Genomic DNA, 70,279 nt, shown 5'->3' with positions numbered 1-70,279 from the left:
AATTTAATAATTTGATTGGATATATTGTTTTTTTGGAGGGGTTAATTGCATTTTTAAATTAAAATTGCATTTTTCTTCTGCAAGCTGGCTCAGGGAAACTTTTGAGCGGTGATGGGGAAGCTGGATAAAAAGTTCCTAAACTAAAATAATTCGGCCTCTTCTCTCCCTGCCCAGACGCAACATATGTTCTTGCCTCTTGAAAACACCAGGCCAGCTTTCCCCATACCTGTCTGGGGATGATGGGAATTGTAGATCAACCTGTCTGGAAGTCACCACGTTGGAGAAGGCTGCTCTAAGCCGTGTTCCTCTCCCAGAATCTCCATGGATCCTTCCTGGCTGTTGGTCTTCTATCTTAGAACAACATCTTATATTGCAACCTTTATTGCTTAAAAGTTAACAGCCATTTGGGCGGAGGTTGTGGGATGGATAATAATCCTGCGTACAGAACTTTCTTTTTTGTGTCAGCCTTTTCCAATATTCTTTAGCTCTTAAGGTTACCCAACCATTTATTCAAGCACCCCTCATCCAAGATCAGTATACTGTTGCTAAGATGTAATAGCAGGGGGAGGAGAGATAAGAGCGGAGAGGATGGATGGGTAGAAGATACCTGCACATTTATTTCCAGTGGCAGTTTATTACATCGCCGTTGCTGGAAAAAGCTCTAGACCAGTCGACGTTGCTGTAGATTTCTCTCATTTGACTGACAGCACTTTGGCATTAAATTACTTCTCGGTGGCTCTAGAGGCAGAAGTTTAATTACCACAGTTTCCCCAGGGGTAGTAGAAAGAGACAATATAGAGAGTAGAGTATAACTCCATCAGTCCTCCAGGGCACAAATTGTTGGGTAGAGTGGCCTTTACGAAGGAAGCACCCTCTGTGGTGAATTCAAGAGATTGTTGTTGTTGCATTTATATCCCACCTTTTTTCCTCCAAGGAACCCAAGGCGGCGTACATAATCCTCCTCCTCTCCTTTTTATCCTCACAACAACAACCCTGTGAGGTGGGTTGGGCTGAGAGTCTGTGACTGGCCCAAAGTCACGCAGTGGGTTTCCATGACCGAGTGGGGACTAGAACCCGGATCTCCCGACTCCCAGTCCGACACCTCAGCAAGTGGTCAAACAAAGAGGAGCCACTGACATCGGAGCGACCACCCTCCACTGCTCATCTTCACACAAAGGTTCTTGATACCATCACTGTTTTCATGGCAAATACTTAGGCGTGCGCAGCACGTTTTATTAGGGTGTGCAGCCAGGGATTTTTTTTTTGAAAAAGGTGAACATTTATTGAATAAATCATAAAGGACATTATTTTTATTCATTTATTTATTAAGCACTGTAGACACTCATGCCCTACTCTGCATTCGGCTTGCCTGATCACAGGAGGGCCATTGCAGGTGGGGGGGTGAGGAGACGCTCCTTGAGCCCCAGTATTGGTGGGGCTTTGTGGTGACAATGGCCAGAGGAGGGGCTTACGAGGCAATATTAGCCTTCAGGCCCTTCCTCCTGGCCTCTTTGAAGCATGGCTCCCAGCAGAGCAATTCCTTTTCATTCCTGCTGCCGGAAGCAATAGCACGCTGTTGGTGGCAGCAGGGCAGGCAGAGGGCAGCCAGGACCATTCCTGCTGTGTCTGGATCCCCCTCTGGATCCCTACTCAATGCCCCCCCCCAATATGGCACTTATTGCGTGAGACATTAGGGTGTGCCTGGGCACACCTGGAACATCCCTTGTGCGCACCAATGGGCAAATATTTCACATGGAAATAAGCCACTGCACACATACCAATAAAAAGAGAATCGTTCACAATATAACAGCTGTGTCACTAAACTGAGTAGCCCCATGGATTATTATGCCTCTTTCATCTGGAAATCCTGCCTTTTCGTCTCTGAGGTGTTTTAGATGTTTGGGTTCCTCAGTGATGAAGGGACGGGCATTCTGCACAGGCACAGAAATATTCTTATCTTCCTCTTCTTTGTTACTTCACATACCCCAAGGGCTGATTCTTGGCAATGAAAGCAACTCCAAGGGATGTCCTAGACCGACATGTTGGGACATGGCTTTAAACTGTAATTCAGGCTCAAATTAACTGGATGGTCTAGCAAGTCACAGAGTTTTTAACTAACATTTTCTAGTCTGTAAAATGGACGAAATGGAAGCCTTCTTCAAAGGCCTGTTTTAGTTGTTAATAAATCATAGAAATTGTTCTGAAAATCTCCACGTTTAAAAAGAGCTATGAAATGATAAAACCACACAGCAAAAATCCAACCGTAGTTAAATCCAAGCACATTAGCTTATTATCACCCGCATAAAGAATTCCTCAGTTCTCTGGAGAAGCAACTCATACCCATGCATAAAAAAATAATAATTACAGTCTTCATATGCGTGCTATGAAACCATCATCTCACAAAGAAGTACACTTACATCTCAAATACACTTCTACACACTAACACACGCAAAAGGTGCTGCTGTTAACATTCACACTCCTCAAAGGAGAAACTGTTCACATACACACACACACACACACACACACACACACACACACACACACGTACATTTCCCCATCTCCCATTCCTACCACAGACCACAAGGGATTATACCGAACCTGAAATGCTAATGGCTCACACAAACAAATCCACAAATGGCCAAAGGTGTGTCAGCAGCAACAATCGATACATAGATCAAAATGTTTCTATCCAGAGAAAAATGGGTAAAAAGGGAGGTGTCCATAGACACAGATAAGCCACCAAAAGAGAATAGAATGATTATATAACACAGGCAGCAATCACCACACATAGAGAGACCAATCTCTCTCTCTCTCTCTCTCTCTCTCTCTCTCTCTCTCACACACACACACACACACACTACAGAAGCATACATCCTCAGAATCAGAAATCATCATAGCACACAAAAGACACACAGAAGAGGGAAGCACTCTTTACAGGAAGGGATAATTCTCCGCAAAGGATGCATAAACAGTCAGAAATGATCACACACAAACTTCATACACACACAGAGGTATTCTCACAAAAATACCCAGGCAAGGATGCAAAGAGAGAAGGTGTGTTTATGAGTGACAGAGGGGGTGGACAGAAAAAGAGAGGGGGGAGATTAGATAGATAGATAGATAGATAGATAGATAGATAGATAGATAGATAGATAGAAGCTGGCTGTATGTGGGAGTGTGAAGGCCACGGGGGAGACACCAGGAGAGCGAGAGAGATGACTTATAATTAAAGTCAGAGAACAAAAGGCATCTCAGGTAGAGACTGCGGCAGCCAGACAAAGAGATGGGAAAGGTTAGAGACGGAGGTGTCTGCAGCCTGGAGCTGACTGAGGGATCCCTGCACAAGGCACCTTCTCCACTCCAGCTGCAGCTGTATTGCAGCACTGGGTGAGGGATTGCCATCCTCCGATGAACAGCTCCCCTCTCCCCAGACCCTCTGGCTAGCCGCCCCTCCACCCCAGATGAGGAATCCCTGCATATGCAGCCAACTCACTGCCTTGGGGTTCAGGGATCCTCTAATTCTGTCCATTACCAAGATGGGCCAGCACCAGGCAGGAGATCCCTGTGCAAAATGTCACCTGAGTCCAGCTTTTATTCCATAGAGACAAATCTCTTTTACTGGGCAAAGAAGGTGCAAGCGTTCAGGTTTCACAGCACTCCTCATCAGTCAACATGAGTATTTAGAGCACAGAGGGTGTGCGTTTTGTAAAGGCAGTTTTTGAAAAAAGTATCCTGTAACGAAGCCGAAGGTTTTGTCGGCAGGCTAGCAAGCATTACAAGAAAGAGATTTAGGAAGCAGGGGGGTTAGGCCAAGTTGTCATTGATCGAAGAACAGATCAAGACAGGGAAGGAAATGAAAGGCGAGAGAGAGGGAAAGAAAGACTAATTGGGCCAGCAGGAAGCTAGCAAACGAGACTATGGATTTAAAGGTTAGAGAATCTCTTGAGCTCCCAATAAAATTCCCCCACTGCCTGTCAAATGGCCGCCCCCGTTGGGATATAATTAAGAAAGGGGCCCCAGCTGGTGAGGTGAGACAAAAATGACAAGTGTCACTCCAGAGAATGAGGGCTCTGCCAGAGAAGCATGAAGAGCATTGAATTGGCTGGCTGAAGATAAACGGGGCGTGTGTGTATGTGAGAGAAGAGCCGTTCCTCTTTTCAGGAGGGCCCTGGCGCCAGGCCAGAAAAGGATGGCATTGGCCAGGGGGTGGCAGGTGGGGACAAAGGGAAATGCGTCAGCCTCCAAGGAGGAGGGAGGGTTAACAAGGAGATGTTTTAGGATCTCATTAGCACAGTGTGACTTGCTGTCTCACCACGGAACCTGCCTCTTAATTAGGTCTCCGCTGGGACAGAGACAACCAGATGCGTCACTCATTACTTCCATGTCTTAGCTTTATGACAGGACTCCTGGGTTTGGTAGGAGGAGAGTAGGATCTAATGGGATACAGCGAGGAAGGCGCACGAGAGCCAGGGGCTCATCTACACCAAGCAGGATATTCCGCTATGAAAGCGGTATATAAAAGGCAGGAGCCACACTACTGCTTTATAGCAGTGCTGAAGCGCACTGACCACTTTTGGGGCCCATGACACATCTACACCAAGCAGGATATAACACTATGAAGGTGGTATGAAAGCGGTATTTAGTATGTGTCAGGGGCCCCAACAGTGGTCAGTGCACTTCAATACCGCTCTAAAGCAGCAGCGTGGCTCCTGTGTTTTATATAGCACTTTCATCGTGCTATATAAACTGACAACTGTTTGGGCCCATTGACATATACTGTATTCCACTTCCATACAGGTATATTCTGCTTGGTGTGGCTCCTGCCTTTTATATAGCACTTTCATAGTACAATATCCTGTACGGTGTAGATGAGGCCTTTGAAATTTCCTTTCTTTCGTTTCTTGTGGGCATTTTGGGCCTAATTGGAACCAATCACCTGATTTTCTAAGATTTTTCCTCCCTTAATTTTAATTTTTTTAAAAGATTTTTCTACCAAGCATATTGCCGGTCATCTTCTGTATCCACTTCTAGAAGTGTCCAAATCTATGCTTTTCTAGAGCCTGTTCTAGATGCCAGTCTAGAAATGTACTTGATGCATTCGCTAGAAGACATCTAGCTCCGTTTGGCTGTTACTTGTTGCTTCTTGGATCCATTTCAAGCAGTCTGTCCCACCTTTTGGGGGAACAATTTCCAGATTTTCTGTGGGCGTTTCCAGATGTGGGTTTAATCACACCTTGCCTCATTCATGGAATTTCAGTGGTACACCTGGGACTGGATATTGGAGCCAAAGTCCAGGAGGCTGCCTATATGGCCGTGGGTTGCCACCGGGATAAGCAAAACTCCACACTTTGGCTGCATCAGGGTGGCGGCAACTAATCCCAACGCAGCAGCGAAAGTGGGGGGTTTCCAGCCTCAGAGCGAGGATAAGAACATAAGAAGAGCCCTGCTGGATCAGACCAAGGGTCCATCTAGTCCAGCACTCTGTTCACACAGTGGCCAACCAGCCATTGGCCAGGGATGAACAAGCAGGAAATAGATAGCAGATGGACCATACTCATCCCACGGCAGAGAAAAAAGTTGGGGTAAGTCCCCAGCTTTTCTGCTTTGAGCTTCACAGGAAAGCCCGATGGCTGCGAGGTGGCTGCTACATTGTATAATCGACGCAGCGTTACTGCATAGTCTTTTGGCATGTATAAACAGCCTCCAGGAATCTGCAGCCCGGGGGGCGGGGGGGAGGCGCACATGACTATTCAGAACCACAGGTGATGGAAGCTATGGCAAAGAGGTCCACACCTGGGCTGGAAAACTCCATATTATTCTTGTGGTCCCGGTGGTGTTATGACTTCAGTGAGCTTAAAATGTGAAATTGCACATGTTCAGAGTGTATCTTCATTTGATCAGAATTGGCAAGCATTTGTTGTTGTTGCTTTGTTCTAACATATCAGGCATGGAGAAGCAGTTGTAAAGCATGGGATGGTGGTTGGAGAGGGAAAAGAAATGCTAGCTGTGTGCTTCTCAGCTGAAGTAATGCGCATGGCCATCTAAAAGGGGCCCTGCAAGACCATTAAGTCCAGGGTCCAAAATTACCTATCTGCCCCAGTGCAGAATTTTACAGGGGGCCAAGACGACATCGTCTTGCACTCGTTACCCTCCGGTGTTTTCCCACCGCTTCTGCCACCTTTCTCCTTACCAAGGAAAATCGGTAAAGGCGGAAAAGACGGAGTAGCTGCACATTGGTAGAGCCAGTGTGGTGTAGTGGCTAAAGTGTTGTATTGGGAGTCGGGAGATCTGGGTTCTAGTCCCCACTCAGCCATGGAAGTTCACTGGGTGACTTTGGGCCAGGCACAGACTCTCAGCCCAACCTACCTCACAGGGTTGCTGTTGTGAGGATAAGATGGAGAGGAGGAGGAGGATTATGTACACCGCCTTGGGTTCCTTGGAGGAAAAAAGGCGGGATATAAATGCAATAAATAAATAATAATAAATTGGTAGTGCTAGGAACCCTCCATCCAGAAGCACCTTCTGAAAATCTTGAATCCTATCCCAGATCAGATTCTCGGTGTTGTCCCCCCTCCCTCTACAACCCACCTGAGTCCAGATACTGTCTTCACCAAAATAAGGTTCCCAGCTTTTCCCCGGCATTGACCAAACGCCTGTCTCCAGCAGCTTCGATTCCCCGCAGAAGACAGGCGCATTGCAATGCCAAGGGCTGCATTTTCTAAACTACGAGAGGGAAAGGGGCCCAGCCTTTTCCATTACCAACCCAGACGTCTACCCTTCCACTAATAACTCGTCTTGTCATAAAGGCAGTCGTGGCTCGTTATAAATCAGCCTCTGAAACTGAAACTGTCTGTCGCCTAAAAAGCGGGAGGGGGATAAGCACTGGGCCTGATGTAGGACATGGGAGTCCTGCAGCAAACCGTATTCCGGGGAACCCATTTAGCTGTGACCCAAAATCATATTTTATCCCCTGCCAACCTTCACACATTTTGGCTAGCCTAAACAAATGCAGACAGGCAGGCAGACACAGACACAGACACGCACACCTCAGGACCTCTCCTGCCCCTCAAACCTTCCGCATCACCAAGGGGGACATCTGCTCGTAATTCTCACCAAGCAACAAGTCTGGGTTAAATAAAACACAGGTAGCAGGGACTGCGGGAGGCCCTGGCCAGCCCCCAACTAGTCTGAGTGGACAGACCATTGGTGTGACTCTAAATCAGGCAGTTCCTTCGGTTTCACATTTTCCTTCAGCTGGGAACATGGCCATCGAGCAAACGCCCAGTGGAGAGACGCAGTAAACTGCAAAGGAGTGTGCATTCTCTGCTCAGCCGTGAAATTCACTGGGGAGGGTGACAAAGCACTGTCCCCTGCTACGGCCACATCATTTATTCCCACTACTCCACACACAGAAGGCGTTGTTGTTGTTTTAATGCAGGGCCTAATGAGAGCCCCACATGTGGATTGGTATGGGCAACGCCGTGCAGCTGGGACTGGCCAAGGCGTCCTAGTATTTGTACAGGGGGCTGGGGTCCTCTTCCATAGCATCCTCACCCTCATGGTTATTCCTGGCCCAATGAACAGGGGAGGGAGGGGGGTCTAGAGCTGGAGGTGACTATTGTTAGCCCCTGCTGCAATGGTCTCCTCCACTCAATCCCCAGCCCCACTCACAATCCATCCATGCACTGAAGAAGCATCCTAAGCCCTATCCCAAAGTCTGCCTGAGGTGAAGAACAAGATGGCGCCCTGTCCTGTTCCATGCACAAACACCAACTGGACTGGCAGATGAATCTATCTTCAATTGTCATGATGGGACAGCAGCCCCAACTACACCAGAAGGCAACAAGCGATCTTAGCCGGGTGCAGAGCAGGCCGCACATGGCACATGGGTCCCTCCTCCAACATCTTGCTACTGCCTCCCACGATCTGCCACCTGAAGCAGCTGCTTTATTCTGCCTCATGGGAGGGCTGGTGGATCAGACTGCCATCTTGTCTTTTACCTCAGGCATCAAACGACAGTTCCCATTGTTAGTCCTACTTAAAGGAAGCCCATAGAAAGGAATGTGGCATAGGTTAGCTATGACTAACTTAAGTCCTGTTCATTTCATTGGGTCTACTCTAGCTAGGACTAACGTTGGATACGGCCCAAAATGTTTTGGGCCAACCCTGTAGCCATCACCTCACACTGGATCTCAAAACATGGGACCAAAGGGAGTTGAGCCTAAAGCGTTGAGGGAAACCTCAAAACTCAAAGGGTACACTTAGGCAGCTTAAATTTTAGGTGTGGGGCAGAGGGGCGAGTGGAATCAGGCACTGCAGTTCAAAATTGGGAGATTTTGAACAAGGGGCCGGTGGAGATTTCCGCTTCAAATGCTCGCCTTTGCTCAGTTCCCGTGACGCCTCCAGAGACAGGTGCCATTGCCCAGATCTTCAAACCAAAATATCTCCCTCTCACACACAAGCTTCTGTACAAGATGCTCACCACCACCACCACCACCACCACCACCGCTCCTCCTCCCCCCCAATAAACAGCCCTGGAGGCGGGTGCGAAAATGCTTCCAGGAATAGCAGCTGAAGACAGAAACGTGCCAAGCAAAATCTGGACAGGCTGTGCTAGGATGATCAGGGGGCTTAGAAAGAGGGTGGCTGCGTGAGCAGGACTGTGGCAGGGGCTGGGAGTGGAATTAGCAATTTTGAGAGATTTCCCCCTGTCCCCACCCCCCCAATCTCGCCACTCTGCATTTTCAAATGCCAAGTATGTCGTGCACAAGCAGCTGGGACAAGAACAAAATGTCAGCTTCCACTTGGGCTGCAACTGCATTCTAATCAGGTAGCCAATTAATAAGAGAGAGAGATATCAAACAAAACTATTATAGTCCCTTCCTTCTCTCGCCCGTGATTCACAGCGGGACGTCTGGGGCTATGTTTCAGGTGGTGATGAGAAGTTGGGGTCTCAAGCGATTGGGGTCTAGGGTGAAGACCAGCTCATCTCATCCCCCTGCTGCTTATCTGCTTAATTAAACTCACTGTTCAATAGCCCCTCCCCACCCCCCTCTTGCTTCAGAACTTGACAGATAGCGGAGAAAATTAATGGCTGGGAAAGGAATTAAATTGATCCCTCTTCTCACTGCAGTTCAGAGAAAAATAAGTCCACGGAGGCCGGGCCATGGTGTCCGTGATGTTAACGCCACTGCAATCACTACCAAACAATCCAGGAATAAGATCCAGTGCCCCCTAGAGGGGGAAGACCCCAAATTCTAGTTTCCCATGGCTTTTTCACACATGACCGGAACATCTTTTGTGCCTATATGTGTGAATGTGGTGAACGCAAGATGGAAACTGAACAGAGGGGAGTCAAACGCACAAGTTTTACCAATGTATGCTTTACATTCACATTAAAAGGGGGCAGGAAATACAGGTTGCGGCGCCTCATAAAAGCACCAAATGAAGAGAGGAAGAGTCTTACTGGATCAGACCAAAGGATCTAGTCTAGCATTCTGTTCCCACAGTGGACAACCAGATGTGTGTAACAGTATCTTCCTGCTTTGATTCTACGGAAATCGGTATTGATACTGGAGGTAATATTCAGCCATATGGCTAGTAGCCATTGATAGCCTTATCCTCCATGAATCTCTCTGATCGCCCTTTAAAGCTGTTCAAGCTGATGCCCATCACTACATCTCATGGTAGTAAATTCCTTTGTCCAGTTATGCACTGTGTGAAGAAGTACTTCCTTCGGATTATTTTGACTCTCCTGGGATTCAGCTTCATCGGATGAGCCCAGGGACTTCCTTTTGTCACTTTTGTAGTCAGTTCCTTTTCTTTAAATGACCAACATGAAAATAATGTGCTCCTTCCTTTGGTGGCTGAGGCCTTTTAGGCATTTAACGGTTTCGCCTTTCCTGATTCAATTCATTGGAAGATCAATGAATTTCACTGCAGAAACCCTTAAATCTACATACCCTTACACTCTGCAGTATCGCCCTAAAGGAGCATCCTGCATGACGACGTCAGTTTTTGGATATGACTTTATATTTAAAGAACAGCAACATGCTGTCAATCACTTTCAGAGGACAGAAAGCACGCTTTATTTTTCTTGTCAGATTTGCGAAGGCAGGAACCATTCTGATTTATTTTGAGTCGTGAATTTAACTGGTAAGTTCTGAGGTAACAAAAGCTGACACTGCTACATTCTCTCAGCTAGCTGGGAGGTTTTCAGCTCTGGTTTTTAAACCCTAACGGAATCAAGAGGTACATGTAGCTCTTGTCCACAATGTCAGCGACGCTGAACGTCCACTACAAGGCACAAATATAGCAGAAAAATAGCCAGAATGTTTCTCATCTTGTGCTTCATACTCTGTAGGCCAAGTCAAGGTAGTTTTTGAAACAAAAAAGGAACTCGTTCCCCCAGGGTTAGTTTATTTGGTTAATTATGCCTTTAAAAAAACTGATCTGCAATAGGAAGCCCCAGTTGATTAATTGGCCTGGTTAAGTGATTGAAGTCTGCAGCCCTTGCCTAAACAAATTTTAGATACTAGGGTAAGGACCAGAATGTTAATCCATCAACAGACCTATAAGGCACCTCTGTCCCTCCCAGAGAACCCAGGAGTTCTCTCTCCCTATTTTTCCTCTCTTCTACCTTTCGGAACCAACTGGGCTTTGTGGCTACTCTACATTGAGGAAAACAGCACTCTGCACATGCACTTATTCCAGAATCAAGCCCTAACACGAAACACAGGTTTTGGGTGGCCTTAAACCACTTGTGAACTATGATTTGGTTTAAGCTCACACTTAGCCAGAAACTTAAGATTTCTTGGCTCCTGGATCCCTTGCCTAATCCAAACCCAGGTTTATCTATTTGACTAACATTTAAAATGTCATTCAACAGCATATGCGGAATCACAAATATTTCCTGGTCTGGAGTAGGTCCAGGACAGGGTTGCCATAGTAACAGAGGGGAGGGAGGGGGGAGCGAAAAACTTCAATCCCCCAAACTCAAGGGATGTTATGCTTCCATGCAGCTTCAAACATTTTAGCGGTCCTCAGGGCCATGTTTTGAACCTCAAGACGCACCCAACTCCAAAAGGAAGAGGGGGCGGCAAGCCGGGTAGAATGAAGAGAGAGAGTTGAGGGGAAATGGTGGCTCGAGAATGCAGGACCGTAATCCAGAGCGACTTATTATGTGCTGTTTCCCCTCATGAAAATCCACATGATGGAGTCATGGCTGGCAGGGGCTCTTTACGGTCTCAGGCAGGATTCTTTTCTGGATCTACCTGGACATACCAGGAATCGAACTTGGCTATAGCACTTGCTTGAGAAGAACACCCTGGGCATGTGTGTGGAATGGAGTATCCTGGAGGAGGGCATGGCTGGCTATAACCTTAGGAGGGGCTCAGTGGTGGAATATGTGTTTTGCATGCAGGAAGTCCCAGGTTCGATCCCCAGCATCTCCAGGTAGGGCCAGGATCCCGCCTGAAACCCTGGAGAGCCTCTATCAGTCAGTGTTGACAATACTAGGCTAGATGGACCAGTGGCCTGACTCCATCTAAGGCAGCCTCCTCTGTTCCAGTGGTGTTATGGAGTCAGGGCTCGCAGGGACGTAAGCACCGACACTTTCTTGTCAGCAGGGACGCTGACATCATCATCCACCCTCCTCCGACCTCCCTGTTCCTTCTCAGCTTCAGTCCTCATAGTAGCTGGTGGGGAAATGAATTTGCCCCTCCCGCAACAATATGTTGTTTTCTGTTGTAATGCAAGGAATTTGGAGATGGCTTGAACTTGAATGGCAATCAGCTTTACAAAAGCCCTGCTCCCGGTGGAGATGGCAACTGCTAGAACTGGTTTGTTGATAGGGCTCGACCCAGCAGCTCTCCTCAGGAGAATGGCTGTGGGGCTGGTTATGATGAGCACCCACACTTGAAAATTGACCACTACACCAGTGCTTTGTTCCACATACTTGATTATAAAACCTCCTTGGGATCAATTATCCCCCTGACCCCCACATATACATCCTGCAATCAATCCTGAAACTATCCTTCCCATAAAGCTGTTCTACTTCTTCATCCTTTGCCTAAGGCTCAAGTCTGGTATACTTTTCTTTCTTGTTTCTTCAGTTCAAACCCTGGCAGGGCCAGCCCTACCATGAGGTGGAATGAAGCAGTCACCTCAGACAGCAAATTTTTGGGGTCATGGAAGGGCAGCAAATTGATAGTTATTTACTTTATTTTTATTGTATTTCTCCTGCTAGGGATAGGCAGGAGTGGCTTTGAATACTATGTCCCTTGACTTGGGTAGGTGGGTGAGGTGTCATTTGCCACTCTGCCTCAGGCGGCAAAGTGTCTTGGGCTGCCCCGAACCCTGGAAGGTACAATGGGTGCTTCTAAATGAGGCTCTTATGATGTATCACCCTGCCTTATTATTCATGGAATTCTATGATCCTGAAGACAACATTACGTGTTTTCCCACAACTCTTTGGTGGTGGGGGGAGAGGGGTTACCACAAAAAATCTATTAAGGAAGGAAAAGATGGACGAGCTCCACAATGCTTTCTGATGGTTAGCACTAACACCCCTCTGTCTGGAAGCATCCAGAGACCCTCACCTCTGACTATAGACTACCCCACACATTGGGGGAAGGGAAGGACTCCCAAACCAGAAAGTGCTGTTTCTAGGGATAGCACAGCCTTCTCCAACTTGATGTGGTGGACTACAACTCCCATAACCCCCCAGCCAGCAGCAGCTTGAGGAAGGCTGCTCTGGTATCTGCCCATCTACAAACACAGCAGTTTTCCCCTTGACTTTTCCCTATACAGTCTCAGGGGGAGGGGTTGAGCATCTCTATCCCTCTGTTCATCCAGTCTCAATGCTATTTCTCTTTTCCCTATTCACACACACACACCTGCTATCTCCTCCCATCTAACCTGTTACCACATCGTTCCTCTTTTCCTGTCTATAACTTATCCCTCCCCTCTGCATTTTAATGCAATTTTTCACGTGTGTGTGTGTGTGTGTGTGTGTGTGTGTGTGTGTGTTTGTGTGTGTGCATTAAAAAAAACCATCACCCACCCTAAGCCCAAAGGATATGGCAGGATTGGTTAAAACTGCATCCTTCTTTACTTGCTCATCTTTCTCCTCCGCTTTTCCCCAAGGTGCATGAGAGAGAACTGCTTAAGATGCATATATTCTATCCAACCTTTAGGATCTAATTAAATATTTGCGGTTCGGACTCCTTTGGCCTCCCACCACTTCTGATTTTATCGACCCTCCCTCTTCCCATCTGATTATCAATTGCCAACATCAGGTCACTTTCCCTTTCCCCTAGATGTCAGCCTACATATGCAAAACCTATGGTCACAGCCAGCCCTCGCACACACAGTTCCATCCTTTATCACCGTCTATCTAATCTAATCTATGTATTGCAAATCAGATCTCTGCACCCCCACCTTCCTTTTCCTCTTCTCTATTGTCTCCACCTCCGTGCCTGCAACCCCCCCTCTCCTTTGCGCTCTCTCTCTCTCTCTCTCTCTCTCTCTCTCGCCCGTTCTCTCTCTCTCTCTCTCTCTCTCTCTCTCTAAGTCTGTGGGATCCCCTAAGCTACCGGCTCCCATTCGCTGCGCCATCCCCCACTCCCTCCTTACCTGTTGACAGGAGCAGCAGCCAGGTAGGATGGGGGCAGGGTTTGGGTGGGGGTGTTGGGGTCCCAGGTGGACGGGGAGCCAGAGAAGGGGGGACGCAGCACTTTGAGGAGGGAGATGGGGAATGTGTGAAGACAGTTGTGGGGAGCAAGTTGTGGGGGGAAAGAAAATTATGTATGGGTCCAAGGTTTGGCGGAGTTTCGAAAGAAAAGGGGGACTTGGCGGAGTTTCTTGGGAGGTCTTGTTTTGGGGTGGCAGAGGGAAGGTTGGGGCAATTTGGGGGGGAGATTGCTGGTGGGGTAGAAAAGGCAGTTTTTGGAGGTGGTTGCTAGAATGTGTGGGGCTGATGGGGGCAATCACAGGGAAAGAGGGCAACTCAGAGATGCTTTTTGCAATGAGGGAGGGCTAAGGTGAACTGTAAATGATGCGGAAGGAGATATGATCTATTTCTTAGAGGTGGGGGTCGAGGGGGTGGAATTGGGGTGGGGAGCAAGCAGGGTATGATAGATTACCTGCATTGATTCCTATGTGTGGGATAGATACTGAACAGGAAAAGCAGCAACGTCTAAGATCAGGGGGCAATTTTGGGAAAGGATGAAATTGATTGAGAATTGAGTGACTGAAGAAACATTTAAAAACACACCTTCACGCAAACCTCAGTCTCGCGGGGTGGGGAGAGAAAAGACAACTCAATTTAGCAAACTCATTATATTAATATCGGTTAATAATCCAATACCAATTAATTAAACACTACCCTCTCAGGAATGCTAGTTTCTAAGTCAACGGTCACATCAAAATGCCACTAATCTTCCAGCAATGAAATTTCTTATTCAATTATAATTGTCTCACTATCATCACCACCCAAACAAAAAAAGAAAAGAAAAAAAAATACCAGCAGAGTAATTCAATTCAACATACCCTGCTTGTGTATATGGAGTTACGGATCCTGTTATTTTGCCCATTGACATTCTATTACAAGATTACATCAATTTGCTAATGCTTCATTTAATGCCCGTTTCACTACTAATAACTAAAACATTGTGTTATTATAATTGATTGAAGTCACCCACAGTGCAATCCTATATATGTCTACTCAGAAGTAAGCCCCACTGACTTCAATGGAACTTACTTCCAGGTAAGTGTGCATTGCAGCCTTTACAGTGCATTAAGCACCTCTGAACTATTCAATTCTGATGTTTTAAAGAAGATTCTGCCACCAATTTTGCTCATTGCACCACAGCCCGTAACTTTGGACTTAACAACAAATTAATGGGAAAAACATATTAAAAATGGACAGAAAGAGACATTTTTTCCCTACATAGCTGGTACAACTGCGACAGGTCTTTCAACACAAATGAGAGATCAGGGAAAATCCCAGCATAAAAACCAAAGCGTTTGATTTTAAATCAGGTTAACAGAGAAAGTTTCCCTACTTCATTGAATAAGGAAACAGTCAGAAAATGGTCACCAATGTGAATCTTTATATGTGTCAGAGTTGACTCACACAGCAGAATGTGAACACCTGCGATGATGTGTGAAGTGATGTTGTGTATTGGACCTGGGTATCAACTGCAGCTCTGAAAGACGTGACAACTTAAGGAGCCCCTTTCCCATGAGAAAAAGCAAACACATTTGGGGGCTTTCTTTTAGGGGATGGGGAGATGACTAAGGAGTGACACGAAAAAGGTTTTTATATTTATGCATGGTGGGGAGAAAGTTGATACTGAGATCTCTCTCTCTCTCTCTCTCTCTCTCTCTCTCTCTCTCTCTCTCTCTCCCCCATAGCTAATATAAGAAGAGCTGGGGGGGGGAGACTAGGGGTTACTCTCTGAAACTGATGGCTAGTGGATTGAGAAAGAGTACATTCCTAAGAAAGTACTTTCTTTTCATTTTTTTCATTTTTTATTGCATGTATATCTCGCCTTTTTTCCTCCAAGGAACCCAAGGCGGCATACATAATCCTCCTCCTCTTCTCCATTTTATCCTCACAACAACAACCCTGTGAGGTAGGTTGGGTTGAGAGTCTGTGACTGGCCCAGAGTCACCAAGTGGGTTTCCATGGCCGAGTGGGGACTAGAACCCAGATCTTCCAACTCCCAGTCCAACACTTTAGCCACTACACCACATGATGAGTAATTAATTATGTTATTTGCCAACACAGGATGTAGTGATGGACATGGGTGGACATGGCTTTAGAAGGGGATCAGGCCATTTTATTAGGTTTATTGCTCCCTCTAATAGTGAACTCAGGTGGTGCATGCAGATAGGACTGAAGCCAAAATGGGGGCACTGAGGAAAAAAGACAGACACATCAGCTTGCTTGGGAGAAACCCAAGGTGCAGAAGTACAATTTAAAACAAATAAAACTTTTTAAAAAACCCTAAGGTGGAAAACATCTGAAAACATCCCAAGGGGGACGAAGTAGGCTCAGTAGAAAAGGGACGTTAAGTGTCAGCTTGAGAAGAAAACCTGGGGTGTGTGTGGAATGGAGTAACCTGAAGGAGGGCATGGCTGGCTGGAATCCTAGGAGGAGCTGAGGCTCAGTGGTAAAGCACGTATTTTGTGTGCAGAAGGTCCCAGGTTCAATCCCAAGCATCTCCAGGTGGGGCAGGAAAGAATTTGGCCTGAAACCCCAGAGAACCGCTGCTGACAGTCAGAGTCAACGTTACTGGGGTAGATGGACCAAAGGTCTGACTCAGTATAAGGCAGCTTCCTATGATCCTAGAAGCATTCCAGAATGGAGGTGAGGATACACCACAACATTTTGTTGTAGGGTGGCTAAGTTAGGGTGACCATATTTGGGAAACCAAAAAAGAGGACACCTAGTGTGTGTGTAGGGAAGCAGCTTTCTGAGTCCTGCATAAAGTACGTTATTCCCCCGCCACCTTAAAGAACCCGATTGGAGTGGAGGAGGGGAAAGGATTTCATTCTGCACCACCACCATCCACTCCAATTGGGGCCTTTTCTATAATGTCCACGAATGACCCACTTTCCCCTTTAAGACCTCAATTGGAGCTCGGGGTGGGGGAATGATGTGCCTCAAGAAAGCATGTCATTCACTCCTGCCATGCTAATGGCAGCCTTAAAGGGGAAGGTGTGTCATTCCAGGACATTGGTCACCCTAGCTAAGTGTAACCTCCGTATTGAGCAACAATAGACCACTGGATACTCCTGGCTAGGAGCCAGGGTGTGTGACTACAACTGCTCTTGCTTTCATGCAGTATTGGAGGGGCTCCTGGAAGCAACTGGTGGGCCACTGTAGGAACTAGATAAAATGAACCTGGGATTTCCTGGGGAACATGGGTGGGAGGGTGCTGTTGCACCATGTCCTGCCTTGTTGGTCCCTGGCCGATGTCTGGTTGGCCACTGTGTGAACAGAGTGCTGGACTAGATGGACCCTTGGTCTGATCCAGCAGGGCTCTTCTTATGTTCTTATGATTTGGATGTCCAAAGGATGCGCTCTCCCACTGAACACTGGGGCCATTCTGCAACACATGGACGGTAAGGAGTGAACTTTCAACCTTACTGTTTGGTCACCATGACAACATGCTTCAGCAGCCATTTTCCAAGCACGTAATTCTGAATTCATGAACAACATCAGTGGTTTCCAATATCCATAGAAAGTAAATTGTTGAAATTGGACTCCCCACCACCACACACACCCCTTATTTCCTCCAGGCTACCATTAGTACATGGAGTCAGGCGTGTTCAAGGGAGGGGCGCTTTCTACCAAGAAAAGACCAACTTTTCTGTCTCTGTGCAATGACATCTGGATGAGATTTCCTGGCAAGAAAAGAATGAAGTTTTCAAAGGGTTGAAAATCCTTGTTTCTCCTCCCAAACCTTAATCTGTTTTTCATACCTAGTTTAAGTTGCCATTTAACCACCAAAAACAGCAATGCTTCCTGCATAAAGAGATTTTTGTTTTTGTTTAAAGACCATTGCCATGCAAATTTGTCAAATCAGCTGCCAGAGAAGAGATTTCTGCTAGAAACTAGCAAAAATCCAGCCCAAAAAAATGCTGTTATCCTTGGGGGGGGGGGCAAATTGTCAAAGATTCAGGTATGGCAGTCAAAACACTGGGCTGCCTCTTAAGGTTCCCTCCCTCCAGAAGACACCAGCCTTTGAATGCAATCTATTAAGACTACAACCCATGTACATTTTTAAAAACTGCTATAAAGTTATTTTTAAAAAACTGTGTATTTTATTATAGCTCCTGACGAAGGACGATACATCTGAAACGTTGAGCAGAGCATTTTTGGATTTAAAGAATAAAATAGTTTTTAACACGTTTATCAAGCACCAGAGTTGATCTCTCTTTTTAGCATCCACGCTTATTGGTGCGTTTTCCCCCCTACATTGGCACACCGACATTTACTTGAGAGCAAGCTCCAATAAACTAAATGGCACTTGCTTCTGATCAAATATGTATAAGATTGGATTCCCATCAGCCTACAATTGAACAGGGAAATCATGAATCGAAATAAACAGCTTTTCCCTTCCTCCGCAGTTGACTACACGGCCAATGACAGTCCGGCGTGGAGAACGTGCTCCGGTCCCTATCCGGGAGCACATGGCCATCGATGTGTCTCCAGGGCCAATCCGACCCATTGCCCAAATCTCGGCTTATTTTCCGCACCCTGGGCTGGAGGGGGTGCTGGCAACAAGGGACAGAATGAGGGGCCAAGGAGCAGCACCGGCAATCCCTGGCACCGGAGAAGGAGAAGCAGCTGATGGATATGATTCTGACGAGAATAGTGAGTTGGATATACCCCCCTGCATACAGTGAAGGGGATCCAAGTACTCTGGATCAAACCATTTAGTCATCACAGTGAGGGGGGGTATCTTCCCACCTCTCTGCACCACACATTTCATGCATATGCCCATATCGTCATCTCACACACCAGCTCTTTCCTTGACATGTGTTTACAGGGGGACTTTTGTCATAGGAGCCCACACAATCTCTCCCCACAGATGCACAACCGAGGCATTCTCTCTGTGAGAAGGCCTAACAATTATACTCTCAAACCCAAAAACGCATGCACCTCTCAAACATTTCCACATACACAAACATGCGCACATGGAAGTTTCACATATTGTCAGCCAGAGCAATGCCTAGATTGTAAGCCTATGCGGCAGGGTCTTGCTATTTACTGTGTAATCTGTACAGCACCATGTACATTGATGGTGCTATATAAATAAATAATAATAATAATAATCTCACCCTCGCCTCAGGCTTGCACGCACTCTCTCTCTCTCTCTCTCTCTCTCTCTCTCTCTCTCACACACACACACACACACACACACACACATCCCTCCTTTCTCGCACACACCTGGACACATAATATTTTGGGACTTTGTCCGAGAGAGATGTGTTTTATGCAATGGTTCTCAGAAATTTGAGCATCTGAAACTTACAGATAAACGTCCCAGCAGAAACGCTTCACAAACACACATTCACTTACATTTTACATATGCATTCCAATTAGAAGCAGCATTCATGTGTATACCCAATTGTTGTTGATAGAGGCTCCTGCATACAGCTCTATTATCATCACATACAGAATTACACAAGTATATTGCCCTAACTGAAAGAGTATTCATTCGTTCGTTCGTTCTCTCTCTCACACATACACACACAAACACACACTTTCTCTCACACTCTATGCTACAACTTTAAGACATTTACTTGAAAGTAAATCAGAAGACATTTACTTCTTGGGAGGAGAACAATGACAAATCTTGATAAAATAGTTAAGAGCAGAGACACCACACTGACAACAAAGGTCCGCATAGTTAAAGCAATGGTATTTCCCGTAGTAACCTATGGCTGCGAGAGCTGGACCATAAGGAAAGCTGAGCGAAGGAAGATAGATGCTTTTGAACTGTAGTGTTGGAGGAAAATTCTGAGAGTGCCTTGGACTGCAAGAAGATCAAACCAGTCCATACTCCAGGAAATAAAGCCAGCTCACTTGAGGGAATGGTATTAAAGGCAAAACTGAAGTACTTTGGCCACATAATGAGAAGACAGGACACCCTGGAGAAGAGGCTGATGCTAGGGAAAGTGGAAGGCAAAAGGAAGAGGGGCCGACCAAGGGCAAGATGGATGGATGATATTCTGGAGGTGACATACTTGACCTTGGGGGAGCTGGGGGTGGCGACAGCCGACAGAAAGCTCTGGCGTGGGCTGGTCCATGAAGTCACGAAGAGTCGGAAACGACTGAACGAATAAACAACAACAAAGCCATACTGAAATCAATACGATTTACTTCCGAGTCAACCTGTATAGGATCAGGCCAGGGTTTAGGACACTTTGATACCACCATTCCCACAGGCACATACACAGCCTCTCTGACCCGCCTGTGCTTCTTTTGCTGACACAGATTTTCTTCCCCTCAGAGGCGTGCCCGCGTGCATCCGCACAGACACCATTTCTTCGGGGTTTACAAACAGGCAAAGTCTTTGAAAACTTAACTTTAACACTTACCAACCCTCAGGGAGAGGAAATTCTGGAGAAGGTCTCGGAGGCTGCATTGCAGTCATGAGCAGGGCCAAAGGCAAAATGGGTTGAGCCAAAAGTATATTAAAAATACCAGCATGTTGTACCTTAAAGCTCTTACCATCAGAAACTACGCCTTAGGAGAGGCATTTCACTCTTTTAGAATTGGGGGAAGAAATTGCACAAAAGCCAAGAAACCACCAAACTATTGGAGGTTACGGAAAGAGGCTGGGGCCAGGGAAAAGGGGTGCCCCCCTCAGGAATGCCATAGGGTCATTTTTCACCTCTGGGCCTGCAATTTCCCCCCACAACCTATTGCCACAGCTCTCCAGCTCAGCAGCCTGACCCTCTAACACCACCACCACCACCCACCCACAGCCCTGTCAACATCTAAGCATACCAAAGGACCGACAAAACCCAGCCAGTCTTGACTTGTAGCAAAGGCTTTGCACACATGTGACAACTAAACACACCATAGGCCCAAGCCTTGTCAGTGTGACAAATGTTCTACGCAAACCTGACTATATGTATTATAATGATAACAAGCCTATCAGTGGCTACTCGTCACAATGAATAGGGTGCTGGGGAGCAGGAATGTCCTTATGTCCTGCCTGTGGGCTTCTCAGAGGTGTCTAGTTGGCCACTGTAGAAAGCAGGGCTGCTGATCCAGGTGGACGTTGAGTCAGATCCAGCAGGGCTCTTTTTATGCCTTTTGCGGACCGGCCCTACCATGCAGAGAGAAACATTCTGCTTCAGGTGGCGTCTTTGAGTGGGGGGCAGGTGGAGATAGATCAAGACAGGAATGGTTGTCTGATTGGTGCAGCAAGACTTTTTAAAGTGTTGACCCGTGTGTGTGTGGGGGGGTGGCATTAGTGTTCCTCTTCAGGCAGCGAAATGTGTTGGGCCAGAACTCTGTTCTTATGTTTATGCCCTGAACTTCAACACACAAAAATGGTGACACCCTATGCATATCCACTATTACCAACCACACATCCACAACACATGTGAACACACCCCATTACGCATGCATACACACACACACACACACACACACACACACAAAGTGACATACACCACAACCAGCACTCGCCAGGAACAAGCGCAGTGCTGAAAACAAAAGCTTTCACACAACTATGGCGCTGGTTCATAGAGGTACGCACAAGCATGCACAAATGAACAGACACAGTTCTGGGGACAAACTCACACATACAAATGCTCACTCAGCCTTCTTCCCTGATGAAAACAAACCCACACAAACTCACACTCTCGCTGACACAACAGCCTGCCATAAGAGAGAGGCAAATTCATATGCGTATTCCTACAAGCACACACAAACAAACTTGTACAGACCCACAGGAGGGAGAGAGAAAGGAAAGACAGAGAGGTGGATTGATGAATGGATGGGTGAGGGGGAGAGAGGGAGAGGGTGGGAGAAATGAAAGGCTGATAGACAGAGGCAGGGGGATGGGTGGGGGGATGGATGGATGGATAAAAAGGGGCAGAGAGATAAACGTCCTTGCAAGCAAACAGGTGTTTGCAAGATGGACTTCAATCAATTTAGAAACCAATACAAATAAGTATGTGTCCAGCTCCAGATGGAAGGAAGAACAGACAGGTAAAGCATCCGTAGGTGGATTGACACATCCACCTTTTTCATATGGCCTTCTAACTCCGCAGGCTAGCTGAATGTATGGAGGGGGAAGGGGGTCATCCCACTGTCCCTGCTGCTGACCTCCATGCATTCATCAGCTCTTTCTGCACGGCATGCAGCCTCTCCCTCTGCAATCTAGAATCCTGCTTATCTCGACCATGCGGAGAAAGCTTATGTGTGAATGTGTAAGCCCTGTGCGCACCGAACTGATGGGCACACAGAGATCAGTGCCTACAACTTGCACACATAGACACTGTGTACATCGAAATGATGGGCACATGAAGGCCGGGTCCCCTTCCCCTTCAGGTGCTTAGCCTACAGGATTAGAACTGGATTATGTAAAACAGGGCTATAGTTTAAGTGTGTAGGTAAATGAATGTAAACAGACCTATCAGGGATTATAAAACCTAATGGAGGGCTCTGCCCAAGAAGAGTTTTGCCATGGCAAATTTCTGCCTTGGAATAACAACAGTGTCTGGAGGCGAAGGCTATCAATGGCTACTAGCCCTGATGGTTGTGTGTTATCTCCAGTATTCAAGGCAGTAAGCCTGTGTGCACCAGTTGCTGGGGAACATGGGTAGGAGGGTGCTGTTGCACCATGTCCTGCTTTGTTGGTCCCTGGCCGACGGCTGGTTGGCCACTGTGCGAACAGAATGCTGGACTCGATGGACCTTTGGTCTGATCCAGCATGGCGCTTATGTTCTTATGCGCATGCACAGAGTGTCTTAACCTTTTCATCAGTAAGTAAGTACAACTAGACCCTACACATCTGAGATATAGGTGCAGATCTTCCAGGTTTAAAGGATATGAGTTTTAGGTAGGGTTTGTTTGTTTTTAACAAATGACATCCTGAGGTAGACAAAAGCTGAGTGTTAATTTGGATTGGGGCGGATAGGTTTAAGTTTTAGAAGATCCACCCTTTTTGAATTAAAGACCTCCTGAAAGCTTTTGGATCTCCCATCATAGAGAGAGACAGAAACACCTCAGGTAGAGCTGGGTGAGACCTGTGATCCTGCCCAAAAACAAGGAACCTGCCCCCTACCCCCCAACGCACACAGAATTGTACTTGGATGCACAATTCAGCACCCTGAGAACCTAAATTTGCATCAAAAGCAAAACAAACTATTTTGAAAAACCCATCAAGTTTCTAGTCCGTATGGTTGTAAAGACAGAAACAGAACTATGTGGGCCTCAGTCCAGGGTACTGTTCGACCCGTTACCTTACTGCTTGATGAGGAGAAGCAAAATTATGCATACGCAAGTACATTTGCATGATTTATGTGGGTCAAAGCATCTAGCTTTATTGGTGTCTAAATTGGGTTATCTGAGGGAGGGGGGATTTTTTAATTTATTTTATCTCTGAGTAAACAGCCCTGTGTATATACCAGCTGATGGACAGAAAATGTCTACAGAGATCTCTACAGAATGTGAGGGGACGGGGCAAGGTGGATACTGACAGGTAATCTAGGCAGATGGATAGAGCTAAACAAATATGCGGGCAATTGTGTGACTTGGAAAAGGGAAAGAAAATGCTGATATAACCAAATGATTGATTCCTTTTCTTCATTCTGCTTGACACCTGGTCTTTTTCTAGCATCCCTCGGGACCCTCGAATTTGACATCCTTTACGATCCGGAAAGCTGCACCCTCAATTGCACCATCCTACGGGCCAAGGTAATCATGATCCTGCCCTGAAAAGCATCCAAACACACACACACACACACACACACACACACACACACACACACACACACACACAACTCTCTTGTCTTTCGATTCAATCCCACAGCCTTTCTGCATCGTGTGTGTCGCTTTCACAATAAAAGAACATGATTTAATAAAAAAGAGGCCACACAGGGACGGGAAATCTCATTATGGAAGTGGCGTTGCTCATTTCAGCCTGTTCCTTTTGCTCTCCTGCATTCGACCCATCTTCTCCTCCAAGCTCTTCGACAGCAGGCAGGCTTGCTTAAAGACCCACCTCTCACACAGACCCCCATGGCCTTTGGCTGGCTGTTTGCGCAACCCCTACCTTCACATACATGCCAACAAACACAACCCCCTCCCTTTCCTTCCCAGCTGGTGGGCTTGCAGCATCTTCAAGCACCTCGGCGACGCGCCAGGCAACCGGGTATCCGCAGGCATCTGGGGTTGCCGTGGCAACAGAGGAGGGAGGGGGAGCAAGGGAAACAATGCGGCAGCTCGGAACCACGGCAAGAGTTATGCCAGCCCTCCACCACCACCATTACCACACCCCATCACCTCACGCTCCCTTTCCCAACATAGGATATGACCATTCATCCCCATTCAAAGACCTCCGTCTTGTTAGCTCTGCTCTCCCAAGGCCTGGGGCCTACTCACACACCATTTAGGGTGTGTTCACACAAACGTGTTGAGGGGCTTTGTTTGATGACTGGAAGTGCCATTTCTCTCATGGCAATTCTGCAACGAAGCCAATTGAGCTGGGCATTTTGGGAGTGAATGGCATTTAAAAACACACACAAAAAACACCATAGTACAAAGAGTTTCAAGATCCAAAACAATTTCTTTGGACCACTGGTGGCACAATGCAGTGCTGGCTTCAGGTTTTTGAACCTGGAGCCGGCACTCCAGGTTCAACAACCTCCAGGTGTTTTGTCTGAAAACGCTCCAGACAAGCTGGAGCGTGTTCAGAGGAGGGCAACCAGGATGATCAGGGGTCTGGAAACAAAGCCCTATGAAGAGAGACTGAAAGAACTGGGCATGTTTAGCCTGGAGAAGAGAAGATTGAGGGGGAGACATGATAGCACTCTTCAAATACTTAAAAGGTTGTCACACAGAGGAGGGCCAGGATCTCTTCTCGATCCTCCCAGAGTGCAGGACACGGAATAATGGGCTCAAGTTAAAGGAAGTCAGATTCCAGCTGGACATCAGGAAAAACTTCCTGACTGTTAGAGCAGTATGACAGTGGAATCAGTTACCTAGGGAGGTTGTGGGCTCTCCCACACTAGAGGCCTTCAAGAGGCAGCTGGACAACCATCTGTCAGGGATGCTTTAGGGTGGATTCCTGCATTGAGCAGGGGGTTGGACTCGATGGCCTTGTAGGCCCCTTCCAACTCTGCTATTCTATGATTCTATGAGGGCCCTTGGGCAAGACATCCTCAATGGCTCCCTTTCCCTCAGCGAGCCAACTTTTTCACCGCCATTGTCACCAGCTGCTTTTGCTTCTCCTCCTCTTTCTCATCATTGTGACCACTTGCTTGCTTGTGCTGTTCCTCCTTACCACCACCACCACCACCACAAGCAGGCTGCAATTGTGAAGAGGAACTCTAGGAACTCATAGGATCATAGAAAGTGGCCAGTATTGTCAGAACAGGCTGTCAGCAGCTCCCCAGGGTTTCAGGTGGGTCTTTCCTCCCCCTACCTGGAGAAGCCGGGGATTGAACCTGGGACCTCCTGCATGCAAAGCAAGTACTCTATCACACTAAGCTATGGCCTTTCCTTCTTGTCAGTGGGCCCTTGGCAGTTGCCCGATCATGCCTGCTTTTGATACTGGCCCTTGGCATAAGGCCGTTTCACCGTGACCAAAGGCAAGCTGGCACACCTGTAAGGGTTATTCAAGAGGGCACCTGTCCAAATACTGTTTATGAACAAATTCCCCACATATTCAGCAAAACATACTAAGACTATCACCAGAGTTCTCTTCTGTTTCCTACACCACATATATCGGGGTCACAACCTTGCTCTAATTCTGGATTAATGTGCCCAGAATAACTGAGACATGGGACTGCTTTTGAAGTGTTTGGAAACTTCAGTTAGTCCAGAATGCAGTGGTCAGATTGTTATCTGGTATGAGATGCTCAGAGCAAATTACTCTGGTGCTGTATCACTGGCTTCCAATTCATCTGAAGGCCTGACCGCCCAGAGAGCTCCAACTATTGGGTGGTATAGAAATGTAATAAATAAATAAATTCAAAGTGCTAGTCTTAACATTTCAGCCCCTCAATGGTCCGCAACCAGGCCCAGCTCCTTCCAAATAAACTGGATTGGCTTTGTGTATGCCACCCAACAACTGAAATCTGTTAGCTGCCCCCCTTACCCTCAACCAGACAGATCTGAAATACAGCCAGTGGGAACACTAGGCAGGACTTTTTTGGTTGTGGCACCGAAATGGCGGAATGTCTTCCCCAAAGGCACGCACCAGAGGACATGCTCCTTGCTTTTCAGGAAGCATTGAAGTTTTATTCATATATGTTAAACTAGTACGCTTCACTGATTTGACTCATGCTTCAGGTCTTGGCTGCATTTTTGGCATTGCTTCGTCGTTAGTTGCATTTTAATCCTTTTGTTATGATTGATCTTTATTTTTGAATGAGGTTACTACTTTGAAGGCCTCTCAGCAGAAGGCTGGGATACATTTTTAATTAAAAAAAAATACTCCATGGTTCACTAAAGAATATTGAGGAAGTGCTTAGGGTGGCTTGATGTGTTACAAATCATCCTGCAGGAAAGCAATTCCAAGTCGAGATTAGCATGAAATGCTAAAGTAAATTGTCACATCTATAATGCACACAGTAAAATCACTGCACATAAAGTCGTGAAGAGAAGACATTCCCTCGAGATTTTAAAGAGGTGCCTTCGGACAAATATTTAGGTCAAAAAGGAACTGATCTCTGTATCTTTCTATCCTCAGGGATTGAAGCCAATGGATTTTAACGGCTTGGCTGACCCTTATGTCAAACTGCACCTCCTGCCCGGGGCCTGCAAGGTAACTGTAACTTTAGATTTATGCTAGACCCCTCGTTGGGCCAAGCACAATCCAATATACACATACACAGGTCCTAACTTAGCATCGATAGAAACAAGAGCCATGCAACCAAGTTGGAGAAATCAATTTTAGTCCGTATTCCCGTAGAATAGGAGTAGAGCAGCATTTCCCATACTAAGGCGAGGGGATGGGAGCATCAGAAAAAAAATAAAACACTGGGGAGGACATGGAAGGGGTGAGTTGCATTTCTAGAAGGAGTGGGAGCCGAGCTTTGTCCCACATGAAAAGAGTTCTGAAAGGAAAGAATGGTATATTTCACATTCAGGTTCCCATCCTAAATATTTTCTCTAAAGTAATTCCTTTTGATTTTGATGGAGTTAACATTTGTGTGGGAATACTTGGAACAGCTTAGGGTATATTGATTGATAATAATAATACAGAAAAGCACTCAGAGGATATGAGAAGTGCCTCTTCTTCAAGTAGTCACAGCCATCCAGCAGGGAAGAAGTTGCTTGTCAGGGTGGGGGACTTTGCCTCCTCACGCTTTCTCCAGTGTTGCTTATTGGGGATTGCTCACTGAATAGAAACATGGGATACAAACAAATTTGAAGCTTTACTGGTATCAAGAGACCTATAACTAGTCACGATTCAGTGTTTCCTAAAGTGTGGGTTGTAACTTCACTAGGATTGCTGAAAGCAATGAGCGGCTTTATACGAGCTCCTGAGGTAAAAATGACCTCAGGACCAAAAAGCAGATACAACATGCGAGACCTGTGATTAGATCTCCCAAAATCCTCCTCCTCCTCTAAAGAAGCAGTGAACATAAGAACAGCCTGGCTGGATCAGACCAAAGGCCTATCTAGTCCAGCATGCTGTTCTCACAGTGGCCAGTCAGATGCCTTATGGGAAGTCCACAAGCCAGATATGAGAGCGATAGCGCCCTGCCGCTCATGTTCCCTAGCAACTGGTATTGAGAGGCATATAGCCTCTGATACTGGAGGTAATATACACTCATCTTCATGACTATTAGCCATTGACAGCCTTACCTTCCATGAATTTTGTCTAACCCCCTTTTAAAGCCAACCAGGTTGGTGTCCATCACTATATCTTGTGGTGGCAAATTCCATAGTTTAACTATGCACTGTGTGAAGAAGGACGTCCTTTAAGCCGTCCTGAATCAACCTTTCCTCTTAAGGGAGTTACTCGAACACCTTGATCATTTTGGTTGCCCTTTTCTTCCCCGCTTTCCAGCTCTACAATATGCTTTTTGAGATGTGGTGACCAGAACTGTAAACATTATTCTAAGAGTGGTTGTATCATAGATTTGTATGGTGCATTGTGATACTGGCAGTTTTGTTTTCAATTCCTTTTCTAATTATGCCCAACATGGAATTGGCCTTTCTCACAGCAGCCGCACACAGGATTGACATTTTCATCAAGTTATCCACCACAATGCCGAGTTCTCTTCCTTAGCCAGTCACCGCCAGCTCAGATCCTGTCAGCATATATACATAAATAATGTTTTGTTTTGTTTTTTACACTGGCTTATATTAATCTGTATTTGCCATTTTAATGCCCATTCTCTGAGTCTGGAAAGATCATTTTGGAGCCCTTCAGGTTTTACCACCCGAAATAGTTGTGGGCGGGGAGCTCCAATTTTTTGGAAGCAGCTTGGGGAACAGGTGCTTTAACACTTCCTCTCTGTGCCATATTCCCAACTTAAATCCTCCCACACACTCTGAATCTGCTATTAGCCCTGCTGGGGGGAAATGCAGGGATGATACAGGTACTTACTATATTCTTTCCTCAGTGAGTGTAATGGCGACTTTGGGGTGTGTGTGTGTGTGTGTGTGTGTGTGTGAGAGAGAGAGAGAGGGGGGGTATTTTGACTGGGAAAACAGCATAGGGAGAAAGCGGTAAACACCCCGCTCTCCCAGTGCCAATGCCTCAATCAAAATGGCAGCCCCTCTGTAGCTGTTGTAAAGTTTTGGAGTTGTTGGGGTGTGTGTGTGTTTATAAAGTTGGGGGATTTAATCAAGATCTCCTGCGTCAAATCTGTTTTGACGATTTTGGAGATGAAATGTCCAGAGGGCAGGTGTGCAGAGACAAAAGGGAGAAAGAGTGGTAAGCCACTATGGGCTCATCTACACCATGCAGGATATTCCACTATGAAAGCGGTATGAAAGCAGTATATAAAAGGCAGGAGCCACACGACTGCTTAATAGCGGTATTGAAGTGCACTGACAACTGTTGGGGCCCCTGACACATACCAGATACCACTTTCATAGTGTTATATCCTGCTTGGTGTAGATGCGTCACGGGCCCCAACAGTTGTGGGTGGCCTTCAGTACCACTATAAAGCGGTAGTGTAGATCCTGCAGTGCACTTCAATACTGCTCTAAAGCAGTAGTGTGGCTCCTGCCTTTTATATACCGCTTTCATAGTGGAATATCCTGCTTGGTGTAGATGAGCCCTATCTTTGGCTGTTAGGCAGTAATACGTGAAATGGAATGAGTGGGGAGAAGGTGGGAAAGAAACAGCGTTGAAGGTGTACAAGCCAAGCCAGTATACTGAACAATTGGCAGCAGGGTGAGGATATCAATACAAAGATAGTTCATTAGCAAAAGAAGTAGTGATGACCCTAGCCAAGAGGGGTTTAAGAAAGGATGAGATCATTTAATGGAGGGGCACACTTTAATCAACGCTTACCTAGTTTTATCAAGAGATATCTAGCCACTATACGTAGACAGAACATTCCTGTCTTCAGAGGAAGTATAAGCTCTGCATACCAGATGCAGGGGTGGGTGGCCATCATTGGAGACTGAGCAAAAGATTAAGCAAGCATTTGATCTGACCCTCCAATAGCAATGGTTATGTCCCTGATGAAGTTTCAAGACTGGGCGAGCACAGAAAACCTAATACTCTTCAAAGGGTGTAAATGAAGAAAGAAAGCAAATACATAAAATAGAAGTATGTGGGGAGTTGGGTTTTTTAAAAAAACACTACAGCAAATCACGGTCTGGTAATAGTGTCAAGAGGGGCTGAGAAATTCTAAAAAGCAGGAGGGGGGGAAAGCAGGGCAGATTTAATACACAGATATTGCATGCACAGTTCCCCGATTTCTGGCCTAGGGGATGAAAAGGAGGTTGCAGGGCTGTGTCTCGACACAACTCTTGGGCTTTACTAGGATATTCTGCTCTTTCATTCCAATTCCTCCTGCTCCCATACCATTTGCTTTCCAGGCGAACAAACTGAAAACACGAACACAGCACAACACTCTCAACCCTGTCTGGAACGAGGCCCTGACATACAATGGGATAACGGCTGAGGATATGGCCCGGAAAACTCTGCGGTGAGATGTGACCCCCACCCATCTACTCAAAATCCCAACCTACAGCCCCTTTCCCATGATCCCTTTGCTGCAACACCCCTCCATCCCCTCTCTGTTTTCTGCCTGCCAGAATCTCTGTCTGCGACGAGGATAAACTGACCCACAACGAATTCATTGGAGAGACCCGAGTGCCCCTGAGACGCCTCCGGCCGGGCCAAAAAAGACATTTCAATTTGTGCTTGGAACGGCAACAACCGGTGAGAGTCGAGCATAAGGAGGTTGTATATTCCAAAGTGAGTCAAGTCCTATCTGTTTATTTCATTCATTCGTTAAGTATCAGGCATTCAGACACACCCCTCTAGTTGCTTTTCTGCCCAGTCACTTTGGCCTTCTAACCCCATCCCCACCAACAGCTCAGAGTCCCTCCTCTACCTAGGCCCTGTGCGAGGTTCTCACATCCAAATTAATCCCCCTTCCTCTCTGTGTTGATACCAGCATTCTGTAATTGGGTCTTCCTCTTCAACAGTTAGAATGGTTGTGAACATTCCGTGGAGCAACAGCTCAATTAATGGGCAGGATACAGAGGCTTTCAGACTGCAAGCCATGTGTGAGAGAGACAGAGGGGAGGATAAATCAGGATTCCCATGGTTCAGAGGGGATGGGTCTCCTTTATGTATTTATTTATTACATTTTTACACTGCCCAATAGCTCTCCTTGCACCTTCCCACATCCCTCTCCCTCTCCCATGACCAAGACGTGCAGAATACCATGTAGTTACTTTCTATAATTTATACTGCACACAGAATTCAGCTTATTCTGGCACAAAATCATACAGGTTGCCTTGACTGTTTCCACCACCACCACCCACGTCCAGAGCAGATTGAGTCTGGGTTCTACTGGGTCCATTCTTGTGTCCTTCACATCATCATTTGTGCATCACTTTGTACTCTCCACTCCCTTCCCTCTCACTTCGTCATCCAGTCCCTTGACTCCTCCAACTTTGCTAGTGGTTGTATTCAAGGGAGTAAGGAAACAGATTTTGCTAACTTCCCTCAACAGCTGGCATCTCCTTCCTCCATGACTGCAGCTCTGCGTGGAATCTCCTGCTACCTGAGAGAGGTGAGGGTTCCCCCCCCCTTCATATTCCTCACTAAAAGGAGCTCAAGGAATGGTTAGGCAAAGAGTGGGGAACTTCTGTCTTGTCAAGGGCTTCATCCCCTTGAGCAGACTGCTGGTGCCCTCCAGATGTTTTGGACTACAACTCCCAGTATTCCTGACTACTGGCCATGCTGGCTAGTGCTGATGGGAACTGAAGCCCATAGCATCTGGAGGACACCAGGCTAGGGAAGGCTGTTCCCTTGGGGGTAATCTGTCAGGTGGGGGAACAGGCCAGCAATGGGCAGAGCCAAGCTGGTGGTAGCCAAAACTAAACATGCATGGGTCACCACTTTTCTCTCTTTCTACCCCCCTTCTTTCCCTCACTTCCTCTTCCTCCCTGCCCAGTGGGTGGCTGGGGAATGTCCAGATCATTTTTGCCAGAGAGATTTTTCCTTCAACCATTCCTTCGTCCCCGATTTTTCCACTCCCATTGACTTTCTCGGGCTCTGCCCATCTGCATGAAATTAGGCCGAGGGCAGCAGAATGCCCACTCCTGAGGTAGATTATAGGCCAGTGGGATGACAGGAAGAGTCAACTGTCTGGCAGGGGTGGATGAAAGAGGCCTCGGTGGAGTTTGACAAGCCACGAGGCCTAAGCGAAAGGACAAGGAAGACATGTCAGGCTCAAAGTGCTCAAGAGCCTAACGCCGAGTGAGACGCTTTCTCAATATTTCACCTGGGTTGTCAAATGCTTGAAGGCCAGCTCAGACAGGCTGGAAGGCTAGTGGGGCAGACATTACACACAAAAGCACTCCATGTTCTTTTTCTTTCCCCCACTACACAGCTAGAACCCTCGGCTGGCTGGGCCCTGGAGGAAAGGGGTCGAATCCTGCTTGCCCTCATGTACAGCTCTGAACGCCGTGGACTGCTGGTGTCTATTCTCCGCTGTGCCCATTTAGCCGCCATGGATGTGTGCGGCTACTCGGATCCTTATGTAAAAACGTGAGAAACACGCACGCACAGGGGAAGAAATGGGGTGTTTTGATCATGGATTGACGTCATCCATGGCTAAGGCGAGTGGGATGGGCAGGAGGAGAAAAGGGGAACTTATGCCAGGGGAAGGGGAAGGCTTGCCTTATTCTCCGTCTCTTAAATATTGCTAAGGAATCAAAAGAGTTACCTTTACACTGAGTTCTAGAGAGGCCCACCTTTGCCTTAGTCTGGAAGAACAATGTAAAATGTTCTTATTTAGGAAAGTTTTCAGGGATATTTTTTTAATAACCCTGGACTTAATGTCCTTACCATGTCCTATTTGATGCAGTCATTCTGTATTTTCTATATGCTTTGAGTTTATGACATATCGAGTTTTATGATGGTGTTTTCATATTTGCATGTCGAATGTTACAGACTGGTCACTGCCTGTGTATTTTTCGGGAAAGGAAGACATGAAAGAAAAAGACAAATTGTCTAAACAAGCCCATTGCCCTGGTATTTGTATTTTTTTTGGTAGCTACCTGAAGCCAGATGTAGAGAAGAAGTCAAAGCATAAAACAACTGTGAAGAAGAAGACACTGAACCCGGAATATAATGAGGTGAATGAAGGAAATAAGAAAAGTAACTGCCTGTTCCGTGAGGCAAAACCCGGGATTGAGCAGTAAGGGCGGGGCGATGAGACAAAATTCCCGGGTTTTAACTCTTAGCTCTTCCATGCCTACACTACAGGACTTTTTCTACGAGATTGAACAGTCAGACCTTGGTCACAAATCCTTGGAGATAACAGTTTGGGATTACGACATTGGGAAATCAAACGACTTCATTGGTGAGAAGAGGCAAAGGAGTGGGGTGCTGGGTTAAAAAATGGGGCTGAGGGGCCTAGAAGGGACACACTGGCTATAACTGACATCAGAGATTTAAAACTGGCTTAACAATCATTCCCTCTCTCGTCCAGAGCACGTTGAGAACTGTATTTCCCTAACAGGCAGCCAGGAGTCTCTAACATAGAATTCCCAGTAGCCTCACCAAATTACAGCTCCCAAGATCCTTTGGGAGGGAGCCATGACACTTAAATTGGTATATAAATGGATATGGGTGTAGATATGCCAACTTTTCCACAGGAGGGGCTGTTTTGTGAGGGGTCACTATGCTGCAGGGAAGAAGAGAGCAGCTCAAAGGAAGGAACTCTTTGGGAACCACAAGAATTTCTTTACGCTTCCTTTGCAGGTGGGGTGACCCTTGGTCTAGGGGCCTCTGGAGAATGCCGACAGCACTGGCTCTCATGCCTTCAAACCCCTGACTGCCGCCTCGAGCACTGGCACACGCTCACCAATGAGCTCCCAGAATCCTCCACTTTTGGCCCCTGAGGCACCATCTTGACTGCCTATAGAACTGCATCCTCCCATCCTGCCTGCCTGCCAAAAATAAATAAATCACATTATAATAAGGGAGGGGCACAGCACCAAGGCCCCCTCCTTTGCACGGGGACGTTTGCACGTTTTCAAAATTACTTGTTTTGTTGGTGTCCATTTATATTATGCTCTAGGGAAGGGCTTAAATGGAGGCCAGCCCCTCTTCTAGTTTGGTATGTTAACGCAATGTGGGGGGAGGGCCCAGAAGCATGGAAGAGCCATGGAAGAACAGGAGGAGCCCAGTAAGCAAAACCGTGATTGCCACTTCTTCAACAACAACAAATCAAGTCAGTGAAAAGGCACAATAGTTTTATACCTATCCTCCCAGGTTTTCTCTATCCCCTGAACATTTGTCTTTCCAAACTGACCACAGTTCTGAAATGCCACCAAGCTTTTGGCTTGGATTTTAAAAGGACAAGGTATTTGCTATACCACAAACTTATAGCATTGTGTCGTTGCTTCCACAAGAAAGGAAAGGAAATTTAAAAGCATGTTAAGACCCACATCCCCTTACAGAATTCTTCTATGGTCTAACGTTCCTCTCTTTTCCTCGTTTCCACATCAGCAGCTCCTTTCCCTGCTCATCCTAACTCGAGAGTGACATATGCAATTTGTACTCCTGAACCATTAAGAAAAAGTGTTCATGGTCTCTCGGCTTCCTGCATAGATGAAACGGGCTTCCATCTGGCACACTTCTTCCTACTGACTCAGCATGTTAAGGAGCCCTGCTAGCTTTGCTGCTCATACCTTTGACTTTTATGGAAAAAGAGGCCCTCTACACTCTCCCGTCATGCAAGCATGTTTTACTCCCCTAACCCTACCGTGATGAAAATAGGCTCAGAGGAAAATATTGCGCTGTTAATGAGCTGCCCTCTGTTTCTTGCTTCAGTTTCTGTCAGAAATGCGGACACTTCCGTAGATGCTGACACATCTAGTCCACCACACACACGGCTCAATGTAGGAAAGCCAGAATGAGCATATTCCCAATAAATGGGTGTCCTGCCCGTTCAAAGATTTTAAACAAGGGAGAGAGCCCACCACCCCTCTAGGTAATGGATTCCATCATTCAAATGGTCTCACTGCCAAGATATTTCTCATAATATTCAACCAAAATTGACTCTCCTATAACTTAAGTCTATTTGACCTAGTCCTGCTTTCCTAAGGCACAGCAGAACAAGACTTTGCCCTCGTCTATGGGACAGGCATTTTGAACAGTGCATTATATGTCCCTCAGTCTTCTCTTCTCCAGGCTAAGCACAGTTCCTTCAACCTTTCCTCACACCACTTATTTTTATAGCTGTGGACATCTTCATTACCCACCTCTGAACCTGTTTGAATTTGTCCTCAAGCTTCTTCAAGTGCAACACCCAGAACTGGACACAGGGTTCCAGAGGATGTTGGGTAAGCACAGAATAAAACAGAGCTATTTGCATGGCTTGGGAACTATGGTTCTATTAATGCACCTAAAATTGCCTTAGCCTTTTTTGCAGTCGAATCACACTGCTGACTCATGTTCAGCTTGTGACCGACAACAGTTCCAAAGATTCTTTTCACATGTACTGCTGCCAAGTCTGATGTCCCACATTTATGAAGTGCATTTGATTGGTTTTGCCTTAATGCAGAACTTTGCATTTGTCTCTGTTGAATTCCAAACAGTTCGTTTCAGCCTAGATTTCCATTCCTTTTTGAATGTTATTCCTGTCTTCTGAGATGTTAGCTATCCTTCCCAATTTAGTGTCATCTGCAAATTTGTTCAGGTGATTCTCTTCTCCCCTTCATCTAAGCATTGATAAAAATGTTGAAGAGTACTGGGCCCAGAACAGAGCCCTGTGGCAACCCACTCAAAACCTGTTAGAGCAGTACGACAATGGAACCAGTTACCTAGGGAGGTTGTGGTTTCTCCCACACTAGAGGCGTTCAAGAGGCAGCTGGACAACCATCTGTCAGGGATGCTTTAGGGTGGATTCCTGCATTGAGCAGGGGGTTGGACTCGATGGCCTTATAGGCCCCTTCCAACTCTACTATTCTATGATTCTATGATCCTGCCACTTTGATGAGGAACCACTGATGAGCATATGGTTTTCCAACCAGCAGTGAATGTATCTGACAGTATTATCATCTAAGCTGCATTTAACTAGTTTACCAAACGAAATATCACAGGGGACTTTGACAAATACTTTGCTCAAAAGCAAGGTACATCACATCCACAGATTTCCCAAAATCCTTAGGATGCAATTCATCAGGCCCTAAAGACATGAACTCATATAAAACAGCTGGGCATATCTCGACCAATTCTTTATCAATCTTGAACGGCAAACCTGCTCCCTCACCAGCCATGCTACTTGTGTACAGCTGCATACAGCTCCCTTCTTGGGAGGAGGCAAAAGGCAAGATAGTTGAACTTTTTCTTTGCCACCCGTTAGTATTTTATCATCCTTACTGAGCAGTGAGTCTACCATTTCCTTCAGCTGCCTCTTTCTTCAAACACATCTAAAGCCCTTTTAGTATTCCTTGCTAGCCTTTGCTCCTCCTGAGGTCTGGTTTTCTTGTGACACTCCTTGATGACCTGTACTTCCTTCCATTTCTTTATACATATCCTTTCCTCACTATTGCTTTCTGTGCAAACACATTGGCTTTTTAAATGCATTTAGTTTCTCTCCAAGTCAATATCAACCAGACATGAAACGCAAGATTTTCTCTTTTGTCAATTTCTAAAAAGACTCTCCCCACTGCCAGTCCCCCACTTATGATTACAGAGTGGTTCCTTGTAGACATCCCACCACTATATATCTGTAGCAAAAATTACAATTAAAAAATGTAGCAAATAGCAAAATTTGGATGCCTACTAGAAACCACCTAGTAAAATACACACTTAAGATACAGGGGATGTTTCTATTTTATATGAAAAAAATCCCCATGTCAGTTTTGATAGATACCACAGAATTTGGGGGAAGCAGATAAGACTTCAAATGTTTACATGTGCAATGAAAAACTATTTTTTGATTCTTAAAAAGGTTCACCTTTTCCCCTCTCAGGAGATTTCAAGCACTTTTTCAGAGTTCCCTACCTTTTATAGGGATTTTTATTTCCTTCTGCAGTCCAAAATTTTGAAGAAGAGGGAAATTTACCCCACCTTGTAAAGGGATGTACTTTTTTCACATGGGTTTTTCTTTATCAATACACCTGAAAAGGTCAAGAAACCTCTGGCCTCATTATGAGGCAAATTGTTCTAAGGGCTTTAGGAGAAGAGGGAAGCTTATGTGACGGCGGGAAAGATTTGGTGAAGGAGGGGTACAGAAATGGTGAGTGGAATTTTTTATACAAAAAAAAAATTCATTTATTGACTGTTTTGCATGTTTTTGGAGTCTGTAAACAAAAAAATAAAATTGTGGGGCACCATCCCCCTCACACACCACAGAGAGGCCTGTGTCCTTTGAACAGGAGACGCGGCTCGCCACTGTCACTCGGGAATGTCGATGACCAGCTCATCGTCGCCGTCCAGGGGGTCTTCGCCACTCCCCTCCCCCGTGTCACTGAACATCTGGTGAGGCACCGTGCTGAGGATGGTGGGCGGTGGCAGCTTGGGGGTCCCACGGGGCGAAGGAAAGGGCATCCCCACTACCACAGGGGAGCAGTCAGAGTGGGAGGTCGGGGGCAGCGGGAGCTGCAGATGGGGAGAGACAGAAAAACATGGGTGGGACACATGACACCCGGCCTTCTCCTCAGGCCCACATATAACAAAGTCATGCATGCTGTTAGTTTCTCCCCCTTGTGAAAAACATTAGTCTGGTGAGATTATTTCCTTACAGAATAATGCTATACTTATTTTGGGCCATGAAACCACATAACCAACTAAATTCTCATCCCAAACTTTCTATGGTTGAAGCAGACAAAAGCCAATTTTATAACACACACACACAGCATCAGAACCAAAAGGGAGGCAGGATGAGCAAGGCTTCCAATAATTTATGGGCTGGCCCACAACATCATACCTAGCACTCCACCCCACCTTTTCACCTGTAGCATCTCTTTCTTTTCCCTCACTGGGTAAAATGACATCTCAAACAATCCCCAGAACAACAAAAGAACTGTTGCCATCCTAACAGGGGAGGCAGGATTTTCTGATGGCAAACTAAAAACAAAACCTAACTACAACTCCCAGGGTTCTCTGGAAAAAAAGCCATGATAGCTCAGAAACTCAAAATGAGTTTCAAGTTGTCAGCCTTCCCCAACCTGGTGTCCTTCAAATGTGTGCCACTACAACTCCCACACACTGAGGATGATGGGAACTCCAATCCGAACACAGGTTGGGAAAGGCTGTTCTGTGTTTTTGTCCCTTTCTGCAGGGGTAAGCAACTTGGTGGCCTTCAGATATGTTGGTCTACAGCTCACATCAACTGCAGCCAACATAGCCAATGATCGGGGATTCTGGGAGTTGTAGGCCAAACATCTGAAGGGCGGCCTCCCCCTGCTAAACTGTGTACATCGAGATCAATTCAGTTTACATGGCCACAGAAAACATCACCAGATATAGTAATTTAATCTATGATGAAATACATCTCAAATGATATGGTCACCACCCACAAACCAAAGTATAATGCAGAATGGTATTTGACCATTTAAAAAGTGTTTCCAAATGTAATCCAGTACCAGATTTCAACATGCCCATAAACCTCAACTGCATTTTCTGAAATGCAGACACCCCCGCCCCCCCCCACAGGCAAACACACACAGTCTCCTGATGGTACCTTGAGCTTGCGGGGCCTTGGGGGCCGCCGGGCAGAGCGAGTAGCGTTGGTGTCAGGTTGGGGGGGCCCAGGCTCAGGTCCCAGCGCCAAGTAGTCAGAGGGAAAGGGAGCATAAGGGGGTGAGGCCAGCTGGGTGGAAAGGGATGACGGGAGGGGAAAGATGGAATAAGAAATCAAAGAATGAACGGTGAGTGTGTGAGCCCCAGAAAGGGGGTCTGAATTTTTTAAAAATCAACAAGCCACCATACATATATTCGAGATCTGTTCCTGTAATCTTGAGCGGGTGGCGGCCTTGGCTCAAGCCATCACCTACCACTTCAAGGACAGCCCTGCTGCATCAAACCAACATACATCTAGTCCAGCATCTTGTTTTCACAGAATCATAGAATAGTAGAGTTGGAAGGGGCCTCTAAGGCCATCAAGTCCAACCCCCTGCTCAATGCAGGAATCCACCTTAAAGCCTACCTGACAGATGGCTGTCCAGCTGCCTCTTGAAGGCCTCTAGTGTCGGGGAGCCCACTAACAACATCAGAAGTGCCGTGCTGGATCAGACCGAAGGTCCATCTAGTCTAGCACTCTGTTCACACAGTGTGACAAAACCCCTCCCAACGAAGCAGGACATGGTGCAACAGGACTCTCCCACCCATGTTCCCCAGCAAGTGGTGTACATAGGCTTACTGCCTCAGATACTGGTGGTATCCGAGGTAGTAAGAACCTCCCTAGGTTATCAGTTCCATTGTCGTTTTCCCACACTGATCCATGGGGTTATTCTGAGAAACCCACAAGTAGGACAGGAAGGCAACAGCCCTCCTCTACCCCCAGCAACTGGTGGTATTCTGTGGCATACTGCTCGTGACTCTGATAGCCCTATTTAGGTACCATGGACTAACAGCTGCCAGATAAGACACTTCTCCTCTGTGGAGCTGTCTATTTCTCAAAGCCTCTTTTAAAGTTGGCACTTCATGTGGCAGCGAATTCCATATGTGATGGTCCATTTGGCGAAGGTGTACTTTCTTTCGTCTGTCCTGAATCGACTGCCCGGCAACTGCACTAGGTGACCTCCCAGGAATTCTAAGATTGTGAAAGAGAGGGGGGGGGGGAAACACTCTCTCTGCCCACTTTCTCAACACCGTGCATCATAAACCTCTATCACAGCCTTCCTCAAGCTTTGCCCTCCAGATGTTTTAGACTACGACTCTGTGCTGGCTGGGGCGATGTGGGGTGTAGTCCAGAACATCTGGGGGCTGCCAGATTGGAGAAGGCTGCCCTATCATGTGCGGCTTCAGGTGTAATCCTCTGCATGTTTAGACAGAAAAAAACCCTGCAATTCCCAGCATTCCCCTGATAAATATTCTGCTCTGCTTCCTTGAGTGCTTTGTTGGCTCTTTTTTCAACCCTAAGCCTTTGTGGAAACGGGGCTCCAGAATCTTTTTCTCTTTGAGGCTGCCAGATTGACTTCATAATCATATAGATCAGACCTAAATACTCTGCTTGTGTGCCCAGACACAGGCCCTGTTCAGACAACACACTAAACCATGCTGCTTAACTACAAAATGGTTAACCAAAATGGTTAATGCATTCCATTAACTATTTTGTGGTTAAGCAGCATGGTTTAGCATGTTGTCTGAACGGGGTTATAGTTTATACTAGCTTTCCCCAATCTGCTGCCCTCCAAATGCTTTGGGCTTCAACTCCCATCAGCTGAAGCCACTGACCCTGCCGGTGGGGGCTGATGGGAGTTGTAGCCAAAAAAATCTGGAGAGCACCAGGCTGGTTAATGCAAACACAGGCAATTAACCATTTAGACAACATCTACAAAGAAGCCCTGATACAGAAGCATAATTAAGCATATCCTGTGTTCTCCCAACACATCACACTGTCTCCGACCGAGAAAGACAGAGGCGCAATTTTACATCTATATAGTAAATAAATGCTGCGACAGGAAAATAATGAAGTGAAATGGAGGTGATATGGAAAGGAGGCTAAAGGCGAGAGGACGAGGAAGTAGCCATGGGCACAATGGCAAAAATAGCCGAAGTCAGGTGTGCCCCTGAAATTAGGGCTGCCATTTCAGGTAAGGCCACACAAATCTACATGTGTAGGCAGGACCTGAATCCAGCTACTGGCCAAGCTGTGTAGCTTACTTTTTATCCTATCAACCTTGGCAGCCTTACCAGAGGCACTGGAGTGACCACTCTGAATGCTGGCGAAGAACCTTAGCCACAATAGGCCTTTGCATCTAATTGCCAGCACAGCCATGTTGAGTAGCACCACAAGATAAACACCCTTCTACCAAATGTGGCATCTGGGCCTAGGAAAGCCAAGAAAACGGATCAATGACGGCTGAGAACCTCCACCGCCAATCTGATTCCTGGTTTCATCGCCATGGCGGCCATGTTAAAAGTTCAACAAAAAAACTCACAAGGCTGTCTCTGATAGCAGAAGGGATCTGTTCCCAAGTCTTTTCCTGGCTTATAACATTTGAAGGTTTGATTTAGGCAACTTTTCCCACCTGCCTCATTACCCATAGAGAGACGGTGTTACTCACAGAGGTTAAGTAGGGGGATTGTGTCCCTGAAGCTGGGATCCCAAAGCCAGACGTGGGCTGGAGAGAAAGACCTGAAGATGAAGGAGATGAGGCACTGCCCAGCTGGGGGCTGCGTTTTCTGCGGGGAGAAAAAGATTGGTGGGGGGAAATTAGCTGCGAGTGAACTCCATAAGGCCGGCCCCAATGCTTTATTTATTTATTACCTTTCTATAGTACCCAACAGCCAAAGCACTCTGAGCGATTCACAAAAATGAAAAAAATACAACATGATAAAACACAATATAAAAACTTTTAAACCTTTAAAATAGAATGAAATCTGAGTAAAAAAACACCACCAGCAGGGAAAGATCTAACAACACATTTAGAAACAAAACCGAAGGACTAAGAAGCCTAGGAAAAGAAAAAAGGTCTTCACAGAGTGCAAAAGAGACCACAAGGTAGGTGCCAGGCGAGCCTCTCTAGGCAGGGCATCCCACATCCAGGATGCCACCACTGAAAAGGCCCTCTCCTTAGTAACTACCTGCCTCGCTTCATTTGGCGAGGGCACCTGGAGGAAGGCCTCTGAAGATGACTACTAGTCCTGATGGCTAAGTGCTACCTCCAGTATTAGAGGCAGTAAGCTGTGTACACTAGTTGCTGGGGAACATGGGTGGGAGGGTGCTGTTGCACCATGTCCCGCTTGTGGTTCCCTGGTCAACAGCTGGTTGGCCACTGTGTGAACAGAGTGCTGGACTAGATGGACCCTTGGTCTGATCCAGCAGGGCTCTTCTTATGTTCTTATGATCTTAGGGTCTGGGCAGGTACAGTATATATGGGAAGAGACAATCCTTCAGGTAACCTGGCCCCAAACCACTTGCGACTTTGAAAGTTAATAGCAGCATTTTGAATTGGGCCTGGAAACAGAAGGGGAGTATAATATGCTTGTAGTGAACAGTCCCTAATAACAATCCTGCTGCGCTATTTTGGACCAGCTGAAGTTTCTGGACTGTTTTGGAAGGCAGCCCCACGTATAACACATTGCAATAATCCAAATGAGAGGTTACCGGAGCATGGATCACCGTAGCAAACTATGGCCTGGTTCAGACAACACGCTAAACCATGCTGCTTAACCACAAAATTCCCTTAACCATTTTGTGGTTAAGCAGCACGGTTTAGCGTGTTGTCTGAACCAGGCCTATCTCTGTCTAGATAAGGTCGTAGTCAGCATTATCCACCTAAGCTGATAAAAGATGCTCAGTGCTATAGAGACCCCCTGTGCCTCTAGAGACAATGCGGAGAATGCTGGACCCGGGAGTACCCCACCCCAGACCACATAGCCAGGCAGGCGAACCAGCCACTAACAGTAGGTCTGCCGCAGCTAGACTGAGTCTCAGTTTATTGGCATGACCTCCTGTACAGATCTACCCATGGTGCCAAAGAAATCATACTGAATGAGCTATATAACGCATGATTGGCAAAGCAGCCGACTTTATTTCTGAAACAGATCACCCCAATGGCACACTGTCTGGAGAGGTGATGCGAAGGCTTAGCAGCTAAGCCATACAGGAAAACAACGGAAGGTTCTTTTTGGGTTTGAAGAAACAGGGAGGTCTGTTTGAAAGCAGGCTGCAACCAGTGAAACAGAAGGACTGCCCATGGTGGAAGACAATCTAACGGAATAGACATGACAGCCATCTTGAACACAGGCACTTTCCCTCCGCCATTTTGGAACCCAGGGCGCATGCCCACTCACCTCTTTAAGGACTGTGGCTCTGTTCCCTTGGGCATCTCCCCATCGCTATTGTCAGAGGATGCTGTTGCCTCCGAGTCTGAAATGAGAAAATTAGAATTAGCCAGATTTCAATACTGCCTTTCTGCCAGGGAGCTCTTACGTATGGCATATGGGGGAGTCATTTTATGCACGCAATATCCTTGTGAGGCAGGGTTAAGCCCAGAGACAACTTGGGGCTCGTCTTCACTAAGCAGGATATTACACTATGAAAGCGGTATATAAAAGGCAGGATCCACACTACTGCTTTATAGTGGTATTGAAGTGCACTGACACCTGTTGAGGCCCATGACATATCTACGCCAAGCAGGATATAACACTATGAAAGTGGTATGAAAGCAGTATATGGTATGTGTATGGGCCCCAACAGTTGTCAGTGTACTTCAATACTGCTACTACAAAACAGTAGTGTGACTCCTGGCTTTTATATACCACTTTCATAATGGAATATTATGCTTGGTGTAGATGAGCCATTGGTCAAGGTTACCCAGTGTTCTTAAAGGCTGAGTGGGGATTCAACCTCAAGTCTCCCTGGTCCAAGACCAAGAGACAAATGCTCTGCTGCGCTCCATCGGCTCCTCCATCCAACACGTAATGAAAGAGCCCTTGCGACCAGATCCTACCTCCTTAAGGCCTCACACTGCAGATGCTTTAGGATCAAGCTGTGACATCCTTTCAAAATGCTTTGAACTCTCAGCCTTCCTACCGACACAATGACGGAATTACACATCGTCCTGATGGAATCGTAACATTGCTTGGACTAAATAAGCACCAGGACAAACAGATTTAGATTTACAGTCTAAATAAATGGTTACGGCGGGGTTTAAGAACAAGTCAAGTTTATTTATACGCCTGTTTTCTGCAAGGACTGCACTCTTGTGCACTCAAACTGGGTTCACAAGAGAAACACTGTAATAAGAAGCAAGTTCATTGCCAAAATGAATGAAGTCATCAAAACAATTTCAATAGCCAGAACAGTACTCAGTTCCTAATGATTCATTATTAAACACAAACAACACTACAAGGACAGCTTTAAATAAAACAGCACCATTTATTTACCCAACCTATCAAAAGTCACCAATGGAACTCAACAGCAAAAAAATACAAATAATTAAGAGGCTACTGTAATAGGTGCAATAAGGATGTTCAAACGCATAGACAGCATTCAGATTTTTTTACGAGTACTAATATAAAAAGTACTAGGTGCAGAGGTATCAGAAAACAAACTTCTTTTAACGTTAGCAGAAGGGTTGCCTACAACAGAAGCTAAAAAAAAAAAAGAGGAAAAACAAAGGACAAACAGTGCAATCCTATGCATGTTGACTCAGAAGTAAGGCCCATTAAATTCAATGGGATGTACTTCCACGCAGCTGAGTTTAGGATTGCAATCTAAATCTAATTCAACAATTTCCCACCTTTTCTGGATTCAATCCCAGTTCTTATAACTAGCCTTGAGATAAGCACACACAAGTTACTGGTCTACGCTCACACACAAAATACGAAGTCACCTGTGCACATAAGCCTGCATTATTTAAAGTTATGTATAGCACTGGTCTGTAATTCCCAGGTTCCTCCTTTTTACCCTTTTTGAAGATAGGGACAACGTTAACTCTCCTCCAGTCGTCCACCACACCTCAATATACAAGACTGGGGGGACTCCCCTCCCCAAAACACACCCATCAGAAGGAATGTGAAAGCTCAACATTACCTGATGACTCTTCATCCACATTCTCATACTGGAGCAGGCGATCAAGTAGAAAACTGGGGAAAGGAAATGGACAGAAGCAGAGGTGACAAAAACTCAAATACAGTGCAAAGAAGGGAAGCAGAGCTATTCCACCAGTCCTACTGAAAGGGCACTTGCTTCCCCCACACACACCCTTGCTCCTTTTGCGTCGTGTCTTTTTAGATGGTAAGCCTATAGGCACAGACTGGCTCAGTTCAGACAACACGTTTCTGTTGAGAAATGTGTTGTCTGGATGGAAAACTCCACCCCACGGCGGTTTGTTTAGAAAACTCTCCACACTGAATATCCACACTGTGCAGAGGAAAGTTCCTGCACAATTGTTGTGTGGTGGGCTCTATGGAGTTTTCCATTGTGCTGTGTTGACTTTTCCCACTAGCTACAGAGTTTCCAGGCAAGAGTGGTGAAAGGAGCGAGTGCCACTCTAGGAGAGCCGCCCGGATTGTTTTTTTTTTTTTTTTTGCAGTAATGGCTGATGGGATACCATCAGGAGGACTGGAGGAGGAGAGAGGGCGGAGGAACTGTCAATCAAACGCCGCGATGGATTTTACTCAACTCCACGGGAGCCCACAGTCACACAACAGTGGAGTTAGATCATGTTGTGTGGGGAAAATCTCCTAAAATCTCAACCGCTGAGTGGAGTTTTCCCACTGCGCAGAGAAACGTGTTGTCTGAACCGAGCCAGTGTCTTGCTTTACTGATTGTATTAAACTTCTATGGGAACATTTTTGACATAGGAAATGAATAAAAATGCTTTAATTAGATACGTACATAAATAAATAAATAACTGAGAGAGAATGCTTGAGGACTCAAACTGTGCCATTTGCCCTAGAGGTCCTTCTCTTTGATCCTAAGCGTACACAGTCTGGCTGAGATCACTCAGGGATGAGACAAAGACACTCTGCATGTACTCTTTATGTTACTTCTGAGTTGGTAGTGAAAGCAGATGCTGAGTAGTCTTGGCACAAATTAAGCTATGGAGCCATCTCAGATGCACTGTCCTTGTTTCCTCCACCACACTCCCTACCGTCCCCCCACCCTGCCCAGTTATTGAGTTGCCACCTTTGCTGTTATTAGCTGGTTTACAGGCAGAATCTGGACAGGGGCAGTTTTCCTTAGGATGAGCTGCTATGAAGACAGAAAGCCCCACCTGTGGAACTTCTCCATCACGCAGCTGTGAAGGACCTCAAGCGCTGCCAGCAAATGGCATCAACCCAGCCTTACTGGGACAGCGTCCCCACAGCAGGCCCACAAACTATTTATTTATGCATTTAAAGTCTTTTTTTATCTTGCTTCTCAACTAAAAAGGCTCCCAGAGCGGCTTACATGCAATCAGTAAAATGAGACAGTCACTGCTCGCAGGCTTACAATCTAAAAAAGATAAAACACACAAGGAAAAACGAGACAGGGAGGGAAGAGGAAATAATTAAGTAGCCTTTCCGCTGGGCTAGTGTAACAGCCCTGCTTTTCCTGCTCATCTCCCCTTCTATAGCCTGCTGGAAAGGCTGCTGGGGTGCACAGCCCAGCCCCAGCCCAGAGCCTCACCTTCCTGCCATCACGCCCCTCCACCCTTCCCCGCCTCATCGGCTCACCTTTTATCCCGTGAAACTTTCAAGAGTTTTCTTTGCGCTTTTCTCAACTCTTCTTGGAAACATTCCTGTTCCTGAAAAGTGACAAGAGAGACCATGTAAGAGCCAAAACGTCACCCCACTGGCAGCTGCCCTTGATACTTTTTACTCCTTTCCAGTTGATCCTTCCCCTCCACGGCAGGCTATGCCAGAAGACAGAGTGAAGCAGCTGCACTGGGCGATGGCCGATCTCAGGAGCCATTAAAGGGCAGCAAATTGTCAGTCGCCTTTCTTAACCTTTTCCAGGTATTTGGCCTACAATTCTGGTCAGCCCCAGCTAGCATGGCCAATGGTCCGGAGGATGCTGGGAGTTGTAGCCAAAACATCTGGAGAGATCCAAGTCAGAGAAGGCTGCACAAGAGCGCCTTTTACTCTGTTGCTCTGCTGAGTTTCCTTGTTGTTCTACTGGTTTTGAATTATTTAATTTAACGTACAGTTACTATTTCAACTGTTGTAAACTGCTCTTCAAACGGAAGAGTGGGACATTAGAAGGCTGGAATGAATAAATAAATAAATCTCTCCCAATACACGATTTTTTGTTGTAATCTTTACAACAGCCATGCAAGGCAGGTCAGTATTATCAGCATCACACTGCAGAAGATCTGAGAAAAAGAGAGTGGCCCCATTCAGAAGACACCTTAAACCACGGCTTTAACCATGGTGACTAAGCCAGAAAGCTGGGCCGTGTTCAGAAGAAACTTAAAACACGGCTTTTACCACAGTGGTTAAGCCAGAAAGCCTTATTCACCATGGTTAAAGCCATGGTTAAAGGTGTTTTCTGAACACAGCCTGGCTTTCTGGCTTAACCACTGTGGTTAAAGTCGTGGTTTAAGGTGTCTTCTGAACAGGGCCAGAGGGAGACTTGCCTAAGGCTACCTGCCAAGCAATTGGCAGAGATGGGATTCAACCTGGGGACTCAGAATTCAAGCAATATCTATGCCAGAGGTAGGCAGTGACTCCCAATTGAGTAAAAATAGGAACTGAAAGGCTTCTGCCCCCTAAATCAGGATGCTGAAAAAGAATGCGTGAGAAAAAACAGGAGTGGGTATTTGGGTGAATTGACTTGTGAGCTTGATTCTGCTACTGATCACAAATTCCTGGGCTCAACATGTGCTCAGGAGCACCCTTTTCCTTAATTCTCAGCATATATCCACCCTCCTGAACTGCACTATTTTGTATCTGGCTTCAGTAAATCCTTTAAGCCTGAAAGCTGCCCACACCTCCTCTATGCTCAGCAGAACCTCCCAAACCTAACACACATCCCTGCTTGGTTTCACAGGCTGCCATCCTATGCATGTTGTCCAGAGAGAAAGCCCCACTGAAGACTGTTCTGTGGCACCTCGGTCGTGCCCTCAGCTGAATTCACCGGGCTGTCCAATGTCAGAACGGTCCCAACTATGGTTTTATTATGCTCAACCTGCTGCAATGCTAACCTAGAGTCAAAATTAAAAGTGCAACAGACTCGACTGAGTCAATACAGGCAAATTAATAACAACCCCTTTCAAAACTCTGTCTTGGAAATGCCAGCGCTGCTAAGACTCCCTCATATTTCTCCTTAGGACACAAGTATGGGTTGCTAAACGTTTCTTGCTCAAAACATCAACACATGCACCCAGGTACATCCTATGGGTCAAGTCCAAAGTGTTGTTAACGTATCAGTTTCTGAACAACTTGTGACCAGGTTACCTTAGGAACCATCTTGCGTCTTATGTCCCTTCCTAATCTCTGTGACCTTTAGAGGGAGCACTTCTGAGAGTGCCACATGCTCCAGAGGTTCGCCTCAGAAGTACTTTTAAGTAGAGCTTTTAACATTGCAGTACTCACCCTCTGGAACAGTTTACCAACTGATATTAAACAGGCCCCCCAAAGTTCTGATGTTCAGGCGTCTTCTAAAAATTCATCACTTTACAGAGGCTTTCCCTGAAGTGTGACCCAGCCAGCTACGGTTTGTAGCACACAATAAGAACATCAGAAGAGCCCTGCTGGATCAGACTAAGGGTCCATTTAGCCCAGCATTCTGTTCACACAGGCCAACCAGGTGTCGACCAGTGACCCACAAGCAGGACATGTGTGCAACTGCAACAGCATCCTCCCACCCATGTTCCCCAGCAACTGGTGTACAGTAATGTGGGGCGGGGGAGTTGCTCATCAATTGTATTGTGTTGTTTTTGCTGTTATAGTTACAGTTGCTTTTTAACGCCATTGTATTTTATGTTCACCGTTTTGATACTTTTGTGAAAAACGGTATATAAATCTCAAGAAGAAATTAAATAAATTAAAAGTATGGGTTGTATCCAATACTAATCTCACTTAAGTCCCATACATTTCATAGAACCATAGAATGGTTGAATTGGAATGGGTCTATAAGGCCATCAAGTCCAACCCAGTGCAGGAATCCACATTTCAATGGGTCTAACTCCAAGTAGGATTAACACTGGATACAGCCCTATATCCCCAACGACCCCAGAATGGCCCCAAATATTCGGGTCACAGCATGATCCTGCCCCATGCCCACCCCACTTCTCGCAGATCTCCCCTTACTCCTCTCCCCCCCCGGGGGAGGGGAATTTAAGACCCCGCACCCGCTGCCACCTCCCCTTCCAAAATATTACTTGGCTCTCCAGCAGTCCCCACCCTCACCCTCAGCACTCCTCCGCTCCTTACATAGATCAGGAACTTGAGCCTCCTCTTCAAGGCTCTATAACGCCTCTTGTAGCCCCCACCGCCCGGATCGGGCTCTCCTGCCCCGTTCATGCCCAGCGGTGGGAGTAAGTTGGGACAGGAACTGAAACACAAGGAAACGCTGGCACGGACGAACTACATCTCCCGGCGTGCCCCAGGAAGGAGCGGCAGCAAGGGGAGGGCGAAGAGGGCCAAAACTACAACTCCCAGGATACCACGGGAGGAAAAAGGCCTGAACGGCAAACGCTCTCCGCTCAGGAGTGCCGCTCCTTGCCAACCCACGTTTTCCCGCAAATATCCAATGTTAGTCCTGCTTAGAGTAGACCCACTGAAATAAACAGGGTGCAATCCTATGCACACTTAACGAAGAGAAAAGCCTCACTGAAAACGGTGGGACTTCCTTCTGAATACAAACGCATGAGGTGATGATGCTCAGTCCTGTTTCTCTATACTTGTAGATCCTTTTCAGTCTTGAAATGGGTGGGGGGGAGTAAAGGAAAGGTATCCTAGTCCAACAAATACAAGCTTATAAGGAACAACGGGCCCTTGCTGGATGTAAAACTCCTAGCAGCCTCTAATTATCTTTCCACACCAATAAAACATCCTTAAACAGCCCTTCGGACCTTGCAAGACCCCTCACAGACAGTGCAATCATATAAATGTTTAGAAAGAAAAAAGTCCTACAAGTCCCAGCATGCCTCAGCCAGTCATGCTGGTTGGGGCATGCTAGGAGTTGTAGCATTGTTTTCCGTCTAAACGTGCGTGGAATTGCACCCTGAGAGGCTTAAAAGCACCCTCTCAAAGAATGACAACTACTTTCCCCATGAAGCCCCGGGGGCCACGCTAATCAACAGTTGTTTCCCATTCTGTTCCTATTACACGTCCCCGCAGTTGATTAGCGTGTCGTCCGAACTCAATCCCATTGTCTCGCTTCTCAACCCTATCTGACTACACTTCCCATGAGGCCGTGGGCTAACGCGCTCGCCGTTCCGGAATGGAACTACACTTCCTATCATGCAATGCGCGCGCAACGGTCGTGCCACCCGCCGCCGCCTCTTTTTTATTGACACTCTGGACTACAAGTCCTATGAGACCTTGCAGAGGGGGAGGGACTACCCTGGCGGGAAAGGATGGCGGCGTCGGCGGCTGCTGCTGCTGCAAAGCAACGAGAGATGCAAGACTTCGTCAGGGGTCTCTTCCGAGGGAGCCCTGATCTCAGGTGGGTGCTGTGAGCCAAGACTTAGGGGTCCTCTGGAGGGCTGAAGGGAGACCAGGGACTGGTGGTGATTCACCATGGCTTGGTCCACAAGCCTACTTGCAATGCCCTGGTGGAGTTTGGGTTGTGAGTTGTAAATAATTCATAAAAATGAGAATGTCCTCGAGCATGTGCAGAGTGTTTTTGGTTTTTTAAAACTTCACCGAAAGGAAAGCGCACAAACAGCTGCCTGGTATCAGGGATGATGGGGAGAAAGCCCTTTAGATCAGTGTGTGACTTCCAAGGTAAGGCTGAACCTCACCTTTGTAATGATAATAATAGATTTATATGGCAATTAATACATGCTACCTGTGTGGCTTATAAAGCAGAAGTGAATTCAAAATGAATTACTGCCTCCTTGGAAGAGGGATCAAAGTTCGCAAGGTAGAAGTGGTGGATTGTGGTTAAGGAATCCTGAACTCACTTTCACCTCACCTGTGATGACAATACAGTAGCTTTGCCTTGGTTTCCATAGTCACACAATTTGGTGCTCTTCTGTCAGCTCCCCCTGCCTCACCATCATCATGGTCTTTTGCAGCATCCTCACTCATGCCATAGTCAGGAAGAAATATCTTGTCCATGTTGGGAAGGAGAGTCTAAGTAAAGAGGAGAAGGAGCAACTCAAACTGCTGGTGGAGGAAGAACTGCTCCAGATGAAGGTGCAAGCAAAGCGATGGGGAGGAATGGGGTCACCCGTTCCCTTGGGGAGACAACTGGGAGACCTTTGGGAGGAGAGGAAGGCTGTGTTGTGTCTTGGGGAGCAGCGAAAAGGAATAGCCTTTGTTTTTGTTTATGCCATGCCAGGCTGATGATTCTCCAGGTGATGGAGAGTTGATGACTGAAACCCAGACTTCTGTCCAATCTGGAGGCCACAAGAGACCCCATTGTACCTCCAGTAGTTCTGACGATGAGGTCAAAGGCAAACAGGAGCAGAAGAAACAACGGACCGGAAAAAAGTTGGGTAAGTGGCGTGGCCGTAAATACACCATCTCGGATGCAAACACTTCCTGAGGTAGTTTAGTCTCTGGGCTGGGGAAAGGATACGCCATAAGGCTGGTTTTCATGATGATTTCCAAATCATGGACAAGTTTGGGGTTTTGTTTTGAGAGGTAGCTTTCCTTCCATTACTAGCCTTTCCATGCAATGCGCTACCACATCTGGGTGACGTTCTCTGTTTCTGTGTGGCCGTGGTGAGGTCCATGATTTTGTAACAAACTGCATGAAGAAGTTCTTTTTATCTGTCCTGAATGAACTGCCATCTGTTCAGTTGGTTGACCAATGACTGCAGATTGATTGTGCGTTTTAATCCATCCTTTGAAGAATATGCAGGTCGGCCAACTGAGGCTAGTCATTGTTGGACAGCAGAAATTAGTGTGACTATTTCTGTTTGTTTATTTGTTTTAAGCTGATTTTTTTAAATATATTCCACTTTGGAGGTCTCCCATCCAGCACTGACCAGTCTCAGACCTGCTTAGCTTAAACAAGCTTGGGACTGTCCTTGATTTAATAAAATGAATTTGAAAATCTATAAAAAGGAAAAAGACAAGCTTTCCTTTTAACTATAAGAAGCAAGTTTCGTTAGGCTGGAAATGAACTTGCCCCTAATTAAAGCTGCCCCCTTCTTCCACGATCTCTCCATAAAGATACCTTCATGGAGGTTTGTGATAGGCAGATGTTTATGTTTTAAAAGGTCCAGTCTAGAGTTTCACAAAAAGTACACAGATACAGGCTTTCCAGGGATGAAACCACTTTAGAATGCATGCTTAAATGTTCCCTTAACATGAAAAATTCTCTCTGCCCATGGAAAACTAGCATGACAAAGAGAAGGGGGCTACCGTCGCCTTTTCCCAGAGTGCTAGTTTTCTAAAGGCGCAATCCTATGCATGTTTACACAGAAAAAAGTCCTACATCTCCCAGCATTCCCGAGCCAACCATTGTAGGACTTTTTTTCTGTCTAAGTATGCATAGGATTGCGCCCTAAATGTGGGAAGTGTTTAATGCAGGGGCAGCAATCAAACATGCATTTCCCCTACTTGATTCTGAAGCAGTACAGTGCCACTTTCCACTACCACCATTAAGCATCTCCGTCTGCGGGATGGGTCCCTGTCCTGACTTGAGATCAGCAACCATCAGGATGTGTAGAAGGTGGTGTTTGTAGATGGTGGAACGCCCTCTCCAGATATGCTTGCCTGGAGCCTGCATTACTGCTTTTTAGGTGCCTGGTCAAAACCACTTTACGTGCCTAAGCAAAGCTGCCATCTTTGTATTATTGCTGTTTTTGTTCTTTTATTGACGAAGTTTTAGGATTGTATTTTTTTTATTCCATTGTCATTGTTCTTCATTTGTTAAGTTTGCTTAACTTTTTTTATTGAAAGGTGGGGTAGAAATAATTTGACTAAATTAACGCAAGGGAAAGTCACAGAAGTGCAGAATCATCATAGTGGATTGTTGACGGGAACACGGGAAGCTGCTGTATACGGAGTCAGACCCTCGGTCCATCTGGCCCTGTATTGTCATCACTGACTGGCAGCAGCTCCCCAGGGTTTCAGGCAGGAGTCTTTCCTAGCCCCTAGCTGGAGAAGCCGGGGATTGAACCTGGGACCTTCTGCAGGCAAAGCAGGTGCTCTACCACTGAGCTACGGCCCCTCCCCTCTGTCTCACAGGGTAGCCCCATGGAGACTATTGACTTGATCTGCTCTCCCAGCATTGAGGATGTCTGGTTGTCTGTGGAGATTTGTTACTTGCCATAGCGACCAGACCTATGCTAAATTGCAGAGCTGACAGAGTGACAGTTGCCCCCCTCTCAAGATGTTTTTCACTGTTACTTTTATCTTCCAGAAATCGGTTCTGACGAGGAGGATTCTGGGATTGATTCTAAAAAGGTTCCACTCCATGGCAGCCAAAAACATGCTGGGAAATTCTCAAGCTCCTCTGAGCAAGGAGACTCTGGAGCAGAAGGTCATACTGACGGGTCCGGAAGTGATGGGCAAAATGCAAAAGGCAGAAGAAAGGAGAGACAAAAAGGCAGCCAGCCCACCCGGTGGCAGAGGGAAAGACTAGGGAGTACGTCTGAGGCGGCCACACAAGGGCAAAAGAGTGCCCCTGAAGAAACTGGAGACCGCAAAGAGGCAACGAAAGGGCAAAGAACAGTTTCGGAGAATGACTCTGAGGAGGAGCTGAATGACTGTAAGATCCAGAAAAAGAAAGGGTTTGACAAAGAACAGAAATGGAATGATGACCAGGGCAGAGGAAAGAGCAGAAAGATGGACAAACAAAGGAGAAAAGCCGATTCTGAGTCTGAAGAGGAAAGTGAGGAGGAAAAGAAGAAGAGTGGTGGCTCTAAAGCTAAAGACAGGACAGGACGGAGAACTCTGGAGGCTGAAGTGGGGAGTGAGAGTGAGGATGAATCGGGGAGTGACTCAGAGCAGAAGTCCAGGATGCAAGGAAAGGCGGCAAGTCGTAAACAATGGCGGAAAAATGTGAGCCCAGAGGAATCGGGGAGCGATTCAGGAAGCAAGAGACAACCTAGAAAAGGAGGAATGAAAAAGGCACAGAGGAGGAATGTGAGCAGGAAGGAACTGAAGGGAAAACAAGAAGAGAAGAAGCAAGGAAAGCCCAAGCCAAAGACAAGCGTGAGCAGTGAAGAATCGGAAACTGAGCCAGACGAGCATAAGGGCTTGAAACAAAAAAAGAAAGGGATGCATAACGCCAGCAGCAGTGAAGAGGAATCACAGAGTGGAGCAGAAGAGGCAGAAAAGGGTGAAAGCAAGTCCAGGAAGGTCACTCTGAGCAGCGGCAAATCCAAGAACGGAACAGAAGAATGCAAAGGTGGGAATCAAAGAAAGAAAAGAGTGTTGAAAAAGAAGAGCCAGGATGCGTCTGGGAGTGAATCTAGCCAGGAGGAAGAAATACTGGAAAAGAGAGGAACAGAGATGTTCCAGAGGAAGGGTGTCAGTAAAATGGAATCGGAGACTGATTCTGAGGACTCGGGGGATGAATTGGTGGGAAGGGAGAAAAGGCAAAGCTGGCAGAAGACGGAAACAGAGAAGCCCAAAAGGAGGAGCAGCAAGGAAGAATCGGGCAATGAATCCGTTAAGCGAGAAGCGTGCTCCAGTTCTGAAGATGAAGATAACTCCAGTTCTTCCAAACAGCCGCATCAAGGAAAGGTAAAGTGATGTGAGCTTGGTAGCTTCAAATGTTTATGGTTCTCTGCAGTTCACAGACACGGCTCACCCTTCTTCCCTGCCCTCCCCAAGATGTGTCAAGTTTTCCCCAGGATTTACTTACATTCTCATATTTTAAGTAGCAGTTTCTGAACAATAATGTTCTAGTGTACGTTCAATGTGGCCATGGGGCATACTTTGGCATTTCCCTTGGGCGTGGAAATAATTGTTGTGCTAACCTTGTATCAGAAGTTACGCATGTTTGGGGCACAGAGCTTTGGAATAAATGGCCATTGTGGCCCTCCGTTTAAACGAGCTGGCCCATCTTTACCCGGCCTGAAGTTTGCTGCAGAATTAAAGCCGATGAGCAGAAGCTGCCCTGAGCAGTACAGCAGCGGCTGAAGGGCGTGTACATATCTTGTTAGAAAAATAAAATAAATCAACCCCGTATTATGTTTCTGGAGATCCATTTCATAGTGCAAGTGAGGGATCACATGTTTTGACTGCTCTCTGTTACAGAAGGGTTTCTGATGTACACAAAAGGAGCATGCGTGGAATGTGGGTGAAGGAGATACCTAGAACTTTCTCCCTGGCTCACGAGCTCATTTTGTAGGTATAGGGAACGTTTTGTGTATTGGGTTGCATTTAAAAACATTTGTTCTGTACTTACAAAATGGAATAGTGCAGCCCAGCTACATACACACACACACACACTCACCATGTGCGGTTTCTGCTTGTCTGTGTTGGCTTGTATTCTGTTGAGCACTTGTTAAAATATTGTTTGCAAAGCTTACTCATTGTGTTTGGGTGCTGTGTGTCGCAAAGTGGCCCTCTCCAACCTGATGCCTTCCAGATGTGTTGGACTACAATGCCCACCCTCCTCAGCCAACAAGCCAGTGGTCACATTGACTGGGGATGGTGGGATTTGTAGTCCAACACATTTGAAGGGCAGCAGGTTGGGTAAAGCTAGCTTAAACATCTTTCCTGGGGGATGGGGAGGAGAACCCAGACATGCTGCAGCCTCTCCATGGGTTAAATAAAGGCCAGCGTCTGAGACAGTGGTGGCTTTGCCATATAGTAAGGCATGGTGTGGGTTTTGTTAAAAATATTGTGTTTTGAAACCATGACGTTTTTAAATGGACATCTGCATCACATACTGTGATGGAAAGTCCTCTGATCTTCATGTTTCTCATCTCCCGCAGGGCAAAGAGCATAATTCTGGGAAAAGCGAAGAGCACCCGTCTATCCGGCGCCTGAAGCGCTACATCCGGGAATGCGGCGTGCATCGGAATTACAAGAAGCTGCTCGCAGGTTGCCGCTCCCGCAAAGCGCAGGTGGAGGCGCTCAAGCAGGAGCTGGAAAACCTTGGCCTGAAGGGTAAGTTAGTGACAGTCGGAAGGCACCAGGAAGAAACTAGGACGGACAAGGAGCATCGCTTTCTGGGGAGCTGCATAAGAGAAGGGGAAGGGGGGTACAGAGGCTTGGAGTTAGCAACCCAGCGTGTACTCTGTGCCCCAGCACTCTTCTAAACATTCAAAATTCTGTGCCAATGTTCAGGCCCAGGAAGACGTGAGTTCTGCAAGCAGCCTGTTGGCATTATGTCCGCACAGCCAATTCTCAATCATTCTTTTCAAGATCAATAATTGATTTTATGCTTATCATGGGAAAAGGTTATGGAAAGAGCTACAAGGGAGCTGCGTCCCCTCGGCTCCAGGAAATCCTGCTCTGTGCCCCATGTTCCAGACACCCTGGGCCTAGTGTATCCCTGGGCCTACCTTTCCAACAAGGATAGGCCCTCCAGGTGTTGTTGGACTGCAGCTCCCATCCACCTTTACCATTATCTATGCTGGCCAGGGCTGATGGGCATTGCAGTCCAACAACATCTGGAGGGCCACACATTTGCCAGTCCTGCCTTACAACCTTGGAAGCTAGAAGCTTTTTTAAAAACTGTTGGAATCATCCAGAAATACATCATAGGAAGCTGCCTTATATTGAGTCAGAGCGTTGGTCCATCTGGCTCAGTACTGACTGGCAGTCGCTCTCCTGGGCTTCAGACAGGAGCCTTTCCCAGGCTTACTTGGAGATGCTAGGGGTGGAGGCTGGTGGCTCCTATTTCAGCGGGGCGGTGAATCTAAGGGAGCTATTCAAGGTGCTGCATCCAAACCCCAAATTGGGATCAGCGCCTTGGACAACTCCGTTGGAGTTCTGACCAGTCTTGACTGAAAACCAGAGCGGATTCACCACCCCGCTGAAATAGAAGCCACCAGCCTCCACCCCTAGCATCTCCAAGTAAGCCTGGGAAAGGCTCCTGTCTGAAGCCCGGGAGAGCGGACTGCCAGTCAGTACTGAGCCAGACGGACCAACGCTCTGACTCAATATAAGGCAGCTTCTTATGATGGACCGTCTGCACTCGACGCATTCGCTCTCCCACTGAGCTACGCTTCTTCCCCCAGCGTGAGCCGTTCTCCAATTTCTTCCACCACCACCCTGGTTTGCAAGGCATGGATGGGTTAGGAACCCGTGATCATTGGTTTGCAAGACAGAAGGTGTCAGCTTTTCTCGTTGCTCCACGTCAAAGCTGCTGGCGTTGAATTTCTGCCCGCTGTGCAGCTTTTTAAAGGCATTCGACCTGTCAGGGAATTGGCAACCCTGCTGGAGAGTTGCGGCTGTTTATTTATTTATTTATTTATTTATTTATTTATTATTGCATTTCTATACCGCCCAAAAGCTGAAGCTCTCTGGGCGGTTCACTAAAATTAAAACCATTCAAAGTATAAAACAACAATATAAAAACATGATATCAAATACAATATAAAAGCACAACCAGGATAAAATCAGCAGCAGTGCAGAAATACACATTTAAAACAGCAAAGTAAAAATTAATTTTAAACTGTTAAAATACGGAGAGAATAAAAAAGTCTTCACCTATATTCTTCACTAAAGGAATATAGCGTAGGTGCCAGGCAAACCTTCATTTCTGCGTCTCTTGATTCTGGGCACTGGGGAATGCCTGTCCGTGTGTCTCACTTCTTACCCTGCGTTTCCCCCCTGCCTTTCTTCAGGGGCGCCATCTCTAGCCAAGTGCAAAGCCCTGAAGCAGAAGCGTGAAGAAGCAGCCGAGGTGGCTTCCCTTGATATCAGCAACATCATCGCCACAGAAGGTAGCGTGGGGGGGGGGGGGAACCAAAAAGAACTGGGCTGCCTAGGGAGGAAAGGGTCCGGGTGGGTGGGAACCTGGAAATTTTCTGAAGAAAACTTCCAAGTTTTCTGTTTTGGTTCTTTCTGTATATTTGGGGCCATCTCCCCACTTTCGGTATGGACGAATGGGAAATTGGACACATGGTTCGTGAAGTGCGTCCTCGCAATTGGTATCTGAAGACATTAACTTTCTAACTGCTTTCAAGAGCCTGTGCTTCATTTCCATGCTAATAGCAGGAAGGGTCTGTTTTTGTGTCTTACTTGATTTCTGAGCTGAAAAGGTGCAAATCAGTGCCTCCTTTAGATAATTAAATACCACTGATTTTCTAGCTTATTCCTCAAGTTTCCATTTTTACCTACATACTAGGGGATAGGAAGAGGCCAAAGGGCGTGGGCATGAGAAGGATCGTGGTAGCCCTTTAGGACTGTGTGTGTGGGGGGGTGTCTTGATGGGAGGGGACTGAGTGGGGTAAGCAGAATGGGAGGGATGGAGTAGGTGTGATGTGGAGTGAGCTTTGCAAAGGCCAAGAGTGAATTTGCTTTAAAGTCACACAAAAAGCAAAGGTAGTTGTGTAGGCTACAAGCAAAATTCCAAAATCCACATTAGTGTATTTTACACTAATAAGCCAAAAGAAGCCAAATTGGGTAGCTTTACCTAATCGTTATTATTTATTTAGAATACTTATATACCACTCCCCATTGAAAATTTTTGGAGCGGTGTACAAGTTAAAATGAAAATAAAAACAGAATAAAACAGTTAAAACAAAATTTCAAAGAAGCAAAAACAGATTCAAGGCTGCATATTAAGGGAAGGCTTCTTGGAATAAAGATGTTTTCAGGAGGCGCCGAAAGGAGTACAAGGTTGGCACCTGCCTGACCTTCAGAGGCAGGGAATTCCACAGGAGGGGCACCACCACGCTGAAGGCTCTTCCCCTGGTGGATTCCAATCGGAGGATGGATCTATGTGGAACCACCAGGAGCAGGCCCTTGGATGACCTCAGTGACCAGGCAGGTTGGTAAGGGAGAAGGCATTCTATAGTTGAAGGGGATGACCCCCTCAGAAAATCAAGTCCCCATTTTCAGGTGGTGTAAAATCCTTGTATAGCCTCTGGAACCATAGAATGGTTGAATTGGAAGGGACCACAAGGATCATCTAGTCCAGCCTTTCTCAACCTGGGGCGCTCCAGATGTGTTGGACTGCATCTCCCAGAATGCCCCAGCCAGCAGAGCTGGCTGGGGCATTCTGGGAGTTGTAGTCCAACACATCTGGAGCGCCTCAGGTTGAGAAAGGCTGATCTAGTCCAACCCTCTGCAGTGTGCATGAAAAACAATTAAACCATCCATAAGAGGTACCTGTCCAGCCTCTTCTTAAAAACCTCTGGAGATGGAGAACCCACAGCCTCCATAGATAGACTGTTCCACTGTTGTCAATAAGTTTTTCCTTATATTTAATTAAAATCTAGGTAGCTGTAACTTGTACCCATTATTTCAGGGCCTAATTTCTGTGGCCATGGAAAATAGTTCTTGACCATCTTTCTTTTACCTGAAAATTGCTAACATGTCTCCCCTCAGTCTCCTTTTCTCCAGACTGAACATCCCAAGTTCCTTCAGCCTGTCCTCATAGGGCCTGTCCTCAAGCCCTTGTAGCATCTGTGTTGCCCTCCTCTGAAACTGTTCTAACCTGTTGATGTCCTTCTGGAAATTTGGTGCCCGAAATCGTACACAGTGCCGAGTAGAAAGGAATAAGGAGTTCTCGCGTCTTTGATACAATGCTTCTTCTAATGCAGCCAAGGACTGTGTTAGCCATCTTCAACTAGTTTCTTTCTCCTTCCACTGCCAAAGGAGCCTGTGTGCTTCACCCAAGAGCAAGACATTTCTGAGTAAACAGCTGGACTTTATATTTTTCAAAATGCGGGATCAAACATTTGCCTTTCTTCTTCCCGGCAACTCCAGATGAAACAAATCACCACATCACCTACTGGAGCCTTATTTGAATATCTGCAGACCCTTCCTCCTTCATTCCATCTCAAAACTGGGATCATGCAGACAACATGATTTCAGCGAGTCATCCCCCCGCCTCTCTCTCTCTTCATCCCTTCCTCCTCCCTCCACCTCTGCATTTGTAACATTTTGCCTTGCAAAGAGATCTGAAGGTCTCAAAAGCTTCCACATTTCTTGTGATCTTTTGGTTGGCCTAGGTATTACGCTACAGTGGATGTCAGAGTTTTGCTTTGAAGGTGTGTGGCATTTGCTTGAGGCCTGTATGCGTTTCATGAAGGAGAGCCCTAGCTAGTTCATGAAATGCTCTCCTCTCTCTCTCCCACCACCCTTCTCTCTACACAGGCCGCCCAAGGCGTCGCAACGTCTGGAGTCTCTACAGCAAGCCCCAGGAGCAGCCCAGCTCTCCAGAGGAGCCTCCCGTACGCCGTCCTGCTACAGACTGGTCCCGCCTTCGTGGAGTCATCAGTTCAGATGGGGAAAGCGATTGACTCTGAGGTGGAGGGAGGTCAGGCATTGATGGATCCCTCATTGCCCTCGTTTTGAGGAGAAACGTGGGTTTGACTATCTTTGACAACCAGAAGGGGGGTTGTTTGTCTTTGTAACCCATTTCTCTTCTTTTTGCTCAACATGTAAGAAAAAAAGACTTTTAAAAAGCTAATAACATTTTTGTTGTTGCTGCTGCTGGTTTCCCCTTACCAGGGAAAGAGGAGGACACAACTGCCTCTATTGAGGCAAATATTTGTCTCCTCATGAAAATATACCTATTCTTCTGAAAGGTGGCAGAGTGAGGGAGATCAGTCATTCTTTCAAGTATCTGAACTCTTTACTCTTATTCTGCCACTGGTTTTATCACTCTTCCCAAGAGTGAACATTCCTAAACAAGTGTGTGTTGAACAGGTGGGTGGGTGGGTGAGCTCACTCTACGTTTATTCTGGGACCATGACTCCATGTTTTTGAGGCATTTTTTCCCCTTTTCCGTTTGGCCCAGCCTAAACAAGAATGATTCCTGTTCAGTGCTAGATGTCATTGGGGTGTGGGACGGCGCGGGTGGGTGTGCCTTTGTAATGTGGAGCACGTTTCACTGTTCCTGTAAATGCTGTTCTTCAGAGTTTTTATGACTGAAAAGATTAAACGTTTTATATTTGATTAAATAAAATACCTTTTGGAATTTAGTACGACAAAGCTCTCTCGTGAAGCCCACCCTGTACCTCTTCCCCATTTGCACAACATTCCTCCTGTGCACACTTTTTTTGGTTTGGTTTGCAAAAGTGTACACAGAACAATTCACCAAAATCCAGCACAGAATATGGATCTGTGGAAATGCTGTTTCCTGTAATTTATCTTAAGGCCAACAAGCTTCTCCATCTCATGAAACAAAGGCTCTAGTATGTGGGAAGTGGCACGTGTGCGGCCTGCATGGCTACAGCCACTTCTGTGATGTGCTCCCACACTTTCAGGGGAATGTGTGTAAACATGACTGTTTGGAACTGATTGTGTGGGTCTTTCCTGTTCATTGAGCACCAAGCTGATCCTGTGGTTGAGTCTGTCTGTCTGTCTCTCTTACACTCACACACACTGCACAGCATGGGAACACTCCCCTAGTACTGGCTGTACATATGAAAGGGGCTTGCCTCTTTTCCCTTCTTGGCCTCTACTTGCACTCTTTAGCAGCTAGCTTGCCCAGACTTGCAAACTATGCCTCAAGTACGTACAAAGGGTAATCAGTACATAATTTCGGCGAAAGCTCAAAGAGCAGAGCCCTTAACAAAGCATGCAGGTGGAGTGTGTGGATGAAAAACTCAGCATCATTGGGAGTGCATGCTGGGGTTTCTTGGTGCAGCAGGTGCCTATCCTTTGGTGCACATGATGAGCTGCTTTATACAAATGGCTGACCTGTTGAATTCTGGACTGATTGTTTTGACAGGCAGAAGCCCACCAAACTCCCCTCCCTATCCCCCCCCCCCCCGCCTCTGTGCCTTCTAGGAAGCAGCATTATACTAGGTCATACTAGCTCAGTATTGCAGCCTTCCAGATGCGTTGCACTGCAAGTCCCATCATTCTAGCCAGCAGGGCCATGCTGGCTAGGAATAATGGAACTTGAAGTGAAACGCATCTAGAGGGCACCAGATTGAGGAAGGCTGAAGTCCCATGACAGGCATTGGCTAGCCAGGGCTTAATGCCGCGGCCTTTCCGAAGGTGGCCAAGAATTGAAACCGGAAACTTTTGCTTGCAAAGCAGCTTTTGTCTTGCTGAGCTGCAGTTCCTCCCCCCCCCCCCTCATCTTTACATACACACAAATTACCTCATGAACCCTTAAAAAACAACCAGGCAAGAACACTGCAGGAAGCAGCTCATTAACTTTTTAAAATTTTTATTAATATCTTGTGTCATTGAACTGAAACCATAAGAAATCCTAACTTTTTAATTAATATATTTTTCTTTTTTTTCTTTTAAACCTCAAGTATGTACAAAGTATACAGAACTGCAGAGGTGCTAGCTATTAATATATACATATATACCACTAGAAAGGAAGACCAGCTTGTGCTCCGAGCCCCTATAACAACATTCTTCCTTGACAGCAGCAGCTCTGCTCGTGGGGCCCTATCCAGACATATTTTTGGAAGGAGGATATATTCTGTATGTCTGTATGAACCCCTAAGTTAGCCAGTGCTACATTTGGTCTTAGAAGACTTATCTCTTCATTATGTGTTAAGTCACCCAGTAAGAAGCCAGCAATTTTGGGGTATTTAGAGACTTTCGTAAGTGGAGGGATTTAGGGGACTAATTTTGAAGAACAAACATGCTGGTGTGTGAGTAGTTCCAGCCCTAAATCTTGCTGGAACTGCTTGAATAGTTGAAAAATAGTCATGGAAAAAAGTAATCCTAAGGAAATCTGCAAGCCAAAAATGTACATAAAATACTTGTTTTGGGATCTGGAAAATTCCTACATAACCTTTCACTCAAGAAGGGTATCCTTAAAGAGCTTTTTCCGACTCACTGGTCTACCTTTGGCGTTCTGTATTTCCAGTCATAGGTGTCAAATTGAGGGACATTTTGTTTTGTTCAGGATCTCCATACTTTTTGCAGCTTGCTGTCAGTCTCTCCCTCCATTAGATAAATTGACAGCTGGTAGAAATGTTGACACAGGGAACCATTGATACAGTGTTAGTCTATACGGTGTTAGTCTACTACAGAAAACCTAAAATGTCCCATCAATGTTTCGAAGGAGGAGGAGTTTCCCCCACTAAGAAATGACACTTCAATATTTTCATAACACTGTTGCTAAGTTGGGCCTCTGAAGTAATAATGTGAAACTCCAAACGGGGTATGGGTTTTCAAGGTCTAATTTGGAAGACAGAGGTCCAATTTGCTACATCATCATAATGTTTATAATAGCTCACAATTTGCTCCAAATGGATATATGATTATTTATTGTAGGTATGGTAGGGAGAGGCAGTTTTCTACCCTCAAATATGGGAGACATTTCTGAATTGGTTAGTTTTGTAGAGACAAAATTTGTGCAGTAGCCTATAGCCTAGCTATGTATTTTTCAAAAAAAACTTTGAGTGATTCTGTGAGAACAAGGGGATTTAAAATCCACATACACAATAAGTGAACCTTTCCCCAGATACTGCTTTCCTCTGTCAGCTGTGGTCTCTTGAGCTTCTAGAACTTTCTAGCTAATCCTGACTGATATGTAGAGGCTTGGTAGGAAATTGCTTTGAAAAGTCAACAGAGGCAGAAACTTTCCTTGTTCTGGAAAGAAAAGCACCTTTTTGAAACTTGCTGCTAAATCACTCCTTATAATCACAGAAACTAGGACTAATTATTAGAGTTCTAGGAATAACTTTACAAGATGGCGCTTTTTTAAAACAAAGGCCTGGTGAGTGCTGTTAGTTGAGCCTATCCAAGGTGGAGAAATAATTGTTTCCCAACTGCTTCCCCTTACTTCTTGGAGCAATTAGGGCTCACTCCATTTTGAAATACTGAATACAATGCCTGAGTTTTAACTGAAAATGTGCTCAACTCTGAGTACACCTCTCCCTTCCACACCACAGTCATGTCAGAAAATCTCCAAATGGAAGCTACCTTTCCCTTGGACTGCAAAATGTTGTCCATACCTAATGTTTAGCATACCTAATGTTTAGCATACCTAAATTGCAGGTCTGCCACCTCAGGAATAAACTTTCTCCTTAAAACTGCTGTTACATTATTCTTTTTGATAGTCTCTCTGTAGCATTTTTTTAATTTAAACCCCCACCACCACCACCCATTATTTCCTATTTCTAGTGACAGCTTTTTTCAGGAAAATGTGCTCTCTTGTAAAGTGCTTAGAAAACTGCCCTTCACACACTATCAAAATTCCACCATATTTACTTTGTTCCTGAGGAGGGAGTGATGAAAGAGACTGACTTTTGATATTGAACTGCAATCCTTGTCAGAAATAGATTTGCACTTCAGCCCCTTTCCAGTTAAAAATCCACACTTAGTGCGATTTGTCTCCTACAGCTTTGAGTGGCCCCTTTACTGAGGTAATAGTAAAACGTTTCCTCTTTCCCATATGAGTGTACTAAAACTACTATTCATGACACTCATGGGCCAGATTGCAGCCTGCTCAGCAAAAACTATTGTATTGGAATTCTCCATCTGCTTTCTAAAGCTGTTAACTTCCATCTTGCCATTGGAAGTTTGGTCATTTTTGGCTTCTTGACTTCTGCCTCATCACTGGTGGAGCAGTCCTTGAACATTGTGCCTCTGGAACAATGTTAAGATTAATTCCTATCACCTTAGTGCTTAAATTTCACTCCCTGAGGGGGAAAGTGTATTGTGTTTATTAAAAATAAAGTAAACCCAAGCCCTAATGCTTGAAAGTAGTTCTAAGGTTCTATATCTTCAAAAGATTTTTTTCTTCTCTTCCTCCTCACTAAGGGAGAATTAATATATTAAGACCTTGGAGCCCCTGCTATAGATAGAAGTCTTAACAGCCTATACCTTGTTTTTAACTATCCTCCAAATATAAGCAAAATATAAATTCTTAGCAATATTTGACATGGTGGTGCCAAACACCAAAGTCTATCACATTGAAAGGTCCAAGCAACTCAAGTCTTTTCCATGATCTACTCATATTGCAAGGTCTTACAAGAAGGCTACCATAACAGAATTTCTTATCAAGGTCCACCATGCCAGAAGGTCTTATTAAGGTCCTAACATGGTTGGAAACATTTTGACCCTAAATTCAAGCAACCCACCACCCAACCATCTTCCCAAAGTTGCCCAAAGTCTATCTTACGTTCCACAAGGGAACCAGCCCACGGGTCTCCTTTTCATAGACATCTGGGATCAACCCAATGGGTGAGGGTACCATCTTGACCGTGTTCTTGCCAAACAGCTTGCGTTCATACTCAATGAGTTGTCTCCAGAAGCCTACGTTGGGCCTTACAATGGGGCGCCTGCTCTTCACCCATTCATGGGCATCCAAGAGGCTCAACCGGTGGTATTTCATTAAGTAGGCAATACAGAGGGAGGCAGATCTACTTACACCTGCCACGCAATGGACAAGGGTTCTTCCATTCTTCTTCCCAGTCTGATGTATCCTGTCAGCCACGGAATCAAAGTACAAGGACAGCGGAGCATGGGGGAGGTCAGGGACGGGCACTTTGACATAGTCAATATCCGGCCAATTGGCATTGGGGATTTCCATGGTGGCATTCACTACGCAAGTCACCGCCCTGGAGTAGACCATATGTCTGTTGGATGCAGCATTGCCAGAGCAGAGGTAGAGGCAGGGGGAGATCTGAGCAATGCCTCCTAAAACGGACAAAGTGTTCCCAGCCGTGGGAGACGGTTTGGCCACAGAAGGGGGCGGAGAACGGCGGAAGAACCCATGGTTCCGGAAATTCATGGCGGATGGTTCAGCGTACATAACAGCTATGGGAGAAGAAGAGAGGCAAAAATCTTAAGAATTGGTGCACTTTAAATAGAGTTAAAAAGGCACAATCCAATTTTCTAGTTCTCTTACTTAAGGCTAGTACTCAGAACTAACATGCACCAGACATCAAAAGTTCATATACCCTGATTCTGTCCCCTTTTCCAGTTCCCCCACCCCTCTGGCCCCCATCCAACAGATACAAATTCAAAGTCAAATGGATATAGGGAGATTTGGGGTGAAGTAGAGATGGGAGTTAGAAATTACTTTTAGACTAGACAGAAGAGATGGATAGGGTAATTGGGTGAATTGCAACATGATGCAACAGAGGAAAACAAGGCAGATGAATAGATAGAGCAAAGTGAGTTGATAGATGAGTTCATAAGTAAATGAAGGTATGAAAGATGGAGACAGACAGATCAGCAAGTACTACTTTTGCGCAAAGCCACATATTTCCCCATATCCTACCTCTGTCATACCCTCAGAACTCTCTAGCAGCTGCTCGTTCTCATGCCGTGAAGCCGCCTGCTTCTGACGGCTGAAGGGGGGGGGAAGGAGCTAGAAACAGTGATGCTGCAGGAATGATGCGGATGATGGAGACGATGGGAAAATGGAGGAATAGGGGGAGGGAGTGGACAGCCTCTTAAAGGGGCAGTAGACTGGACTGGCTCTTGGACTCTCTCCACCCCTCCTCTATCAGAGTGCCCATTCCTAATCCTCGTCCTTCCCCCCCCATCCCTTTACTATCACAGCAATAGGCTCAAAACAGGGAGGGGAAGGTTGAATGCTAATTTGTGACTCAGACTTGTAGGTCATGATTATTGGCACTTAGGGATGGAGACAGTTTTTGTATCAAGAGGTTCTCCCCATCCTCTATACTGGCAAGAGAGAGAGAGACATATATTCATCATTCCCTACCATTTTGGCTTTCCTGTTCCCAATATCAGTTCTCTAATTCACCTATCTGACCCTTTCACACCTCCACAGTAAACACCACCAAAATCCATATAAAGACCCTTTCTTTAATAAAAACAAATGAACACCCAGCATATTGTGGTCCTAACTCAATGTTACTGGTGTCTCCTGCAATTTGAACTATGCTTGCAATATACATGCATAGTCTACCAAGATGTTTTTGGATACAAGTATGCTCAAGGATTTATTAATTAATTCTTCCAAGGTTTGTACTGGATCAATGGGTGTGATGTTGTTTAGTAGGATATACTAGATCTTGGAGAACAACATTGGGCTTTGCTTTTTCTTACTGGGGCATTTAAGAGTATCACTTAGTTTTATTACTTTACTAATAGGATTCTGTGCAGTCAGCTAAGATAAACCTCTGTGCAATTAGAACTTGTGAGCCTAATTTACCTTAACCCCCAGCCACACACACACCAGCTCACACAACCCTTTTTGTGAGTACTCTCTGAAGCAAGCACCCTTGAAAACTGGGTGGAACACTGGTCCAGGGAGAACATATACTCAAGATCACTTAACACAGATTGGCTAGCCCTTAACACATTTTAAATTACTCTATGACCACACTCAAGGTAACTGCTAGATTTTGAAAAAGCAATTCCCCATTTTGCCCCCTACCAATGTATGCTCACATCTTGGGTAGTAGATCTAGAATGTGTTAGTGCTCAAAAATAAAGGCTAGGTGATATTCTGAATTAACTCACCCAGAATAAGAGGGTGTGATCTTGTAACCATATCCTTTAACTGCTTCCCAAAAATCCCCTACTTAATTCAGTGTGTGTGCTCCTCCACACCCAGCTTTCCCCCCTGTTCTGTTACATCAAAACTGCAGCCTGGATGGCTCTCTAGGAATCCTCAATTCTGATTGCAGCTTCCACCTACTTAATGTCTTCATCCTATGAGGGCTATTTCCGTCAAAAAAATCTCCTTTTCAAACTCCTTTCATCTTACACATGCCTATAATGCTGAATCATATCCCTTTCAAACCTCAAAATGCACAAGCATTCAGACCCCACTCTGTCTGTATCATCTATAAACACAAAGCCTGTTTTGCACTACAAAAGGTGCATAATTATCATGTATACATCTAATCTCCAAGCCCTGAATTTAACTTTTCCCACTAATATAGATGTCCAAAATGTTTAATCTTAGTCACATGCATACCACTCACCCTACATTCCAGAGTCAGACATACGAACATGGCTACCCTCATCTGACTCCCCAAAAGAGGCCCTCAAACCCCTTCTCACTTTAACCTCAATATTGTGAACAAACCATTCCTTTTCCCAAACTCCAAATTTGTCCAAACAATATCCCAGTTTTCTTCTACGTCCCACAAATGCACGATCCTCATTTTCACGCCTTGTGTCATTTCTGAGCTCTCCGTCTCTAAACTGCCCTGAAAAAATGTTTCAACTCATTTTAAATCAAAGATGTGAGCTGGCATTTATCTGCCTCCCATATAGTCACTAAATCTGATCCCATACACCCCTCTTCTCAGCACCCCAAATTACTTCTCACCATTAAATGGCACTCTCCCTGAAAACACCATTTCCAATTAGTATATCAGATGTTCCCAATCCTGGAACCTAAACCCACTCCCAACTATTCAGATCCTCCTCTGCCCCTGCCAATTTCTCCCTAGTCCCCACCTCAGAAATCACGACCTTTGCACACAGGAAAATAGCAGTGCCAAAGTCAGTTACTCCCTTTACTCCAAACAACTCCAAACATTTTTTAACAAATTAAAAATTACCTGTCAGGGCTGTCTTTCAATGGAGGCTCCGAGAATAGCTCTCAAAAACTCTTCTCTGAAAAGAAACCTGCTTTTGGACCACCTAAATGCCTTTGGAAAAGAAGAGTAATAAGAGTGAGGAGGGAACTGAATTTCTGTTTCAGGATCTGAGAGAATTATCCCTTTCTTCTTTCTCTGCTTCCAAATAGCACTCTCTCTCTCTATATATATATATGTGCATATATAATCTATAATAAATATAATATAATATATATCTATATTCTTCTGCCCTCTTCCAGCTTCTTTCCTTGTCTCCTAGCTTTGCTTTTCTTAATCTTCTTCTTTCTGGGTGGAGATCTGGAGTTTCCTTCTCGGTCTCCCCCCAGCATTGCCTATATACCACCCCTGCCAGCCCCCTCCCCTCCTGGACCACTCAAGCGTTGGTGGTAACAAAGGGTTGCCATGGCGACGGGATGCGGAGGAGGATGCTGTCGTCAGAGCCGGTGACACAAACAGGGGCTCGCGAAGGAGGAGGCAGAGGCGGGGGCGGGGGAGGGCCCGAAAGAAAAAAAACCTACACGGATTTCCCCCCCTCCCTCCTCCGCTTCCGGCGCAGATTCGCTTCCTCTCACCGTGGAGAATGTGACCCCACCCAAGCGCTGTCCTGGAAACATCATCAATGTTACAAAACTCGCTGCAAGCAAATATTTAAAATTAATATGTCTTCTTAGTAGAACTCGAGGGGTTCCAGAAAGTAACAGGAGAGTGTTTTCTCCCTGCGTCGCAAGAACGATGGTGCTTCGTTTTCACAAACATACAGGGCCAAATCAGACATTACTTTAAAGTGCGTCTAGCGGCTACGATTCCCCCCCCCTTTCCCTTTTCTTTGTTACTGTAGATCCTGATCCGGGGGGGGGGGCTGCATCTACTCTAGAGTAAAAATGAAGGCCGACATAGCTGCTAGACACACTTTGGTGGCCCAGCAGAGCTACCAACTGGGGCCTCCTCTTCGGTGGTGCCTGCTTTGGGGGAAGCTCACACTACTTGCGGGACTCTCCCTCGCTCTCCCCGTTCTCTACCAACTATGCGTCACGCTCTCAGCCCACCGTCCTCTCCCCACCCTCACGCTCCTGCCACTGGAGAAAGGGAGGGAGGTGCGAGGAGCGCTCGTGAGTCACATCGAATGCGCCAAGATTCCAGTCCCTGGGGCGGTTTAACTAGCATGTAGCTAGAAAGGAAAGGACAACGAGGGCTCGGGTGAAGATCTCACAAGTACAGTAGGAAGGCACGGAGAGGGGGCGTGAGGAGGGAAGAAAAGGCTGCCAAGTTAGAAGCATCCGATTTTAGGACATAACAGTTATAAAACTCTTTGTTCTTTAACTACATTACACTGTGTGAGAGGAACTTAGGGCACTGAGGACCTAAGTGGGGAAAAACCCTATAGAACAGAGCTATTACCATCTTTAAAATTCATCTCCGTCCGCCATATCCATTTATTTTTCCTGGAAGAAAGATATCCCCCCTTTAAAGGCGTGACTGAGCATTGGAACCTCCATGTTCAGAGCCAGTATACCAGATGCTAGCGACAAGCTGTCGCCTTCATACCTTCCTTGTGGTTGGTGGTGGCATCTGGCCGATCAATGCAGGAAACAGGCTACTGGACCAGGAAGGACCTTGGTGCGATCTAGCAAGGCTCACTGTTTTTTAATGCCCATTTTGGTTTCTCTTTATAGGCCCCGCCTCTTCCAGGCAGACTTTGTAATGAAAGGAAACCAGTTTGTCCCTGCCTATCAATTAACAATGCGCAACCCCAGAAGCAGCTGTGTTTTAGGCCTTATGGTATCCTCATCCCGTTTACTGGATAGAAATTTCTTGGAGTTATAAAAACGGTAATAATGGCCCGCTTGCAATTCTGTGATGTGGCCAAATACTGTGAGTGTACAGTGACTCTCAAACTTGCACCACCAGCTTTAGTGAACACAATGCGTTATGTCCTTACAGTATGCGCTTGTATCTGGCTTATTATGGTAAGCGTGACTCAGCGTATCGCCTCCTTCGTCTCACCTCCTACCAAGCAAAGCTTTACCGTATTTTGCAGGCTTCAGCTTCTCCCGCCTTAAGATAATAGAGCACGCTACGGTAATGAGAAGACAGGATACCCTGCAGAAGAGGCTGATGCTAGGGAAAGTGGAAGGCAAAAGGAAGAGGGGCCGACCAAGGGCAAGATGGATGGATGATATTCTGGAGGGGACAGACTTGACCTTGGGGGAGCTAGGGGTGGCGACAGCCGACAGAAAGCTATGGCGTGGGCTGGTCCATGGAAGAGTCGGAAACTACTGAACGAATAAACAACAACTCCGTAATGAACTGTGAATGTTTGCACTTGACATGTAAGAGGCTGTCATGGAAACGGATTCAAAACAATGCCAGATGCAATGGAGTAAATACATGCCCTAGAGATAGGAAAACACTACCATAATTATTGGTGTAGAACTGTGAACAAGATGATATAGACTGTGGCTATATTTAATGGAATAATAAATA

General features: G+C 46.1%; 4 protein-coding genes across 6 annotated transcripts; 2 read left to right on the top strand and 2 right to left on the bottom strand.

Annotated features, from left to right (window-relative positions):
* The first annotated feature begins 18,156 nt into the window (after nucleotides 1-18,156).
* DOC2A (double C2 domain alpha) lies at nucleotides 18,157-33,363 on the top strand. Its single transcript, XM_063137556.1, has 10 exons — nucleotides 18,157-18,388; nucleotides 23,376-23,455; nucleotides 26,454-26,528; nucleotides 29,771-29,880; nucleotides 29,990-30,116; nucleotides 30,919-30,978; nucleotides 31,801-31,958; nucleotides 32,467-32,548; nucleotides 32,679-32,775; nucleotides 33,177-33,363. The coding sequence occupies exons 1-10, from the start codon at nucleotides 18,157-18,159 to the stop codon at nucleotides 33,314-33,316; spliced, it is 1,161 nt and encodes a 386-aa protein (XP_062993626.1). The 3' UTR covers nucleotides 33,317-33,363.
* Nucleotides 33,364-36,564: 3,201 nt separating this feature from the next.
* On the bottom strand, nucleotides 36,565-48,590 carry INO80E (INO80 complex subunit E). The gene is made up of 7 exons (XM_063137421.1): nucleotides 48,462-48,590; nucleotides 45,762-45,832; nucleotides 44,134-44,186; nucleotides 42,390-42,465; nucleotides 40,658-40,775; nucleotides 38,110-38,238; nucleotides 36,565-37,025 (listed from the first exon to the last, which is right to left on the bottom strand). The coding sequence occupies exons 1-7, from the start codon at nucleotides 48,549-48,551 to the stop codon at nucleotides 36,822-36,824; spliced, it is 741 nt and encodes a 246-aa protein (XP_062993491.1). The 5' UTR covers nucleotides 48,552-48,590; the 3' UTR covers nucleotides 36,565-36,821.
* Nucleotides 48,591-49,589: 999 nt separating this feature from the next.
* Nucleotides 49,590-60,268, top strand: HIRIP3 (HIRA interacting protein 3). 2 transcript variants are annotated; one of them, XM_063137907.1, is made up of 7 exons: nucleotides 49,590-49,698; nucleotides 50,273-50,393; nucleotides 50,539-50,695; nucleotides 52,573-53,900; nucleotides 55,100-55,274; nucleotides 56,960-57,058; nucleotides 59,439-60,268. In XM_063137907.1, the coding sequence occupies exons 1-7, from the start codon at nucleotides 49,610-49,612 to the stop codon at nucleotides 59,582-59,584; spliced, it is 2,115 nt and encodes a 704-aa protein (XP_062993977.1). In that variant the 5' UTR covers nucleotides 49,590-49,609; the 3' UTR covers nucleotides 59,585-60,268. The 2 variants fall into 2 exon arrangements, with proteins under 2 accessions (XP_062993977.1, XP_062993978.1); XM_063137908.1 differs by lacking the exon at nucleotides 56,960-57,058.
* A 2,977-nt stretch (nucleotides 60,269-63,245) lies between these two features.
* LOC134406294 (dual specificity protein phosphatase 14-like) lies at nucleotides 63,246-69,427 on the bottom strand. Of its 2 annotated transcripts, XM_063137648.1 has the most exons (3): nucleotides 69,341-69,427; nucleotides 67,757-67,846; nucleotides 63,246-65,024 (listed from the first exon to the last, which is right to left on the bottom strand). In XM_063137648.1, the coding sequence occupies exon 3, from the start codon at nucleotides 65,017-65,019 to the stop codon at nucleotides 64,378-64,380; it is 642 nt and encodes a 213-aa protein (XP_062993718.1). In that variant the 5' UTR covers nucleotides 65,020-65,024; nucleotides 67,757-67,846; nucleotides 69,341-69,427; the 3' UTR covers nucleotides 63,246-64,377. The 2 variants fall into 2 exon arrangements, with proteins under 2 accessions (XP_062993718.1, XP_062993717.1); XM_063137647.1 differs by lacking the exons at nucleotides 67,757-67,846; nucleotides 69,341-69,427 and adding an exon at nucleotides 65,491-65,633.
* Nucleotides 69,428-70,279: the final 852 nt, after the last annotated feature.

This window comes from Elgaria multicarinata, chromosome 11 (genome assembly GCF_023053635.1).
Source record: "Elgaria multicarinata webbii isolate HBS135686 ecotype San Diego chromosome 11, rElgMul1.1.pri, whole genome shotgun sequence".
Classification (NCBI taxonomy): domain Eukaryota; kingdom Metazoa; phylum Chordata; class Lepidosauria; order Squamata; family Anguidae; genus Elgaria; species Elgaria multicarinata.
Note: the sequence above shows the minus strand (reverse complement) of the source record. Positions and strands in the feature narration are given on the sequence as shown.

What these genes read in the sequence shown, in the direction of transcription:
- DOC2A (XM_063137556.1), top strand. Translation starts at nt 18,157, where the DNA reads ATGACAGTCCGGCGTGGAGAACGTGCTCCGGTCCCTATCCGGGAGCAC. An exon ending in ATATGATTCTGACGAGAATA is followed by an intron (nt 18,389 to 23,375) that starts GTGAGTTGGATA and finishes GTCTTTTTCTAG; the next exon opens with CATCCCTCGGGACCCTCGAA. An exon ending in TGAACCCGGAATATAATGAG is followed by an intron (nt 32,549 to 32,678) that starts GTGAATGAAGGA and finishes CCTACACTACAG; the next exon opens with GACTTTTTCTACGAGATTGA.
- INO80E (XM_063137421.1), bottom strand. Translation starts at nt 48,551, where the DNA reads ATGAACGGGGCAGGAGAGCCCGATCCGGGCGGTGGGGGCTACAAGAGG. An exon ending in AAAGTTTCACGGGATAAAAG is followed by an intron (nt 44,187 to 45,761) that starts GTGAGCCGATGA and finishes TCCTTTCCCCAG; the next exon opens with TTTTCTACTTGATCGCCTGC. An exon ending in AATCCCCCTACTTAACCTCT is followed by an intron (nt 38,239 to 40,657) that starts GTGAGTAACACC and finishes CTTTCCACCCAG; the next exon opens with CTGGCCTCACCCCCTTATGC.
- HIRIP3 (XM_063137907.1), top strand. Translation starts at nt 49,610, where the DNA reads ATGGCGGCGTCGGCGGCTGCTGCTGCTGCAAAGCAACGAGAGATGCAA. An exon ending in AAGAACTGCTCCAGATGAAG is followed by an intron (nt 50,394 to 50,538) that starts GTGCAAGCAAAG and finishes ATGCCATGCCAG; the next exon opens with GCTGATGATTCTCCAGGTGA. An exon ending in CAACATCATCGCCACAGAAG is followed by an intron (nt 57,059 to 59,438) that starts GTAGCGTGGGGG and finishes CTCTCTACACAG; the next exon opens with GCCGCCCAAGGCGTCGCAAC.
- LOC134406294 (XM_063137648.1), bottom strand. Translation starts at nt 65,019, where the DNA reads ATGTACGCTGAACCATCCGCCATGAATTTCCGGAACCATGGGTTCTTC.